The sequence below is a fragment of the Balaenoptera borealis genome (assembly GCF_965194805.1).
Source record: "Balaenoptera borealis genome assembly, contig: HAP1_SCAFFOLD_248, whole genome shotgun sequence".
In the NCBI taxonomy this organism is placed as follows: domain Eukaryota; kingdom Metazoa; phylum Chordata; class Mammalia; order Artiodactyla; family Balaenopteridae; genus Balaenoptera; species Balaenoptera borealis.
This window is the reverse complement of record NW_028123909.1, coordinates 418,568-489,328: the sequence shown is the minus strand read 5'-3', so window position 1 is coordinate 489,328 and position 70,761 is coordinate 418,568. Positions and strand designations below refer to the sequence as shown.

General features: G+C 50.9%; 1 pseudogene across 1 annotated transcript; it reads right to left on the bottom strand.

Annotated features, from left to right (window-relative positions):
• Nucleotides 1–12,371: 12,371 nt before the first annotated feature.
• LOC309621289 (thimet oligopeptidase-like) lies at nucleotides 12,372–65,080 on the bottom strand (annotated as a pseudogene). The gene is made up of 13 exons: nucleotides 64,939–65,080; nucleotides 64,363–64,738; nucleotides 64,088–64,283; nucleotides 63,032–63,083; nucleotides 62,797–62,925; nucleotides 62,022–62,160; nucleotides 15,659–15,794; nucleotides 15,083–15,458; nucleotides 14,808–15,003; nucleotides 13,752–13,803; nucleotides 13,517–13,645; nucleotides 12,742–12,880; nucleotides 12,372–12,527 (listed from the first exon to the last, which is right to left on the bottom strand). The product of its transcript is annotated as a thimet oligopeptidase-like (transcript).
• Nucleotides 65,081–70,761: the final 5,681 nt, after the last annotated feature.

Genomic DNA, 70,761 nt, shown 5'->3' with positions numbered 1-70,761 from the left:
TTTCTTCTCCAGTCTTCTTTTGGATTGAGTATATCCTAGTAAGTTGTCATCACCACTGGCTTATAATAGCTATATAGCTCTTCATTTCATTTATTTTTCTGGTGTTTCCAGGCACCTCGTCTTCCATGAACTCCTGGTGCCTTTGCCTCGGCAGGACCACCATGGTCTGCTTGGGTCCCCCTCCCAGCACCACATTTCAGAAAGTGCCTCCAGGCGAAGAGCTGACGCAGCCTGGGGTCCTCCTAGTTTGCTTCCCTTCTTTCAGGGACTCTAGCCCCTTCTGTGTCTGAAAACAGTTACTTCATATACTTTGTCCAGTTTTCTGGTTGTTATTGTGGGAGCTTAGGTTCGGCTCTGGTTACCATATTATGTTCTGAAGTGTAATTTTATTTTTGAAATAAAGTATTTGGTTCTTGGCAGGAGAATGTGTTAAATATGTGAAATTGGGACTGCCTGTAAAACCCTAGATGCATAACACCATTGTTATGACTTCACAAAGTGATGTAAAGATGGTGATGATCAGTTTCCGGCTTACGCATAGCAGCACGTGTAAACCTCAGAAGCAGAAGCTTTGAAAAGTTCTGTATCAGTCCCGTTTGAATGATAACAGCCCATAATCGAGCCCTTAGGTGCTCAGTGTTCTACATACAGATCTTTTTTAAAAAAAATCATCTTACGTGTGTGTTTTTTTAAATTATTTATTTATTTATTTATTTATTTTTGGCTGCGTTGAGTCTTCGTTGCTGTGCACGGGTTTTCTCTAGTTGCGGCGAGCGGGGGCTGCTCTTCGTTGTGGTGTGAGGGCTTCTCACTGTGGTAGCTTCTCTTGTTGCAGAGCACGGGCTGTAGCACGCGGGCTTCAGTAGTTGTGGTGCGTGGGCTTCAGTAGTTGTGGCTCACCGGCTCTAGAGCGCAGGCTCAGTAGTTGTAGTGCACGGGCTTAGTTGCTCCGAGGCATGTGGGATCTTCCCGGACCAGGGCTTAAACCCGTGTCCCCTGCATTGACAGGCGGATTCTTAACCACTGTGCCACCAGGGAAGCCCCTGAGGTTTTAATTTAATTTTAATTCATTTAAATTGAAATAGCCCCATGTGGCTAGTGGCTGCCGTATTAGACAGCAAAACTCCAGGTAGCAAGGGAGCAGGGGTAGAAAGACAGCCCTGTGGTGGAGCAGTCAGGGGAGCCTCCCAGCAAAAGACTGACCAGCCTCTTGCCTCACTGTGGCAGGGGAAGCCCCAGGCTGGAAATGGCAAATACTTGGCACAGGCACCACTCCGAACCATTCCTGCGCCCATGGCAGACATTGCTAGTCAATCACCACACACTTTCTTGCTAGTTCAGCCATAGCTCAGGATCCTTCTCAATACAACACTCCAGGCAGTCCCCAACTACAGATCAGTAGATGCTAGCATTTGAGAGAAATATTACTGGTCATCCCTAGGCCAGGAGGCCCATCTGGGAGGTCCAGGATCTCACCAGGCTGTAAGGTGGCTGGCAAGGGACGTGTGGCCAACCTGGGTCAGTGAGGCAACCACAAATATGGAGAGTGGAGAGGCAATGTGCTGGAGGAGCCAAGATTTTTCTATTTCTTCAAGAAACACTCAGAGCATGATTTAGGGAGAGAGGAAGGGGGTGGGGGGAGAGGTGAAGACTTGTCAAAGCCAGCTGATGTGCAAAGCATTTGGAGATTTTTATTGAGCTGGGTGCAATATTGTGATTTATGAAGAAAAATACATATTTGGTCATTCGGACCAAAAATATATATTTGGCCATCTCCCACGTGGCCCAAACCTTAAAATATTTACATTTTCGCCCTTTTTGGAAAAAAAAAATTTGCTGACCCTTATTCTAGAGAGGGTTCTGAATTGCCCACAAAAGTGGACTTGCTGGATTAAAGGAAATATGCATTGAAAATTTCAGCAGATGCTGCCCTTCATACTTGCACTAGCTAGCAGTGTATGAGATTGCCTGTTCCCCAGTATCCTCACCAACACAGAGTAATATCAAACTTTTCCATGTGGCCAATTGGATAGGTGAAAATGGTATTTCACTATCGTTTTAATTGTACTTACCTTATTAGCAGTAAGATTTAGTATTAGGCAGTAGGTATAATAAAATATATATTTGGTCTTTGTCCCTCATTCCTGGCACAAAACTTCTAAACCCCGTGGAATTTCCAGATAGGAGTGTCTTTTGATATTCATAACAAAACCCTTTCAACCACACCTGAGTTTGTGTTAATGAGGTGACTTTTGGAAAGCCCCTAAGGAAGGGGCTGGTTGCCAGGGGAACCAACCAGAATTAGAGGATTGGAACTTTCAGTCTCTTCCACCCTCCCCCCCACCCCCTTGAAGGGGAGAGGGGCTTGAGGTTGAATCAGTTAATCCTGTCTACATAACGAAGCTTCAGTGAAATTAAAAGAATGGAGTTTGGGGCTTCCCTGGTGGCGCAGTGGTTGAGAGTCTGCCTGCCAATGCAGGGGACGCGGGCTCGAGCCCTGGTCTGGGAAGATGCCACATGACACGGAGCAAGTGGGCCCGTGAGCCACAACTGCTGAGCCTGCGCGTCTGGAGCCTGTGCTCCGCAACAAGAGAGGCCGCGATGGTGAGAGACCCGCGCATCGCGATGAAGAGTGGCCCCCGCTTGCCACAACTAGAGAAAGCCCTTGCACAGAAACGAAGACCCAACACAACTAAAATAAATAAATAAATAAATAATTTAAAAAAAAAGTTCTTCAAAATTATTAAAAAAAAAAAAAAAAAAAAGAATGGAGTTTGGAGAGCTTCTGGATTGGTGTACCCAGGGAGGTGCCAGGTGGGACAGCATGGAAGCTTTGCACCCCTTTCCCCATACCTTGCCCTGTGCGTCTCTTCCATATGGCTGTTCCTGAGTTAGATCTTTTTATAATAAACTGGTAATCTAGAAAGGAAAAAAAATATTATATATATATATATATATATATTTGGTCATCTCATATATATTTGGCTTTCCAAAAGTCACCTCATTAACATAACAAAAGGCACCTTTTTTAAAAAATTAATTTTATTTGAGCGTAGTTCTGCTGTACAGCAAAGTGAATCAGCTATACATATACATATATCCCCTCTTTTTTGGATTTCCTTCCCATTTAGGTCACCACAGAGCATTGAGTAGAGTTCCCTGTGCTATACAGTAGGTTCTCATTAGCCTGGAAGGGCGACGCTGCACTCTCCCCTCCGTTGCCAGGCAGGCTGTGCTTCTGTTACTGCAGCCCAAGGCCCCGAGAGCCTGCTCTGGTTCCTTAGGGGCCCCTGGGAGGGGTGTTTGTCACAGGTCTCTCCGCAAGCCCAGTTCTCTCGACCGTGACTGTCCTCGATTGCGGCGTCTGCTACACGGCCTGGGTCAAAGAGCCTAAAAGTGCGGGGATTGGGACCCAACCTGGTAGGAGGAACTTGAGTCCCGTGATCCCCCTAAGCCCCTGTAACCCTGCGGTGGGCGTGGGTCCCCCTCAAGTCACGCTGCCTCCCACACCCACAGCTTCCTTCTGTCTTTGGCTGAGTCCCCTCTGGTTCCTCAAATGGCCACCAGGTGGGAGCAGAGACCTGCGGTGAGGCTGGGACTGAGGCCTCCTTGAAGATGGGCTAGGAGGGCTCCAGGCAGGGCTGGGGGCCTCTCTCACTGGGGGTCTGGGCTTGCCGGGTGGCTGGGAGCTGGGTGCGTGCCTGGGGGTGCAGGCCTCTTTTGGGGTGAGTGTGCTGTGACTGCGTGGGGTGTAGATGGGCACACCTGTGTGCAGAGGCCTCTGCAGCTGTTGGGTGCGTGTGCCCTTGAGCATGCCCGTGTGCAAGCATGCAGGGGGTACCTGTGTGTGACTGTGGGGCCTGGGTCTGCAGAATCCTCCCTGTTCCCCTGCAGGCCTGAGAAGGCTGACGATTGGGATAGCCTGGCCCTTGAACTTTATGTTTCCAAAGCGGCAGGTGGCTCCGAGGCTCGGACCTCAGGACCCCCTGCCCGCTGCGTTCCCTTAGGCTGTGTCCAGCCAGTGTGGCGGCTTGTCCTACTTTGCCAGGTTTGGGGTCCTGCTGAGCCTTTTTTATTTATTTATTTATTTTAACATCTTTATTGGAGTATACTTGCTTTACAATGGTGTGTTAGTTTCTGCTGTGTAACAAAGTGAATCAGTTATACATATACGTATGTTCCCATATCTCTTCCCTCTTGCATCTCCCTCCCTCCCACCCTCCCTATCCCACCCCTCTAGGTGGTCACAAAGCACCAAGCTGATCTCCCTGTGCTCTGCGGCTGCTTCCCACTAGCTCTCTGTTTGACGTTTGATAGTGTATATATGTCCATGCCACTGTCTCACTTTGTCACAAATCACCAAGCTGATCTCCCTGTGCTCTGCGGCTGCTTCCCACTAGCTCTCTGTTTGACGTTTGATAGTGTATATATGTCCATGCCACTGTCTCACTTTGTCACATCTTACCCTTCCCCCTCCCCATATCCTCAGGTCCATTCTCTAGTAGGTCTGTGAGCCTTTTGATTTGTGTCAGGATGGGGACTCATTGCTGTTCCTGGGGGCCTCGGGGTAGGAAAGGCCAACAGTGCACTGGGGGTGCTCCTTAGCCCCAGGCTGGGGGTTCGGGGAGGGGGAGGGCCGCCACACCGGAGTTTGTGCCCCTGGTCCTGCCAAGCCACTGGGAGGGTGGATGCTAGCCCACTTGTCACCCGCTTAGCATCCTGGGCTTCCAAGGTCCTCCTCCAGCCAGGCCCGTTTCCCTGCTCCCTTTGGTGCCTTTCTACTGCCCTCACTACCTCCACCGCCCTCTTCCGTTCTCCCTGAAAACCACGCTAAGCAGACATTTGTCAAGGTCACAGTGACCTCCATGCTGCCAAGCCCAGTGGACAATTCTCCGGCCTCCTCTGACTTGACCCTCAGCAGCACTTCAGGGGCTGGTCCTTACCTCCTCCTGCCATCACTCCCTTCCGCAGCTCAGGAATTCCGCTCTCCTGGTTTTCCTTCTGTCCCGCTGGCCCTCCCTCTCAGCCTCCTTTGCTGGTCCCTGATCTCTCCAAGTCTGGGTGCCCCATCCCTACACCTCTTCTGTCTCCCTCTTTAAACGCCCACTTCCTTGGTGATCTCATCCAAGCTCATGGCTTTCAAATGACTCCCGTTGAGTATAATTTAATTAGTTGGTTTTTTATCATCTGTCTTCTCCCAAAGGAAAGCAAGCTCTACAGGCAGGGCTTTTTTTGTCTTAAGTCAGGTTTATTAAGGTATAATTTACATACAGTTAATGTCACCCTTTTTAGTGTTCACTTCTGTAAGTTTTTGACAAACACGTATAGTTGTGAAACTGTCTCTGCCATCAATTACAGGACAGTTCCCATCACCCCCAAAAGTTCTCCATACCCTTGTGGTCATCCCCTCCCCCATGTCCCGCCCTGGGCAGCCACTAATCTGTTCTTTTGTCCCTTTTCCCTAGTTGTGCCTTTTCTGAAAAGTCATATAAATGGGATTGTACTGCGTGTAACCTTTGGAATCGGCTTCTTCCACTTATCACAATGCACAGCGCATTTGAGATTCACCCATATTGTTGCAGCTGTGAGCCGTTAGTTCTTTTATTCTATTGTATTTTATTGCACAGCTTTGTTTATCTGTTCGGAGGGGGACCAGTTGTCCTGGTTTCCGTGGGAGGGAATGGTTTTTCTGGGACATGGGACTTTCAGTGCTAAAACCAGGGTGGTTGGTTATCTTAGTTCTTTAGTTGAGGGACATTTGGGTTGTTTCTAGGTTGTTGATGATTTTGAATACCTACTCAATATAACCAGTGACAGAGGGTTTTTTGGTGAACACAAATGTCCATTTCTCTTGGGTAAATACCTAGGAGTGGGGTTGCTCAGTTGGATGACGAGTGTACGTATCACTGTAAAAGAGGCTGCCAAGCTGTTCTCCAGAGTGGCTGTATTGTGTAGCATTGTGGGAGAATTCCACTTGCTCTGCATCTTAACCAGAACTTGGTAGTGTGTCAAAAAAAATTAAAAACCGGTTTTTTAGCCATCTTAATAGGTGTATAATGATATCTCCTCACGGTTGGCAGAGATTTCCTTTATTCGCCTTGAGTAGTGTTGTGCCCCCAGTGCCTGGGTTAGTGCCTGCTATGTAGTAGACACTCAATGAATTTTTTTTTTTTTACTGAGTGAATGAATGTATGGATGGATGAATGAATGAAGTCAAAGGGGCTTCCGGTATCTAAATCTGTTATAGCAAATACATAGCACACGTACCGCCAATTCCCCCATGCCCCATTCTGTTTCCATGGCAGACGTCACTCATCAATTGAGCCATTTTATCCACCTGCTTCATTTCAGACAGGTACGATCCAGTCCTTTGTGTAGCAAGTGAGATGAGCCCCATGAGCTAATGCAGCTTTAGTTCAAGCCTCTCATTGGCTGAAGAAGAGGCCAGGCTCAGAGCAGGGTCCAAGGCTGCCCAAGGACTCACAGCGAGCCAGTGGCAGGACTAGATCTCCAGGCTGGGCTCTCCCCAGAAAAATGCACGACGTCTCTGACAAGGCTGGAGTAGGATGGGAGGCATGGACGTGGATCTGGGCTTGAGGCCGGGTTGGAGCATTGTGGAGTGCTCCCTGGGCCCCGGCCGGGTGGGAAGGCTGATGCCGGCGCTCTTCCTGCAGGTGCCCAGGAGCTGCTGGGATGGCCTACCCGCCCACGTTGGCTCCCTGGCCCAGCGGGCGTACTGGGCTCTGCTGAGCCAGCAGAGGGACCAGAGCATCGTGGCCCTGGGCCAGAGCGGTGCTGGCAAGACCACCTGCTGCGAGCAGGTCCTGGAGCACCTGGTGGGGATGGCAGGCAGTGTGGATGGCAGGGTCTCAGGTACAGTGGTCTCCAGGTGACGTGCAGCTGGGACGTGGTGGGGGCGGTGGCGTGGGGGAAGGGAAGGGAGAGTCAGAGGGGGTGCTGGGCGGCTCTTTCTTATATCTGCTCAGCTAGCGTTCACTGAGCACCTGTGTGCAGACCCTGTGCTGGCTTCTGGGCAGGGCCACCCCTAGTCTGTTGGGTACTTTTGTGTGAATTAGAAACAGGTACTCCTTGCCTAAGACACTCACTGCCACATGTGGAACCGTCGTCACGCATTGACATTGTTAGAACCAAACACTTGACCACCACGTTCTGGGCCATCATCCTAATAAGTATACAGGCCTATGGCTATCTGATATAAATGCTGTGCCCTTAGGTGTGGTGTCCTTGTGCAGCGCACAGCCCACTGGACTGTGCAGAGGACCCGATAAGTAAAAACAAAGACAAGGAGGCACTGACAGCCGGAAGGGAGACTCAGCTGCTCATCTGTGCCAGACTCCAGTGCTCTGCACCGCTTGCTGGCCGAGCTGGGGAGGGGAGAGGCGGAGGGAGCACAGAGAAGGGGCCGGGGGGCTTCCTTGAGGAAATGATGTTTGAGCTGGGCATTAAAGAAAGAGTTTCAACATTGTAAATCAACTATACTTCAATAAAAAATAGTGTCAGTTGGTGATAATAATTACAATATTGATGGGGATCGTGGTAAATGCTTGCTGAGGACTTACGCGCCAGGCTCTATTCCAAGCAGGTTAACTTATTTATTATTTAAAACATCCCTATAAGGTAGACATTATTATTATTTGAATTTTATAGATGAGGCCATTAAAACGCAGGGAGGTTAACCAGCTTGCCCAAGGCCACACAGCTCATACATCCTAGCACCGAGATTCAAACACAGACAGTTTGGCTCCAGAGCTGTTACCCCTGGGCCAGTGTTCTCAATGTATTGTTGCCCCTCTGAGGAGCCTTTTTAGTTGTTCTTTCTCCTAATCGTCTCCCACCGTGAAAAGTTAATGCCATAGATTCACCATATATTTGTTTATGCAGTGTGTGTGTATGTGTGTATATATATACAGACACACACAGACGTGTGTGTGTGTGTGTGTATCTGTGCTCTATTCTATACATAAGAAAGGAAAACTGCCCCCATCCTCAAGAATCAGTTTCTGCCCTCTTGGGGGCAGTATTCCCCCTGCTGAGAATATATGGCCCAGGCAGTATTGCTTTTCTAATAATAACAAACAATACTAACACCACCACATTTGGAGCATGTTCTGAGCACTTTACATTATTAAAGCTTTTAGTCTTTGTGGCAACCACATGAGGTAAGTAAGTACTATTATTACCCCCATCTTATAGATGGGGTATCTGAGGCACAGGGGGGTTAATTTATTCGCTCCAAATCAGGTGACTAACAACGGGGAGAGGCCATATTCAAGCTTGTTTAACCATTGTACTATCCTGCTTCTCCACTGGGCTTATTCCAATGCTTTATTGATCACCTGTTCTGCACCTGGCCCAGGTTAGAGCCCTGTGAGGAGCTGGGGATACAGCAAGGAGAGGCCCTCCCAGAATGTAGATCTGCTGAAAGTGTGTGTTGGGGGAGTGGAAGTCAGGCTAGGCTGTATCCAGGTGCCTAGCACATAGTGGGTGCTTGTTAAATAGTTATGTTAAAAAGCTTGGGACTGCTGGGCTTTTTGAGCTGGCTGTGATGGGCGTTCCCCAACAGCAGGTCCAAGAATGTTAATGCTCTGCCCTCCTCCTAGACTCCACCAGGCCCAGGAGGCCCTAGGGCAGCCCTTGTCACTCAGATCGTACCAATCCTAGGTGTGTGTATCTCCCCTTCTGGGCTCACTCTTGCTCACCCCGCGCCCCTGCTTGCAGCACAGGGCCAGCCCAGCAGCGGAAGAGGTGTGGCTTAGAGCTGAGTTGGGGGAGTGGAGGGGCCCCTGCTGGGGCCTGGGGCCAGAATGGGGTCCTGTGAGAGGTGGGGGTGGCAGCACCCGGGCCACGGGTGATGCCCTGTCTGTGCCCCACCAGTGGAGAAGATTCGAGCCACCTTCACTGTCCTCCGGGCCTTTGGCTCCGTGTTCACCGGCCACAGCCGCCGTGCCACCCGGTGCTCCATGGTGATGTCACTGGACTTGAACGCCACAGGCCGAGTCACGGCCGCCCAGCTCCAGGTGAGGCCTCTGGGTGGGAGGGAGAGGGGGCTCTTTGGGGCTGCAGTAGCCTCAGCCCCACTCAGCAGGGCCCACGCCTCCAGCTGGGACCCTGGAATGTGTCTAAATGGTCATCGCTCCCCAGGCCAAGGCCAGCTCCTCCCCACCTCACTCAGTGCCCAGACATCTCCTCCCGGAGCAGGCCAGCTCGTCTGTGCCTCGGAGTATCACAGGGATGAAATATTCATGAGTAGATACATAATTCAGCCACTCATTAGCTGGGTCTTAAAAGCGTAAGCTGAAATTAAACAGGCGCTCGCTGGCCTTCTGCGGCAGCCCGTGTGTGACAGGCACATGGCCTGTTTGTTCCTCTCTCTGAAATCACCTGGCTCCTCCCCTTCCCCCCCCGCCGCCCCCGCCAACATTCTGTTTGAACAGAAAACAGGATTAGGTTATTAGAAGGGTTGTTTGTATGCGGAGCTAGGAGAATACCCAGACTCGCTGGTGCACGATAAATCCCTTTCTGTCCCGGCCCTGAAAGTCTACCGTGCATCACCATGTGGGTCAAGTTATTAAGGGCTTCGGTTGCATAAGAGTGTGTTGGAGGGCGGCTCTGGGTTAATTGTTAGTACCCTTGGATTCCTTCATCGGAATGAGCCCGTTGCATTCGTTGATTGCCTGCGTGGACGCTGAATCAGTGAGACAAAGGCCTGGCACGTTTTGATTTGGAGGCGTCCAGCCAAGTTGGGGCCTGAGGTGCTGCCTCGAAGAGTGGGCCTGGGGGTTGGTGGGGGTGTGCGGGCAGCCTAGCGGGGCCTCGTGCTGACCGGCGCCTGTCCTCTCCCCTGGCAGACGATGCTGTTGGAGAAGAGCCACGTGGCCCGGCAGCTGGAAGGGGAAGGCAGTTTCGAGGTTTTCTCCCAGATGCTATCCGGATTGGACCTGGCTCTCAGGTGAGCGACTGGGCTGAGCAGGGACAGCCGAGGGCAGTGAGACAAAGGGCCTCCGCTCTCCAGGGCCCCAGCCCTGCCTCTGCCCAGAGGTGAGAGGCAGTGGAGCCCAGTGGTTAGGAATCTGGCCTCTGATTCTTGCTGCCTGGTACTGCTCCTGGGCTGGGTGAACCTGGCCAGGTGTCACCTGCTCTGAACCTCCGTTTCTTCCTCTGTAAAGTGGAAATAGTACCTTGACTGCTGACCTTACAGGATTAAGTGAGATAATTCACATATGGCTCTTTATACACGCTGGGGGGTGGTGGTGGATGTCTGCTGTGACGGTGACATTTTGGTACAGGTTCTGACAGCAGCGTGGGAGGTGGGCAAGGAACAGCAGACCCCAAATCTTCCAGAAGCTCCTAAACTCTGTGAGAGCCTTGGGTGCACCTGAGGTAGCTCAGGGCGAGGAGGCACCAGGTGGAACAGCAGAGAAGCCACAAGACTCATCTGGGAGGGCCTTCTGGGGGAGGTGGCCCAGGGAGTCATCTCTGCCCCTCGCTGACTCCTGGGAATTCTTGGACATGTGGCTCCCTGTCTCTGAGCCTTGGTTTCCTCATCTGTTGAACGAATGAGTAAGGTTCTATCTAGTGAAGCTCCAGGGAGTGCTCACCCCAGGCGAGGGGTGATAATTTTCAATTTGCCTCTGCGTCCCCCATCATTTGTCTCCTGCCTTCCACCCCCGTCTGAAGGGCAGGCCCAACCTGTCCTGAGCCTCCTGGCTAAGGCCAGAGGGGCACCTTACCCTTTGGAGAGAGGGCAGATTAGGGAGGAAACTCCCAGTTTTCAGAGCAGGGTAACTGAGGAGTAAGGAAGCTTCTGGAAGGCCTTCACTTAAGAAGGGCCCATTGAGGGCAGCAAGTGAGGAATATTCGGGAGGCAGGGCCAGGGCCTGAGGCAGACCCCGGGGCCACCTGGGGCACTCTGTGGAGCCCCGTGCCATGATGCCCACCTGCCCTGCCAGGCCACTGGTGTGGGTGGGTCCTCCCTTACTTCTGGTCCCTTCTCTGTTTCCAGGACAGAACTGTACCTGCACCAGCTGGCAGACAGCAGCTCCTTCGGCATGGGCGTGTGGCCTAAGGTAAAGAGGAGGTCCTTCTGGGTGTGAGTGGGTGTCTGTGTCCCCATGGCCAAGATGGGCGGGTCCCCTGTGTGGCTCGTCCCTCTGCCACTGGGGTGAGTAGTTGGCAAGGGCTGGTCACGTGGGGGAGGCAGGGTTGCCTTTATGGGGCCTGGGCTTGTCAGGGAAATGAGTCTTGTGCTAATAAAGGGAACCAGGAGGTGGTTTGTGTAGAGGTTAGGGCACGGTCTCCGGGACAGGCTGTCTGGGTTCAAACCCCGGCTCTGACACTTACTGGATATGAGACCTCAGGCATGGACCCTAGCCTCTCTGAATGTCTGTGTCCTCTTCGGTAAAATAACAACAGAACGGGCGGGCAGGCTGAGGAGAGGACAGAGCGTGGCACGGCCTGCCCGCCTGGGCCACGGGGAGAAGGTCGGGGCGCCGCCCGCGCCCTCGTTCCGCTGCCTGGCGTCCTTTGTGGAGGCAGGGCTCCCAAGGAGCTCAAAGGCCAGGGAAGGACACACGGGACGGTCCAGAGCCACCCTACCGCTCCAGTGGTGCAGCACCCTCTCTGAATTCCTACTGCCACCAAAACACATCCCTAAGGCCTTTGGGAAGAATTGCTAGGACCCAGGAAGGCGGCCCCTTGCTGTGGTCCAGACTTCAGCAGCTGCCGATGACCAGAGGGAGCCAGCCGGCCGGCCGTGAGCAGGAGGACAGGACACGGGGACAGGGACAGCCCCAGCCGGGCTTCCCGCAGCTGTGCCCACCACCAGAACCAGCTCCAGCCAGTCACAGCCCCCGAGATGCCAAACAGAGACGGGCGAGAGGCCGGCAGGAAACTGACACCCCCTCACTGGAGAGCCTGCCCGGTCGGGGTGCGGGGCACCATCCCCGTCTGAACTCACCCCACAGCTCAGCCGTCTCCCAGTGACCCAGACGCGTCACCACGGCCCCAGGGCTGATCCCCGACCAAGGTCAGAACTCCCCCCAGTGTGACGGCCCCCATGCCACTCCTGTGGTGGAAGGGACGGCAGGCAGAGACCAGGAGTAGAGTCTTTTTTATTAATGGCTGCGTTTTCAAAGAACCGTTTTGTTACCAGGAAAGCTCCCCAGGAAGGGATTGCATTAGTGCAACAAGGGGGAGCCTTGATGCCAGGCTTTCCAGACACTTCCAGGTGGAGACTTTTGGCCTAGGCCGGCCGCCGGGGACTCGGGGGCTGGGAGGACACACGGCCCCTCCCCCGCCCCGACGGGGCGCTAAGGCACCCGGCCCGCCTGGGGGGGCAAAACCCCGTGCCGTCAGCAGGCCGGCGGCTTGCAGCCCTCAACCTGCAGCCCTTTGCTCAGGAGGAAGGCGTCCTGCATGGGGTCACAACCCAGGAAGAGCTTCACCATGCCCTTGGCATCCTCGGAGCCCCCTGGCCTCAGAATGCAGCTTCTGTAGTCCATGGCAACCTGAGGAGAGGGGGCGGGGCTGCAGGAGGGTGGAGCACCCCCTTCACGGAGGGTGTGGGTGTGGCCACCTCTGCTGTGACTCAACAAAGGGCAGGGGAGCAGGGGGTTCTGGGCAGGGCCCTCAGAGCCTGGCAGGCCCAGGCGGGCGGCAAAAGCATCTAGGCCCAGGCCCAAGGACCTCCGTGTTGGTCTGCACGGCAGGCCGGCCTCTCACCTTGCCACTCAGGACGCCCTCCTGCTTGAAACGAGTGTGTGGACCGTGTCCGCGGAGTACACCTCGCTGCACAGGTAGCCATAGGACTGGGCGTCGTAGCTTCCTGCCAGGTGGCCGAAGGTCGCAGGCAGGTGGGTCCCTGGGACACATGCGGAGAGGCTCCTGCCCGGCCCCCTGGCCGCTCCGTGCCCCTTCCCCAGAGCCCAGAGCTTGGGGCCTCAAAGCAGCCCTGTCTGAGTCCCCTGCCACTAGAGGGAGTATTGGCCCAACACTTCTAGAAAACAGGGACCTTGCGGGCAACTCAGTGGAGGGACACAAATCAATCGTTGCCGACATTCTGCTGAAGCTCACGAGGGTTCACCCCTAAGCCTCTTACAGGGACAGCTGCCCGAGGCTCCGAGGGATGAGTCAGGGCTCGCCCTCCAGCACGGGGAGAGCGCGGGTTAAAGCGCTCACGAGGGAGTGAACTGCGTCTCCGCACCGACACGCTCGGGCAAACCTCGTCGACGCGTTCCGTCCAGGGTATGAAGCCCTCTCCTGCCTCTTCCAGGCTCTCCAGAAAGCACGTGCAGATACGCCCAGCCCACCCTCGGACTCCGCGGGCCACAGCTGGAGGGACCAGCCCAGGAACCCAGGCAGGAAGAGGCCAGAGGTCAGCGAGCCTCGACCAGAGCCCGTCAGTCGGTCCCCCTTCACACACCACCAGAGGATCCTCTTGACCTGGGCAGTAGCCGCCAACCGACCGCTAAGGTGGGCCCGGCGTGCGCTTGGCTACCTGGCGTGGCTGGGACCCCGAGGATCTCCTGGCAGAGGCGGGCATTGTCCTAGGCCGGGTCCGAGGGCGTCTGCGTGTGCAGGGCCTGGTCCACCTTGGCCAGGACGATCTGGCGCAGGTTGAAGAGGCCTGGAGGGCGGGAGGAAGGAGACGGGGGCGCTGGCACTGTGTCCAGGCCGCGCTTTCCAGCCGGGCGGTCCGGGAGCCCCTTTCCTTTCCCTCGGCCCGGCCGCACGGGGGTTGGCCAGCCGGGACTTGATGAGCTTGTCCAGCAGCTCCTGGGGGACGGCGCTGCTCGTGCCCCGCCGAGACTGGCAGCAGCGCCAGGGCTTCACAGGGCGCGGCGCTCCCGGCCCCAGAGCCTACCCTCTGGTTCTCATCCCCGGCTGTCACCAGAGTCGCAGGCAACGTGCCCTTCTTTTCGTTTGTCTTTTTTCCGGCCCTCGACCATGCAAAGGTGTGAAGCCCTGCCACTCGCTGCCACGTGGATGCACCGTGAGAACACGGTGCTCAGCGAGAGAAGTCAGACACAGAAGGACACACAGGGTGTGACCCCACTGAGGGGAAACGTCCAGAACAGGTAGATCCACAGAGTCAGAGTGGGTTCCTGGTTGTCAGGGACAGGGGAGGGGAGGGAATGATAACTAAGGGCGTGAGGGACCTTTTTGGGGTGAGGGAAATGTTCCAGAACAGGGCAGTAGTGACGGCTGCACAGCTCAGTAAAGTGTCCCCACGCGCTCCGGTTGCAGTCTGTGAGAGCATCGCTCTCAGGACGAAGGGCTGACTGCAGGAAGACTGAACGAGCACTGGGTCCTGGGCCCAGACGCTCATCTGGGGACCCCCCCCACATTGGGAAGTCACTGGGACTTGCTGAGCCTCCACCGAGACTGGCAGCAGCCCCAGGGCCTCACAGGGCGTGGTGCTCCCGGCCCCAGAGCCTAACCTCTGGTTCTCATCACCGCCTGTCACCAGCCTTGCATGCAACGTTCCTTTCTTCTATTTTGTCTTTTTTAAAGGCAACTCTTGAATACCTGTATTTAACATTGCAGGGAACCAGTCCTGACTCCTTGATCTGGGACTTCCAGCCTCCAGAGTCTCGAGGACATCCACTTCCGTTGTTTACGCGCCCAGTGCGTGGGGTTTGATGATGGAAACTGACACCGAGGGCGTCTCCTCGTGCGGGGTGACATCAGCGGAAGAATCCCGTGGCGAGGGCCTGCCTGAGGACCACGGGAGAGCCCGGGCCCTCCCCGCCCCCTGCCTTCAGCCCCTCGCCCGCACCCTCCTGGGAGCGGAGCTGGTGCATCGCTTGCCAGAACTCATGGAAGTAGGTCTCCAGCTCATCATGCTGGAACAGGGAGGGCGGGTTGGGCGTAGGCTTGGTGAAGTTGGCCACCATGGCCGCGATGGCAATCTGGCGCCTCCCGTCCTGCTGCAGGCAGCCCGGCTGCAGGCCAAAGCAGGCCATGTGCCCGGACTTCCCTTCCCTGGGGAGGGACGCGGGTGAGGCCCCGCTACCACAGAGGAGCCCCGGCCCACGGCCGACAGGTTCCCCCACGCATGCACCGAGGGTAGAGGTCCAGGTAGAACTTGCTGATGGATGACCTTGCCCGAGGCCGCGTCCCGGACCGTGTAGAGCCTCACATCTTCATCTTCGTGACGCATGTTGGCGCCTTCCTCCAGGTCGAAGGTCAGCCCCAGCAGCTCCTGGGAGATGCCCAGCCGCCTGCGCGTGACCACCTGCATGGGGAAGGACTCATTGAGCAGGTACTGGTCCACGTGGTAGCGCGTCTCCTCCCCCTGGTTCATGTAGTAGCGCAGGTCCTAGACGTTGATGGGCCCGTCAAAGTGCAGGCCCCGCCTCTGGCACTCAGCCTTCTTTAGCTCCAGGATCAGGGCCGCTCCTGCTCCCCGAGGGGCTTCAGCTTCTGGGCCAGCTCATCTGCGGGCGGAGGGGAGAGGCTCAGCTATGTCCCTGTGGCAGCCGCCCAGCCGCCCCCCACCCCACGCCCCTCGAGGCAGAATGAAGGGTTGGGGAAGGCGACCCCCAAGGGCTGACACAGTGGGGTCTCAGGCAGCACCACGTCCAGTCAAGGTCCACCTGACCCCCGTCCCCACTGGGACTCGGGGAGGCGGGGTTACCTAGGAAAGTGGCCACCACCTGGCTGGTCTTGGCCATGTTCATCTCCAGCACAGAGTCGGCACGCGTGCTGAATCCCAGCAGGCGGGACTTCTGAGCCTGCAGCCTTACCAGCTCCCCGAGGATCGCGCAGTTCTCCTGGAACCCAGAGACAGCCAGCGCTGGGGACCGTGGGCCACGCCCTCCCCACAGGCCCCGGGCCAGGTCTCTGTGGGTGGGAGGGCTCTCAGGCCACTGGCGGGCACAGCCAAACCCCCTCCCTCCTCCTCCTGGCCTGGATTTCTAGACACTTTGGTGCTGTCCTAACATGTGGTCTTTATGAACACAGGTCCTTTTGGAACCAGAAACGGCGTGAACCATGATGAGCTCTAAGGCCAAGGGCAGGAAGAAATGTGACCAGGCTCTCCAGGAGCCACCCAGGGGCCTCCCCGGGCTCAACAATACAAACTTGGCTGCCGTGCAGACAGCAGCTCATCCCCACGGCGCCCGAACACCCAGCCCCTGGACGGCGAGAGACCTGTTGCTGCAGGTGCCCCGTGGTTGGCTGGTGAGGCCTGGCCCCAGGCGTACGCCACCTTCTCTGGGGCCACCTCTCTGGGTCTGCGGTGGGGTTCTCCTGGGAGCCCCCAGTCACCACAGGACCAACGTGGCCTGTCTGCAGCCCAAGAAGGTGGGGACACAGGTCTGTCCCCCGTGGACATCACCCGCGAGGCCGAGCAAGCACCAGTGGTGTCTGCGGGGAAGATGAAGGGCTCATGCACAGCCCCCATCTACTGAAGATGCTAAACGGGAGAAGCACAGACTGCAGCCACATGCGGTATGGACCAAACGCAAGTGTCCTTGCAGGAACCGATGTCTGAATGTCGAGGCTGTTCCCGGGCCACAGTGAGAAGGCCCAGGCCCCACGCAAGGCACAGAGAGGGGATGGGGGGAACATCTGCGAATCTGAGCTCATCGGGCATCACCCCAGAAGGAGAGGGAGAGAGCCAGAAGGAGATACGGAGGGAGAGGGAGAGAGAGGGAGGTACAGACGTCTCTCCTTTCCCTGGGGGTTCTCTAGTGCAGCCAAGCCTGAAAACCACTGCATTTCGGGAGATGGGTCCTCGTGGAAAAGTTAAATAGTAGCTCATGGCATTATCGACACATATTAAAATGGCCCCAAATCTTGGGGAGTCAGGGAGGGGAGCTGGCGGCTGCCTCGTAAAGGAGGAGAGATTGGGCGTCAGAGGAGGTGCCTGCCTCCACCACCTCCGCCGCCGCTGCCCCTCCCCCAGGGCCCCGCAGACTTCATCTCCCAGCTGTGGTCCTGGGCTGGAAGGCAGCGGGGAGGTCAGGCCGCCCCAAGCATCAACGTTGACTTCAGGGCTGATCTGAAAGGCGCCTGGTGTTTGTTGAAGCAGAAAAAAGAGAAAGCAGTGGGCAGAGGATGGGAGGGGGAGGGAGCCCCCATCAGCCCTTCTCCCTGTCTCCCTCTCTGTCTCCCTCCCTCCCTCCCTCCCTCTACCTCCCTGCCTCTCACTCTCCCTCCATCTCTCCCTCTGCCTCTCTCCCTCCCTCTCTCCCTCCCTCTCTCCCTGTCCCTCTTGCCCTGTCCTGTCCCTCTCTCCCTCCCTCCATCCCTGTCTCTCTTTCCCTGTCCCTCTCTCCCTCTCCCTCTATCCGTCCCCCCTCCCTTTCCCCATTTCCATCTCCCTCTCTGCCTCCCTCTTTCCCTGTCCCTGTTTCCCTGCTCTGCTCTCCCTCTCCCTCTTTCCCTCTCCCTCTCTCCCTGTCCCCCTTTCCCTGTCCCTGTTTCCCTGTTCCGCTCTTCCTATACCTCTTTCCCTCTCCCTCTCTCCCTCTCGTGCTCCCTCTCCCTCTCCCTCTCCCTCCACCTCCTTCCCTCTCCAGAGAGGGAAGGAGGTGGAGGGAGAGGGACAGGGAGCAGGAGAGGGAGGGGGGAGAGGGAGAGAGGGATAGAGGGAGGGAGAGGGACAGGGAGCAGGAGAGGGAGGGGGAAGAGGGAGAGAGTGATAGAGGGAGGGAGGGAAAGACAAAGACATCTCTCCCTCCCTCCCTCCCTCCCTCTCTCCCTCCCTCTCTCCCTCTTCCTCGCTCCCTCTCCTCCCTCTCCCTCCGTCTCTCCATCTCCCTCACTCCCTCCCAGAGACAGAGAGACGAAGAGGCAGAGACAAGGGAGAGGGAGAGAGAGAGAGGGAGAGACGGAGAGAGGGAGAGAGAGAGAGGTCTCTTCCTCCCTTTCCCTCTCTCCTCCTTCTCTCCCTCTCTCCCACTCTCCCTCTTCCCTCTCCCTCCCTCCCCCCTCCCTCTCTCCCTCTCCCCCTCTCCCTCGTCTCTCCCTCTCCCTCCATCTCTCCCTCTCTGGGAGGGAGTGAGGGAGAGGGAGAGACAGAGGGAGGGAGAGGGTGAGACAGAGGGAGGGAGAGGGAGAGAGGAAGGGAAAGGGCGAGGGAGGGAGAGGGAAGGAGGACGAGACGTCTCTCCCTCTCCGTCTCCCTCCCCCTCCCTCTCTCCCTCTCCCTCCCTTCCTCTCCCTCTCCCTCTCCTAGAGGGAGGGAGGGAGAGGGAGAGACAGAGGGAGAGGAGAGGGGGAGTCGGAGAAGGAGGTAGGGAGAGGGAGAAGGCGAGAGGGTGCCTGCTTCCCTCTCTGTCTCCCTCCCTCCCTCCCTCCCTCTCCGTGTCCCTGTCTCCCCCCTCTCCCTCTCCCTCTGTCTCTCCCTCTCTGGGAGGGAGAGAGGGAGAGGGAGAAGGAGGGAAAGTGATGGAGGGAGGGAGAGGGAGAGAAGGAGGAGAGAGGGAGAGGGAGGGAGGAAGAGAGCTCTCCCTCTCTCTCCCCTCTCTCTCCCCCTCCCTCTCTCCCTCTCCCCCTCTCCCTTGTCTTTGCCTCTCCCTCCGTCTCTCCCTCTCTGAGAGGGAGTGAGGGAGACGGAGAGACGGAGGGAGAGGGAGAGGGAGGAGAGGGAGGGAGGGAGGGAGAGACGTTTCCTCCCTCCCTTTCCTCCCTCTTCTCCCTCTCCCTCTCCCTCTCCATCTAACTCTCCCGCTCCCTCCATCTCTCCATCTCCCTCACTCCCTCCCAGAGGGAGAGGGGAGGGAGAGAAGGAGAGGGAAAGAGGAGAGGGAAGAGGGAGAGGAAAGAGGCAGAGGGAAGAGGCAGAGAGGGAAGAGGGAGAGAGGGAGAGGGAGAGAGAGGGGGAGAGAGGGAGAGACGGAGAGAGGGAGAAAGAGAGAGGTCTCTTCCTCCCTTTCCCTCTCTCCTCCTTCTCTCCCTCTCTCCCACTCTCCCTCTTCCCTCTCCCTCTCTCCCCCCTCCCTCTCTCCCTCTCCCCCTCTCCCTCGTCTCTCCCTCTCCATCCATCTCTCCCTCTCTGGGAGGGAGTGAGGGAGAGGGAGAGACAGAGGGAGGGAGAGGGTGAGACAGAGGGAGGGAGAGGGAGAGAGGAAGGGAAAGGGCGAGGGAGGGAGAGGGAAGGAGGGCGAGACGTCTCTCCCTCTCCGTCTCCCTTCCCCTCCCTCTCTCCCTCTCCCTCCCTTCCTCTCCCTCTCTCTCTCCTAGAGGGAGGGAGGGAGAGGGAGAGACAGAGGGAGAGGAGAGGGGGAGTCGGAGAAGGAGGTAGGGAGAGGGAGAAGGCGAGAGGGTGCCTGCTTCCCTCTCTGTCTCCCTCCCTCCCTCCCTCCGTCTCCGTGTCCCTGTCTCCCCCCTCTCCCTCTCCCTCTGTCTCTCCCTCTCTGGGAGGGAGAGAGGGAGAGGGAGAAGGAGGGAAAGTGATGGAGGGAGGGAGAGGGAGAGAGGGTGAGGGAGAGAGGGAGAGAAGGAGGAGAGAGGGAGAGGGAGGGAGGAAGAGAGCTCTCCCTCTCTCCCCCCTCTCTCTCCCCCTCCCTCTCTCCCTCTCCCCCTCTCCCTTGCCTTTGCCTCTCCCTCCGTCTCTCCCTCTCTGAGAGGGAGTGAGGGAGACGGAGAGACGGAGGGAGAGGGAAAGAGAGGAGAGGGAGGGAGGCAGAGGGAGGGAGGGAGGGAGAGACGTCTCCTCCCTCCCTCTCCTCCCTCTTCTCCCTCTCCCTCTCCCTCTCCCTCCAACTCTCCCGCTCCCTCCATCTCTCCATCTCCCTCACTCCCTCCCAGAGGGAGAGAAGGAGGGAGAGGCAGAGACAGGGGAGAGGGAGAGAGGAAGAGGGAGAGAGAGGGGGGAGAGAGGGAGAGGGAGAGAGGGGGAGGGAGAGAAGGAGAGGGAAAGAGGAGAGGGAAGAGGGAGAGGAAAGAGGCAGAGGAAAGAGGCAGAGGGAAGAGGGAGAGGAAGAGGGAAGAGGGAGAGAGGAGAGAGGGAGATAGGGAGAGGAAAGAGAGAGGGAGAGGGAGAGAGGGAGGGAGAGAGGAAGAGACAGAGGGAGAGCGAGAGAGGGAGTGGGAAAGAGGTAGAGGGAGAGCGGAACAGGGAAAGAGGTACAGGGAGAGAGGGAGGCAGCGAGGGAGGAGAGGAAGCAGGGAGAAAAGAGAGAAAGAACACACCGTCTACATTTCTGTCAAATGACACCGGGGATCCTTACACAACCAGGAGAAAGTAACACAGGGAGGCTCTTTCTCAGCTGGAACTGGAACTGCAGACGGGGCCAAACACCACCAGGCTGGCCACACGTGTCCAGCCGCCGCTCCAGCCCCGTCAGCCGTGAGTCCGGTCACCAGGGCTCTGAGTGTCTGCTCCAGGGAGCTGGGGTTCACCCTCTCACCCGGGAGGCCGGGCCAAGAGAGCAGGGCCCCGGGCTGGACACACAGGGGAAAACGCATCCCCACAGGACAGCTTGTGCGAGCAGATTCAGCTACCAGATTCTAGAGGCCCGGGACCACCCTGTGGCCCGTGAAACCCAGGAGCCACGAGGGTCTTGCAACATGATTCCTGTCCGTTGGACTGTAAAGTTTATGTAGGGAATCTTGGAAACAGTGGTAACAAGGCTGAATTGGAACGAGCTTTAGGCTATTATGGACCACTCTGAAGTGTGTGGGGTGCTAAAAACCCTCCCGGCTTCGCTCTCGTTGAATGTGAAGATCCCCGAGATGCAGCCGATGCTGTCCGAGAACTAGATGGGAGAACACTATGTGGCTGCCGAGTAAGAGTGGACCTGTCGAATGGGGAAAAGAGAAGTCGAAATCGTGACCGCCTCCTTCTTGGGGTCGTCGCCCTCGAGATGATTATGGGAGGAGGAGTCCTCCACCTCCCGCACATCTCCAAGATGGAGAGCCTTCTCCGTCAGCCAGAGCAGGTCCCTTTCTAGATATAGGAGAAGAGAGAGATCCCTGTCCCAAGAGAGAAATCACAAGCCGTCCTGATCTTTCTCTAGGTCTCCTAGCCGATCTAGGTCAGATGAAAGGAAATAGAAGACCACTTTGCAAGAGGAGTGGTGTACAGGCAATAACTTCATTTGGCAGGAGTATGTACAGAAAATTCAAGTTTTGTTTGAGACTTCCGAAGCTTGGTGCACTTTTTAAATGTTTTAGTTGTTCACATTTGTTTGTCTCTTGGGACAGTGACACATAAAGGTGTCATTCTCTATGGTTTGAAATGGGTCCTGGGAGGCATGTAATATGAAGAATTGTTACCTTACAATGTTCCCTTAAGCAAAATTGAACTTGCTTTGAATTTTTGGTCTTGCCTAGACTGATAATAAAACTCTAACTCCTGCCCACCTAAAGTGTGATGTTTACTATTATGGAAACAACACTGGCAAACATTGAAAAGACTTTCTGTAGCTGGGATATGGTATGCAGCTGTAGTTAAGCAAGCAGTCTTTAAAAGGTGCTGTGAACCCAAGCCAGCAGGTAAAAATGAAAGCCGCACCCTTACCCTAGATTAGAGGTTTAAAAATTCCACTAGTCTTCACACCGGACAAGAGATTGTCCAGGGAGTTTAAAATCTAAGAAGTTTCAAGGAAGTTAGTTTACCTTTGAGTTAGGTCATACGTCCCCTCTGTGATTGCTGTACATGAATACATAGCTCTTTGTAATATTTTTTGGAAATTTGAGATTATCAAGATACCAATGTCCTGCCAGATTAAGAGTATATTGTAGAGCTGAACTTTGAGTTACTGTGCAATTTTTTTTTTCATGCTGTCATTTGTAATATGTTTTGTGAGAATCCTTGGGATTAACGTTTTGGTTGCAAAAGAAAAAAAGAAAAGAAAAGAATCCGCCTGCCAATGCAGGGGACACAGGTTCAAGCCCTGGTCCGGGAAGATCCCAGGTGCCGCAGATCAACTAAGCCCGTGGGCCACAACTACTGAGCCTGCACTCTAGATCCTGGGAGCCAGAACTACTGAGCCCCCGTGCCACAACTACAGAAGCCCACACGCAACGAAGACCCAACGCAGCAAGAAAAAAAAGACGATACTGGCCAGGTGATCAAGGGTAAAATCGTTTGTCATAAGTCCCGTTGATGGTGTGTATCCTTGATGTGACCTGAGGAGAATGGCATTTTTATCTCTGTCTGGGTCTTCCGCCCCAAACCCCATAACTCCAGACCAACCATAAGAAAACATCAGAAAACAAACAGACTAACAAATTGAGGGACAAAACACCTGACCAGTCCTCCTCAAAACTTTCAAGGTATCAAAACCCAGCGACGTCTGAGAAATGTCACAGCCCAGAGGAGACTGGGACAGAAAAAGGATGTTAGGGGAACACTAGGGAAATTCTAATAAAGTGTGGACTTTAGTTAATAACAATGTATCCATCTGGGTTCCTTAGTTGGATAAACATGTCACACTAAGGTACTAATGAGTTGGAAATAGGGGTACTGGGTCAGGGTCCACGGCACTCTGTACACTCTGTACAGATCTTTGCAACTTTTTTGTAACTCTAAGCTCTTGTAAAATTAAGCGAGTACTGAACAGAGCTAAGAATGTTATTTCCCTGATTTGAACATGCCTGAGTTTCTTTTCATGGTCACATTTTTGCTATTTGGATGTGTCTTGGAATCAGTAGCAAAGGAGAGTTGCCAGCCCCTGGGAAGATGTGGGTGGTTCGCAGGTGGCTTGCTCTGGAGCTGAAGACCACGGTGGGAAGTCTGCAGCCTCGGGCTGCACTTAGAAACATGGGAGGGGATGGGCCAGCTCAGTTAGGGATGGAACCTATAAATAAAACTTTTTTCTTTTCCGTTATGGCTTATCACAGGATACTGAATATAGTTCCCTGTGCTAGACAGTAGGACGTTGTAGTTTATCCATCCTATATTTAATAGTTTGCATCTGCTAACCCCAAACTCCCAATCCAACCCTCCCTCACTGTTTCTCCCCCTTGGCAACCACAAGTCTGTTCTCTATGTCTGTGAGTCTGTTTTTGTTTTGTAGACGCGTTCATTTGTGTCGTATTTTAGATTTCACATATAAGTGAGATCATATGATATTTGTCTTTCTCTTCTGACTTACTTCACTTAGTATGATAATCTCTAGGTCCATCCACGTTGCTGCAAATAGCATTATTTCATTCTTTTTATGGCTGAATAATATTCCATTGTATATATGTACCACATCTTCTTTATCCATTCATCCATCAGTGGACATTTAGGTAGCTTCCATGTCTTGGCTACTGTAAATAGTGCTGCAATGAACGTTGGGGTGCATGTATCTTTCTTTCTTTCTTCTTTCCTTCTTCCTTTCTTCCTTTCTTTCTTTCTCTCTCTCTCTTTCTCTTTCTTTCTTTCTTTCTTTCTCTCTCTTTCTTTCTTTCTTTCTTTCTTTCTTTTTTCTTTCTTCTTTTATTGTCACACGGCATGTGAGATCTTAGTTCCCTGACCAGAGATGGAACCCACGCCCCCTGCACTGGAAGCATGGATTCTTAACCACTGGACCACCAGGGAAATGCCAGGGGTGTATGTATAGTTTTGAATTAGAGTTTTCTCCGGATCTATGCCCGGGAGTGGAATTGTGGGACCCTATGGCAGCTGTATCTGTTCCTGCACACCTCACATCAACCACCTGCACTCCAATCCTTGCTCTCAACGTCATCTTCGGGGAACCCAACCTGCGACAGGGACCTTGACAAGAAGAAATGGCTCAGGGAAAAGCTACCTGCACGGGGAGGAGATAGAGACCATCGCCCCTGGGGTGCGGAGGGGAGAGTGGGTGCAGAGGTTTGTCATTTCACCCCCGATACTCATCTCAGCCCTCGTGGCTGCCCCACTCTAGGTCACCTCGGGATACAGAGGTGAGCCGGTTAGAGTCCCTGCCTGTGCAGGAATCGGGGCACCAGCGGGTCTGAATAATACTAGTGCAGGGTCTCCCCCGTGGCACTGGGGTTATTCGGGGCGGGTCATCCTCTGCTGAGGGCCCCTCCTGGGCACTGTGTGGGGTTTAGCAGCATCCCTGGCCTCACCCATTTGATTCCAGGGGCCCTCCCTCCCAGTTGTGACAACCACAGATTTTCCCCACACATCACGGAAGAACTGGGTGAGGCGGGGGCAGGATGGCTCTGGGCGAGGACAGCTGTGTTGAAGCAACCAGCCTGGCCCAGGGCAAGGTCTGCCCCAATCCCGTCAGCGCCTGCATTTAGAACTGCCCCTTTCCTCTCCCACCTCCCCTGCCCTGCAGTGGTCTCCGAGACATCATCCCCATGTAATAAATCACACCTTCTCAGTTTACTGTTTGCTGCCCTCGCTAGAACGTGAGCTCTTTGAGGACAGGGATGCTGTTATGTCCCCAGCACCTAGAAGAGTGTCTGCTGTGTAGTAGATGCTTCATAAATACTTGCTGAATAAAGGAGTTGAATAAAGGGATGAGTGGATGAATGAATGAAGGTTACAATGGAAGGAGGGGGGAGATTCCCTTTCTGGCTCTCGGGGGTTGGGAGATCAAGTGAAAGATCTGTCCTAAATAGGCTGACCAGCCTTCTGGGGTTCCCCGGGACTGAGAGTTTCCCCAGAGTTCCAGCGCTCAAACCTGAGCGGTCCTGGGCAAACTGGGGGCGGGTGTTGGTCACCCTATCTAAACACAGTAACAATTCCAGCTGCAATAGCAATGGCCAATGACCTCTACGGTCTTATTGACCATGCACAGTTCTCTACCTGGCGGGGAAGGGTGGGCCGGGATTGGAATTCTGGTGATCCAGGGCGGGTGAGGGCACACCCCGGGCTTGTGGAGGGGAGTCCAGGAAGGTTCTGGAGGAAGTGACAGTGACACAGGAGGGAGGGAGGAGTCTAAGGAAGAACATCCCACATGACAACCTGTGCCAATGGCCCTGGGCCCAAGGTCACACCTGACCAGGGCTTGCTTTTTTTTTTTTTTCTAATTTACTTTTCCCCACATGGATATGCAATTGTCCTAATGCCATTTATTGAAAACTCCTTAATTTCCCCACTTTCTATCATATCAAGTTCTCATATATCTGTTTCTGGACCTTTTTTCTATACCATAGAGCTATACGTCCCATCCTTGCACCACTAGGGCTGTTTCATCACTATAACTTTATTTATTCATTTTGTTTTGGCCGTGCTGTGTGGCATGTGGGATCTTATGTCCCTGACCAGGGATCGAACCCGCGTCCCCTGCAGTGGAAGCTCGGAGTCTTAATCACTGGACCTCCAGGGAAGTCCCCAGGGCTTGCTTTGACATCCATGGAATGGTGGCAGGTGGGCACGGGGAGCAGCTGTCTGTGAGCCATCCTGGGTAGAAATGCAGGGTGGAGGGGAGGACAGATGGAGCTGGAGGGGAAGAAGCGGAGGAGGGAGGGAGGAAGGGAGGGAGGCCGGGGGAGAGACAGACAGAGAGTTTCCGGAGACAATAGCTCTGGCCGTGTCCTAGGGCATGAAAGCTGAAAATAGCTCCTAGTGCCGGGAGCCTTGGAGCCGGAGGCTGGGAGCCAGGGTGACTGGCTCTCCTCCCTGGTGTGCGTGTGTTGCGGGGGGGTGGGTGGCTCTGGGCTTCTCAGGCTGGGAATGGGGTGCACAGAGCAGGAACGGAGCAGGGACCCTTCTCTCTGGAACCTCGTGGGCCATCCTCAGCTCACAAAGCTGAGCCACTCCTTGCCCTACGAGTGGGGGGCTTATCCTCCCTGTCCCCTGGATCATACCCCCTCACACACAACTTCCCCGTGTGTGTTCCCAGCAACCAAGAGAATCTGTTTTTAAAAGATTTGGGGGAGGGGGGTAACCATACAAACAAGAGCAGAATGGATACTTTTTCAGGATATGAATGGCTCTGTGTAAGCCCACCCCCAGGGTAACCACAGTCCTGACCTCTAACACTCTTGACGAGTCAGCCTTGGTCTGGGCTTGCGGACCCACGGAAGCTTCCTCATTCCCTCCTTCAGATCCCGACTCTCCCTCGGCGTCTTTGTGAGAAGCACCCGGGGAAGTGGGACTGCTAGGCTGTACTGCTGCTAGAACTCCACCTGGGCTCCACCAGGCTCCAGCCCCCCGCCCTGTCCACCTAACTGACCCTGAGGCACCTCAACTGGTAGGAGCAGCATCACCTTCCCTCCTGGGACTCGTGATACTTAAGGGAGACACCGAAAGACAAGCCTTTGGCTCCCTGGCTGGCAAAGAGCAGGTACTCAATTGTCATAAGTGTCCGTATCAGTGAGGGTTCTCCAGACAAACAGAATCCATATGGGGTGTGTGTGTATATACACACACACGTACATATGTACAAGCATACAAAAATATACAGCTGTGTACATATGCAGTATGCGTACACACATATACACATATAGTATATACAATACACACATACATATATACACACATATAAAATGCAGTTTGTATATATACAGTATGTATACACACATATACACACAATATAGACAATACACACATACATATACACTATACATACACACATATAAAATGCATAGTTGGTATGTATACAGTATGTACACATACGTATAACATATGCAATATACACACCTAGGTACATATATAGCATACGTATATACACACATACAAAGATATTTAGGTGTGCATATAGACAGTATACATACATACACATATAATATATGCAATACATACACGTACATACATATAGACACACATATACACCTACATATAAAAGCATATAGCATAAAAATATATATGTACTGTATATAGAAATTCATCGTATATATACATACATATATCATATATATAAGATATATACACATACATATATACAATGTGTACACACACACACCTATATGTAAATATGCGCATGTACATACACATATAAATTCATACGCAAGTGTGTATATAATAGTATATTCATATATACATATAATACCTAGAAACATATTGGGGGGGAGGTGTCACGGTACGTCAAGGGCGGGAGTCGAACCCACCACCCCAGGCCCCGAGGGGTCTCCCCGGGTCTCCACTTCGGGCCGGTGGGTGTGGCCGGGGGGGGGGGGCAGCTGAAGACGTGCGTGCGTGCTTGCGTGCGTACGTGCGTGCGTGCGTACGTGCGTACGTGCGTGCGTGGGGGCGGGTCCACGGGGCGGGAGGCGCTCGCTGCGAGTGAGTGGTTCAGCCGGGCCCCGGCTCATTGTGCTTGCCTCACGCCGGCCCCAGTTGGCAGCAGCGCTGGAGGCCCCGGGCCTGTGACCACAAAGAGGGAGCCGGGGGCCGGACGGGAGCAGGCCGGCGGCGGCGGCGGCGGCGGCGGCTGAGGCCCAGGCCAGGCTCCCTCCCCTCAGCCTCCCGCCCGCCCGCCTGTCCCGCCCCCGCCGGCGGCGCCCCGCCCCTCCCCCAACCGCCAGACTAGCCTGGTGCGGGGGCCGCGCGCGAAAACGTGGGGGAGAAGCTGAGGCTGGAGTCGCCCGTGGTGGCCGAGCCCGCCGTCTACCCATGGCTGCTGCTGGTCTACGTGAGTGCCGCCCGTCCCCTCTTCCCGGACCTCCACCTCTCTTCCCCCACAGCGCGCGCTGAGCCCACCGAGTAACGGAGCGACTCAAGTCGCCAGACCCTCTTTGGAGCCCCCCTTCCCGCCCTGCCTGGTTCTCCGCGGCTGTTTGCAGCCCCCGCGCGCAGGGTGGGCAGAGGGGAGCCGGGGCCGGCCGGGGGCACAGACTCGGCAGCGGGGACCCCGCGCTTCCGAGGGGCGCCCGAGCCGGTCTGCCGTTGGCCCTGTAGGGCTGGGGACCCAGGTCCGCCCCCTCCCCCCGGCCTGGACTGCCGGCGGGCTTGCCCTGCCATACTTTATGATCTGACACGTCGGGTTTCTTTTTCCTGGCCAGCTTTACCATTACCTGACCAGCTTTCCCAGCATCCCCTGATAATGTGTTAGATATTCAAGTTTTAGGGCCCGGTCCCAGCCCTATGGAATCAGCAACTCTGGTGGGGCTCAGTGATCTCTGTTACAACAGGCCCTCCAGATGATTTTTATTCACCTTAAAGTTTGAAAATATCTGCATTGTCAGCTGGCCGAAGCGTCCACCAGCAGGTGAAGGGGAGTGGCGCCTGGAAAAGATAGGGACTAGCCAAGGTAAGTACAGTAGCATTTGCCATGGTAGTAATGGAGAATGCCTTTTCTCCACTGGTTGGCACAGACTAGTATCTGGGAGCAGTGGCAGGGTTATTTAGGATGCTTTACATTGCAGTGTAGAGTGACCGCTGTCCTGGTTTGCCAGGGACTTCCCCTGTGTGAGCACTTAAAATCTCATCCTGGCAAACCCCTTAGCCTTGGGTTTGATAAACTTAGGGAATAACATGAAATTTAGGGGAAACATGATCTAGGTTTTGGGCAAGTCACAAGTGCTAATTAAAGCTAAGCAAGTATGGACAACATCTAGCCTTCTTTACCCCTTTGCGGGGAGGTAAATCTTGATTGGGTGAGAGGACTTATTGTTAAGAGATCTTTGTAGAAACATCCCCTTCTGCTTAGTCCGCTGGTTCTCCGTTCTGGCTAGACATTGGCATCGTCTGAGGAGAGTTAAAAGGATTGTATTGGTCTAGCATGACCAACCGTCGGTGTGAGGGTTTTTAAAAAGTGCTTCAGAGGATTCTAATGTGCAGCCAAATTTAGGTGCCACTGCTTAAGCTTTTGAACCGCTGCTACGTATTTTCACCTCATCTTGCTGTGAGAATATCCAACTGTAGTTGAGGTTTGTTGTTTTTCTTTTTCTTTTTTTAACTGTCTTATTATAAGATTTACTGTCTTAAATAAGATTGAATGGACAGAAAATCCTGCTAGTCCATCTGGTATAGCTGGATACCCAGAGTAATATCGTTAAGATATGTACCATTTAAGTATTGTGACTGGCCTTTTAAAAATTAACATATGCATTAAATTAGTATTGATAGTATAGATCTCTTTCGAAGTTGTCATGTTGGGGAGCTATACCTCTAATCTGCTGCCATTGCTAAATATCTGGACACCTCTTACTAGGAATTGCTTTTAAAAATCTTTAGGGATTAAAACCAAGATTGCTGTATTATTTGTACTGGGACCACAAAAACCTCACAGAGTTCCCCCGCTGTACCTTCTACCCCCATCTCTAACCCTTGGCAACTTCTAATCTGTTCTCCATCTCCACAGTTTTGTTATTTTAAGAATAATATGTAAACATAATCATGAATTACTTAATCTTCGGAGATTGGCTTTTAAAAACTTTTCCCTCGGCATCATTCCCTTGAAGTTCATTTCAATTTTTGCATATATTAATAATTTGTTCCTTGTTGTTGCTCGGTAGTATTCTATCATAAGATTTTATCACAATCTGTTTCAACATTCACCCATTGAAAGACATTTGGGGAGTTGCCAGTTTGTGGCTATTAGAAATAAAACTGCTATGAACATTTATGTGTAAGTTTCTGTGGGAACTTCATTAAGTTTTTGTTTCTTTTGGATAAATGCTCAAGAGTACAATTACTGCATTGTAGGGTGAATCTACTTTTAGGATTAAAAGAGACTGTCAAGCTGTTTCTCAGAGTGGCTAAACCATTTTATTTTCCCACCAGTGATGTGATATAATTTTTCTACGTACTCGCTAGCATTTGATGTTGTCACTATACTTTAATTTTAGTTATTCTCTGATATCTCATTATGGTCTTAATTTGCATTTCCCTGATGGCTAACGATGTTGAACATCTTTTCATGTGCTTCTTTGCCATGTGTATATTCTCTTCCATGAAATGTCTGTTCCTGTCTTCTGCCTATTCTCTAGTTGGATTTTTTTAAGTTGTTTGGAGAGTTCTTTGTATATTATAGATACAAGTCATTTGTCTCCTATGGGATTTTCAAATATGTTTTCCCACTGTGTAATTTGAGTTTTCATCCACTTAAAAGGATCTTCTATGAAGCATTTTTAACTCATTTTGATGAGATCCAATTGATCAGTTTTTGCTTTTATTGATCATACTTTCGGTGTCAAGTCTAAGAATTATTCACCTAGTTCTAGTTGCCAAAGATTTTCTCCTATTTTTTTTTTCTAAAAATGTCCTGCTTTTACATTTAAGATTATGATCCACTTTGATTTAATTTTTGTGTAAGATGTGTAAGGTTTAGGTTAAGGTTCATTGTTTGTTTGTTTGTTTTTGTCGAGGGATGTCCAACTGTTTCAGTACCATTTTTTGAAAAGTCTATTCTTCCTTGATAGCTTTTGCACTGCTGTCAAAACCAAGTTAAATGTATTTGTGTCAGTCTATTGCTGGGTTCTCTGTTCCATTCCATTGATCTATGTATCTACCCTCCATCATTACTGCGAAATCTTGAAATTGGGTAGATTAATTCCTCCCATTTTAATCTTCCTTTACAAATTGTTTTAGCTATTCTTCAGCCTCTTCCTACCATATAAATCTTAGAATAAGCTTGTCTACATCCACAAAAACCTTGAGGGCATTTTAAGAGTAATTGTGTTAAGCCTCTTAACTTGGGGAGAATTGACAGCTTTATTATGTTGTGTTTTCTAATCCATGAACAAGGTATGTCTCCCTATTTGTTTGGGACTTTTAAAATTTTCTTCATCAGCATTTTGTAATTTTCAGTATAGAGGTCCTATAAATGTCTTATTGGGCTTCTATTTAAGTATTTATTTAGGTCAGTTGTAAATGGCATCACATATTTTTATTTAAGCTTCTACACATTTGTTATTAATATATAATTTGATAAAATTGTGTGGATCTTGTACTCTAAAACATTTACAAACTAATATTATTTCTCAAGCTTTTTGTGGATTCCTTGGTATTTTCTCCATTTAGATTATCATCTCATCTTCAGATACAGACAGTTTTAGTTTTCCTTATTCAATATAATAGGATATATTACTATTCAACATTCAGGAGGATATATTCCTTCCTATTCAACATAGTAGGAATAGTTCTTTCATCTTTTAAATAAACTTTTTAAAAATTTAACTTTTAAATGTATCTGTTTATTTATTTTTGCTTTATTTTCTTACTAGAACCTCCAGTAATATATTTAATAAAAGTGGTGAGAGCAGATATCGGTGCCTTGTTTCTGATCTTACAGAGAAAGCGTTCAGCCTTTCACAGTTAAATATAATGTCGGTATAGGTTGTTTGTAGATCATCTTTATGAGTTTCAGTATGTTCCTTTTCTACTCCTAGTTTGCTTGGAGTTTCTTTTCTTCTTTTTTTAAAATCATGAATGGGATTGGATTTTGTCAAATGCTTTCTCTGCATTAATGATTAGGATCACATGACTTTTCCCCCTTAATCTATTGGATATGGTAGATTACATTGTTTGATTTTCAAATATTTAACCAACTTTGCATAACTGGAATAAATACCACTTGGTCATGGTATATTATTCTTTTTATATATTTCTGGAGTTAATTTGCTCATATTTGGCTGAGGATTTTTACAGCCAATTTCATAAAAAATACTGGCCTGTAGTTTTCTTCTTTCTATACTATCCCAGTCTGGTTTTGGTATCAAGGTAATACTGGCTTCATAAAATTAATTAGGAACTGTTCCCTCTACTTCTGTTTCTTATCAAGTCATGTAAAATTGGTGTTAATTCTTTAAGTCTTGGGTAAAAGTGAAACATCTAAGCCTGAATATTTCTTTTGGGAGTTTTTAAATGAAAAATCAGTGTTTCTCATAGTTACAGGAAAATTGAGATTGTCTCTTTCATCTTGGCTGAGTTTTGGTAGTTTTGGGTGTAGACGCATTGGTCCATTTCATCCACATTTTTGAATTTATAGTGTAGACTTGTTCATAATAACTTGTCCCTTATTAACCTGCAGGATATGTCATGGTATCCCTGGTTGCATTTCTGATATCTGTGATTTGTGCCATCTCTCTTTTTATCTTGATCAGTCTTGCTACATCTTTCTTGATGAGATTGTTTATTTTGAAGAACCAGCCTTTTGTTTCATTGATTTCCTCCCCCCCCCCCCATTTTCCTGTTTTCAGTTTCATGGATTTTTGTTTCATCTTTATTATTTCCTTCTTTCTGCTTGTTTAGTGTTTTTTCCTCTTCCGTTTTTACTATTTTAATATAGAAAATTAGACTATTTCTTTGAAATATTTTCTTTCCCAATTTAGTGCTATAAACTTCCCTTTCAGCATTGCTTTCACTTCATTCCACAAACGTTGATCTGTTATATCTCCATTTTCTTTTATTCTATGCATTTAAAAATTTTTCCTTGACTTTTTACCCATGAGTTATTTGGAATTGTGATGTTTAGTTTTCATGTGATTGAAGATTTTCCTGTTGTCTTTCTGTTATTGATTTCTAGTCTGGTTCCATTATGGCTAGAGAACATACTCTCTATGATTTTAATTCTTTTAAATCTGCTAATGTTTTTTTTTATCACCCAGTGTATGGTATATGAGTGAATGTTCCATGGACACTTGAATATGTATTCTGCTTTTATTGAGTGTGTTCTTTAAATGTCAGTTATATCCTGTTGATTGATGATGTTTTCAGTTCTTCCATACCCTTGCTGATTTTTGTCTCTGGGAGTTCTATAAATTGCTGTGTTGAAGTCTCAAATAATAATTGTGGATTTGAAATTCTCTCCTTTTACCTTTTTCAGTGTTTGCTTCATGTGTTTTGAAGTTCTGTTGTTTGGTGCACACACATTTAGTATCACTAGGTCATCTAGGTGGATTATTCCTGTTATCTTTATGTAATGACCCTCTTTGCCCCTAATAATTTCCTTTGCTCTGAAATCTACTTTATCTGATATTAATATAGCCATTCCTGCTTTTTCTGATGAATGTTCACATGATATACCTTTTTCATCCTTTTACTTTGAACTACCTATATCATGATGTTTAAAGTAAGCTTCTTATAGACAGTATAGAGTTGGATCATGCTTGTGATTTTTTCATCTACTCTTCCAATCTCTGTCTTTGACTTGGTTATTTAGATCATTTACAGTTAATGTAATTATTGCTATGTTAAAGATTAGGTCTACCATTTTATTTTTTGTTTTGTCTTTTACCTTAGTTTCTCAATCCTGTGTTTCTCTTATTTTGCCTTCTTGTGGGTTACTTAAACATTTTTTGGTAAGTCCATTTTAATCTAATTTATTTATAATCATTTGTGTATACTGTTTGTATAGTTTTCTTAGTGGTTGCTTTTGGCCTTACACTATACATATGTAACTTATCATAGCCTACTGGAATCTGTCTTTTATTACTTCAAGTGAAGTTTCAAAATTTTACTTCCATTTAGGTCTCTTAATAGTCCCCAGTTTTAAAGTATGATTTTCTGTAGTATTTCCTTTATATACATTGAGAACCACATCAGACGGTGTCATAATTTTTGTTTGACCATCATAGGGAATTTAAGAAACTCATGAGACTAATGATAGTCTCTTATATTTATCCCACTTGTTTTCACCCATTCCATTGTTCGCCTTTTCTTTCTGAAGTTGCCAGTCTTCTGTTATTGTTTTTTATGTTTTCATAACAGTAGGTGATATCTGGGCTTTCCAGTGCCATTGGATATGAGTTTCAGGAAACACTGAGCCTGGCTCACTTAATGCTACTGAGTTGGAGGGTTTGTATACGTTGGGCCTGTTGGCACAGCAGATGCTAGCAGATTAGACTAATGCTGATGGGACTAGTGCCACAGGAGGATGCATTCCCATTCAGGCTATGCTGCTGCTACAGTAGATCAAATCCCCCTCTACCCCAAGTGTGGGGCAGTGACCTGCTGCTGTCACTGCTTCTTTATTAGGCTGCTTTCGCCTCAGGTGTGTGGTGGGATCCCTTGGAAGCTGCTGCTGCTGTGAATCACAGGGTTAAATTCATTTTAGAAATACTTAAATATAAATATATAGCCTGGCTCTTGTAGGACCTCTGTATTTGTTTTTTATTGCTTTCATACGAATTACCGCAAATTGAGTGACTCAAAACATCGTAAATTTATTACCTTACAAGTCTGACATTGGTCTCAGTTGAGTAAAGTAAAAGTGTTGGCAGGATCGACAGATGAATGGATAAAGCTGTGGCACATATATACAATGGACTATTACTCAGCCATAAAAAGAAATGAAATTGAGTTATTTGTAGTGAGGTGGATTGACCTAGAGACTGTCATACAGAGTGAAGTAAGTCAGAAAGAGAAAAACAAATACCGTATGCTAACACATATATATGGAATCTAAAAAAAAAGAAAAAAATGGTTATGAAGAACCTAGGGGCAGGACAGGAATAAAGACTCAGCCATAGAGAATGGACTTGAGGACACAGGGAGGGGGAAGGGTAATCTGGGATGAAGTCAGAGAGTGGCATGGACATATATACACTACCAAATGTAAACTAGATAGCTATTGGGAAGCAGCCACAAAGCACAGGGAGTGGAATCCTGCAGTGTTTGCTGATGGTCATTTGACTGGTGTGAGCTGAAACCTTTTTGACGTTGAATTTGCATGTGGCTAATAATTCCTTATACTGAGCTTTAGGCATGTCCTTTTTTTTCTTTTCCCTTTTTTTTTAAAGAGTGACTACAACTTCCCTCTTCATATTGACGTCTTGAATAATTTGTCATGTGTTGAATTTCCTTGCCTATTCCCTACCCCAGGGCATTTTTTGAGGGCAGGCGTCATTTACAGCCCAGCAGTCCTTGTGACTATTAAGCTACCATTAGCACTGGGTTTAAAGCTGCTGTTGTGGGAAAGAGCCACAAGGTGGCAGCATTATTTCGTTCTCAACTCTTGTTACTAGGGCAACAGAGTCTTCCTGGAGGTAGCGTTCCAAGGTTGTAAATTAGAGTGGAATGTGCTGGGACAAGCCCCCAGAAGTTTATGTCTCCTTACTTATGTTTGTTTTTTAAATTTAATTTCTATTTCTTATCGGAGTAAATTTGATTAGAGTGTTGTGGTTGTTTGGCTGTACAGAATCTGCTCAATGATTCATGCATATGTCTGTTCATCTTCGGATCCTGTTACCATGTATGTTATTACAGAATGTTGAGTAGACCTCCCTTGGTATTTGGTAGGTGTTTTGTCATTATATATTTTCTATGTATTCGTGATTATATAATTCATATAGTTTATATGTTATATGTTTATATACATTTAACATACATTAATCTATGTATGTTAGTCCCTTAGTCCTAAATTATCCATCCTCCCACCTTTCATTTTGGTTAACCATTAGTTTTATAAGTCTGTGAGTGTCTTTTTCTGTGGAAATATGTTCATTGGTAGCAATCTTAGGATAACATGTATAAATGATATCATAGGATATTTGTCATTCCCTTTTGACTGACTTAACCTAATATGATTATTTCTAGGCTCATCTGTAGTCCTGTAAACGGCATTGTTCATTTTTTTCCCGAGGCTACTATTCCATTCGGTACGTATACCACTTCTTCTTTGTCCATGTATCTGTTGATGGGCATTTTGTTTGCTTCCATGTCTTGCCTATTGTAAATACTGCTGCAATACACGATTTTCCATCCCGTGTCTTTTGGATTCTGGCTTTCACAGGTGACAGGCCCAATAGTGGGCCTTCCAGATCATATGGTGACTCACTTTTTACCTTTAAACACACTGCCATTCTGTTCCTATTATTGGCTGTTACCAGTTTACATCCCACTTAGACCGAGAGGTTATGCTGTTCTCCACAACTTCTTCAACATCTATTGTTTGTTGACTTTTTGCTGATGGTCATTCTGACTGGTGTGAGGTGATACCTTTGTGTAGATTGGGTTTCCATGCGTCTGACAATTCCTGATGTTTTGCGTTTATCAATGTCCTTTTCATTTTTTTTTAAGATTGAGCTAAACTTACAACTTCTAATTGCCTTCTTGAAAAATTTGCCGTGTTTGGATTTTTTGGCCATTCCCTGCCCCAGGATATTTTTTGAGGGCATGAGTCATTTACAGCCCTGCAGTCCTTGTGACTATTAGTGACCATTAGCAGTAGATTTGAGCTGCTGTTTGAGGAAACGGCCTTAGGGTGGGAAGACTTCTACGTTGCCAACTCTGCTTGCTAGGGAAACAGAACCTTGCTGCAAGTTGTGCTTTTAGGTTGCAGATTAGAGTGGAATGTGCCAGGACAAACCCCCATAAGTTTTAGCCTCCTTAATTCTTGTCTGTGTCTTTAAGTTGTAGTTTTTATCAGAGCAAACTTGATTGAAAAATGTCTTTTTTTCTAGGTGTACAGAATCTTGTTCATTTACACATATACATATATCTATTGATCTTTGGGTTCTTTTCCATGTAGGTTATTACAGAGTGTTGAGTAGACCACTCTTGGTATTCCATAGGTCTTTGGGGATTATATATTTTATATGTATTAGTATATGTGTGTTAACCCCAATATCCTAATTTATCCATTCCTCACACCTTTTCTTTGGCTTAACCATAAGTTTGTCTTCTCAATCTGAGATTGCCTTTCTCTGTGGAAATATGTTCATTTTTATGAATTTTCAGATAACATAAGTGACATCAAAAGGCATTTGTCTTTCGCATTCTGATTTACTTCACGTTGTGTGATTATCTCTAGGCTCATGTGTGGTGCTGCATATGCCATTCTTTTACTTTTTTTCGTGACTTATATTCCATTCTGTCTATATACCACTTCTTCTTTTGTCCATTCATCTGTTTATGGACCTTTTTTTTGCTTCCATATCTTGGCTATTTCAATATTGCTGCAGTGCACATTTGCCTGCCTCTGTCTTTCCGATTCTGGTGGCCTTAGGTTATAGGCCCAAAAGGTGCCCTGCCGCATCATATGGTAGCTGAATTTTTACCTTTTAAAGCAGCTCCATTCAGTTTGTGTTAGTGCTGTTACCACTTTACATCCCACCAGCAGCTAGAAGGTACACAGTTCTCTACAAGCCCTTCACCATTTATAGTTTGTAGACTTTTTGCTGATGGTCATTTGACTGGTGTGAGCTGAAACCTTTTTGGACGTTGGATTTGCATATGGCTAAGAATTCCTCATAGTGAACTTTAGGCATGTCCTTTTTTTTCTTTTCCTTTTTTTTTAAAGAGTGACTACACCTTCCCTCTTCATATTGAGTTCTTGAAAAATTTGTCATGTGTTGAATTTCCTTGCCTATGCCCTACCCCAGGGCATTTTTTGAGGGCAGGCGTCATTTACAGTTTTTTTTTTTAATTTAATTTATTTTATTTTTTATTTTATTTTATTTTTGGCTGTGTTGGGTCTTCATTGCTGCGCACTGGCTTCCTCTAGTTGCGGTGAGCGGGGGCTACTCTTTGTTACAGTGCGCAGGCCTCTCATTGTGGTGGCTTCTCTTATTGTGGAGCACGGGCTCTAGGGTGCGCGGGCTTCAGTAGTTGTGGCACGCGGGCTCAGTAGTTGTGGCTCGCGGGCTCTAGAGCGCAGTCTCAGTAGTTGTGGCGCACAGGCTTAGTTGCTCCGCGGCATGTGGGATCTTCCGGGACCAGGGCTCGAACCCGTGTCCCCTGCGTTGGCAGGCGGATTCGTAACCACTGCGCCACCAGGGAAGGCCAAGAAGGTGTTTTTTAACGTGTAATTTGAGCAAGTGGTTCCGTGTTATTAACATGCCCGGGGCGGGGTGGGGGGTCGGTGTGACAGGCCTGCCCTCCTCTGCAGGTCTAGTTCCAGTCTCTGAAAGGCATTGAGGATTCTGTTTGAGGATTCTGTCTTCCTTTGTGTTTTCTGCTCCCCACGCTCCCTCCTGTAACCCCTTTCTGCCATCCCCACTCCCCCCACCCCCCCAGTCACACGTTGCAAACCCCAGACCCGTTTTTTCCGTTGTGATTAAACCGTCACCTGAAGCCGCCTCCAGGAGCCTCTGATCTGAACCCCCTAGTGGCATTAACGTGGCCCTCGTGCTATTAACTTCAGCCTCACAGACTTTCCCCGCTGAGAACAGCTTTGCTGGGCACTGAGGGTCTGTGACTTTTATCTCAGTTAGGCCGTTAAAAAACTGAAACATGGTTTAGATAAATAAATAACTCCTCCTTCCCTTCCTCCTGGCTCTGAGCTTGGAGCTGGTGAGCTGTCTGGGGAGAAGGTCACGGGATGGGGGCTGGGGGATGGGGAGAGGGGACAAGGTAACCGTGCCTGACACGGATCTGTAACTACACGTGGACAGAGCTCTATACTGAACGTGTCTGGTCCCTCCTTTGCTCCGAGGCATTCCCGTTTTCTGGTTGGTGTGAGGGGTGGGGCAGAGTGGAAGGTGGACCAAGGTTGCAGTAGCTTTGTCTGACTCTAGGTCTGTGACATCCCCCTTCAAGCACATCCCTCTTCCCCACTGTCTCCCCATCTCTTCCCTCCGCCCCTTTCCGTGACTGTCTCCCTGTGTTTCCACCTTGTTGCTTTTCTGTGGTCCCTCTGTTTCTCTTTCACCCTCTACCTGTCTCCGCCTTTTGTCTCCTTCCGAACCTTCCAGCATCCCCTGTGCTGCGGTTGGCGCATGGTTTGGGGGATCGCCCTCCAACGCGGGCTGCAGGCGACTTGTCAGACTGCTTTGTGAAACCAAAAAATGTAGAAATCTTTCATTTCCTTGGCCTCTGAGGCTTCGCTGGGGTGGCGGGCAATTGGCAGGCCTGTCGGCTACACCCCACACTGGTCGTTGTTTCATATTCTTAGCTATAAAAGTGGGGATACAAATGGTACCTGCTTCATAAGGCCGTAGTGAGGATCCAGCAGGAAGTGGATGCGAAGCCCTGAGCACAGTGATTGATTCTCAGCAGATGCTCAATGAATGAAATCTCTTAAATGAAATCGTTTATTATAAAAATGTTTAGTCCGGGGTAAAAGTGGACCAGAACAATGAGCCCCCATGCATATACATCAGCCAGATTCGGTATGTTTCAACATTTTGTGTACCTGCTTTGTCCATCCCCTCTTCTTGTGGTTGCCGGAATATTTTAAAGCAATTAGCAAACCCCTCGTAGCATTTCAGCCCTATGTGCGTCTCTAAAAAATCTGAATGTTTTCTCATACAACCTTAAGACCTTTATGCCAACCAATGAAAATGATGATTCTTACTTTAATACTGAGTCCATATTCAGGTTTTTCTGATTAACTTTAAAATGTCCTTTTACTCTTGTGTTTTTTGAATCAGGATCCAAATATTGTTCTTGTATTGTAATTGGTAATAACATCCCATTAATCCAGAACAGCCCCCCACCCCACCCCCACCCCCACCCCCAGGTAATTGACGTATTGAAGAAACTGGGCCGGCTGTAGAGTGTTCCACATTCTGGATTTCTCTGTTTGCTTTTTCGTGGTGTCATTTAAATTGCACTTCTGCTTCCTAAATTTCCTATGAGCTGAAAGCCAGCTCCAACAGCTGGATTAGCGTGTTAGGTTCGGACTTTGTAGCAAGAGGCACATGACACGTAGGGGCCGCTCTGCCGTCCGTCACTTCTCTAAAGTGGGCTCAGGTGCGCTCAGCTCTCCGGCTCCTCATTCAGCTGTCATCTGCCATTCGTTTCATTTTCACTGACGATCTCTGCATAAATCGATTATTTTATTAGGAAGTTAGGAAGCGGTGAGTTTGCTAATCATGCCATTCCTTCCACGTTGACTGCTTTTTACTCATCCACTTGCGCTATATATTTGCCTGTAAAGACAGTCAGGTGCGGTTGGCAGATTTCTGCGACGTCTCCCGTGACTTTTAAAAGCCTCCAGGGGTTACTCCCAGGGGTAACCCGCTGAAAGAGATTTTGCAGATATAATTAAGGTTGTGTTCTGGGTGGGTTGAATTTGCTCACACCAGCCCTTTAAAAGCAGAGAATGTCCTCAGGCCGGCAGCAGAAGTCAGAGAGATTGAAGCAGGAGAAAGGTGGGACGCACCCTTGGCAACTTTGCAGGTGGAGGGGGCCCCATGAGAAGGATTGTGAGTGTGTCGAGGAGCTGAGGGTGACCCCTCCTCCTTGGCAGGCAGCAAGGGAACGGGGACCTCAGTCCTACAGCCCTCGGACCTGCATTCTGCCAACAGCATGAATGAGTTTGGGAGCAGATTCCTCCCTGGAGCCTCTAGATAAGAACCCAGGTTGCCAGCACCTTGATTCTGGCTTTGTGAGCCCCTAGGCAGAAAACCCAGCAGAGCCAGCCAGGACTTCTGACCTCCAGAACTGGGAGGTATTTATTAGTGGTGTTTTTAAGTCACTGAGTTTGTGGGTGTTTGTTACACAGCAATAGAAGACTAATAGAGCAGGATCAATGCTTAACTTCTTTGTTTTTAATTGCCGGTTTCCAGAATAAAAAAGGTTAAGTAAATGACAGCTGCCTTTATCTTCCTCATCCTAACATAGAAACCATACGTCTTAACGGACATCAATGAAGTGGATTCCTAATTTGCTGTCAGTAAAACTTACTCATTTAGAGATTGACAAGTGTCCTGGGTTTGGCTCATTGAAAGAATGGTTTTAAAGGGATACTGGTTATCAAATAGACAGTAAAATCAATTTGTCGGTTAAAATCAATTTGTATGGTTAAGATGTTTTGCTACCATTTTCTTCTGTGATATACTGAAATAATTTCATCATATGCAAGTGGGGCACATAACATTTGATAAATTCCATCTGTCTGTTGACAATCTACTCACTTCTCTGACTGCATACCCTCTCCTGTTAGAGAAGGATGTTTCCGATTATAAGGAGACTCCAAAATAGATGCTTAATTCATAAAGTATGCAAATGTTACTCTCATATATAAAGAACATCATGGTTAAAGTACTATGACGTCACATCATTATTGCCATGGAAGACATTTCATTTTCTCACACTGACTTCAGAGCTTAATCCAGAGTCTGAATATTGATCTTTTTCAATTCGTGTGAGAATTGGTGTCTTTGAAACATGGTTTTGGTCAAAACAAAATTTTGCAACTTTTACTCTTTGAAAAACAGCTTTATCGAGGCATGCTATTACATGTTATAAAATTCACTCACTATGAGTGTAAATTTGATGAGTTTTAGTAAACTCTGAGTTGTGCAGCCAGCACCACAGTCTAATTTTAAAACATTTCCATGTGTCAAAGAGACCCCCTGTGCCCACTTGTAGTCACTTCCTGCTCCCATCCCCAGGCAACCAATAATCTGCTTTCTGTCTCTATAGTAATTTTCCTTTTCTGAACATTTCATATGAGTGGAATCTTACAGGTTGTAGACTGTTTGTCTTTTGCACATGGCTTCTTTCATTTAACACCAGGTTTTGGAGGTTGATCCACGTTGTGTGTTCCGGTCTCTCGTTCCCTTTTGTTGCTGAATAATATTCCATTACGTGGATAGACCACATTTTGTTTATCCCTTCGCCAGTTGATGGACATTTGAATTATTCCCACTTTTGGTCTATTACAAACGATGCTGCTGTGTTCACATTCACGTACAAGTGTGGATGTATGTTTTCATTTCTCCTGGGTATGTAACTAGGAGTGGAATTGCTGGGCTGTATGGTGAATTCATGTTTAACTTTCTAAGGAATCACTAATTGCTTTCTAAATTATACTACATTTACATTCTCACCATCATTTTATGAGAGTTCCAGGTTTGCCATAGCCTCATCAACACTTGCTTTTATCTTTGATTCTAGCCTTCCTAGTGGGTGTGAAGTGGTGCTTCATTGGGGTCTTGATTTGCATTTCCCTAACAGTTAGTGATATTGGACATGTTTGTGGTGATTAGCCATTCTTATATCTTCTTTGGTGAAATATCTATTTAAATCTTATGCCCATTTAAAAAATTGATTGTCTTTATTTATGTTATTTATCATGTGTATAATTCACAAATACTTCCTCCCAGTCAGTGGCTTCTTTTTCATTTTCTTCATAGTGACTTTTGAAGTACAGAAGGTTTTAATTTTGAAGTCCAGTTTACAACTTTTTGGAATGAATTTTAGTGTCTTATCTAAGAACTTTTTGCCTAACTGAATTATTCCCCAAAGATTTTTTTCTCTTTTTCTTCTAGAAGTGTTTTAGCATTTTAGCTCTTAGGTCTTTGTTTGATTTTTGAGTTGTCATGTATAACGTGAGGTAAGGGTCTAAATTCATCTTTTTTTGCATGTGGCTATCTAGTTGTCTGAAAAATGTTTGTTTTTTTGTTTGAAGATAAAAACGTTTTCTTCCCCCGTTGGATTGTCTTGGCACCTTTGTTAAAAATTGATTGACCATAAACTTAAGGACTTATGTCTGGACTCTTAGTTTTGTTCTGTTGATGTATATGTCTGTCCTTATGCTGGTCCCACAGTGTCTTGATTACTGTAGCTTTATAGTAAGTTTTGAAATCAGGAAATAAAAATCTTCTCACTTTATTCTTTTCTTTCTTTTTTTTTTCAAACTTGTTTTTGGCTCTTCTGGATCCTTTGCATTTCCATATGAATTTTAGCATCAGTTTTTCAATTTCTGCCCCCCCTCAAAAAAAAGCCTACTCAGATTTTGGTAGGGATTTTGTTGAATGTATAGATTTGGAGACAACTGTCATTTTAACAACATTAAGTCTTCCAATCCATGAATGAAATGTCTCTACAGTTGTTTACGTCGTCCCTAATTTCTCTCAGCAGTGCTTTGTAGTTTTCAGTCTTATGTGTCTTCTTAAATTTATTCACAAATATTTTAATGTTTTTGATGCTATTATGGATGAAATTGTTTCTTTAATTTCATTTTTGGTTGTTCATTGCTAGTACATGGAAATAGAATTGGATTTTGTATGGTGATCTTGTATCCTACAATCTTGCTGAACTAATTTATTAGTTCTAGTAGATTTGTGTATGTGTGTATGTGTGTGAGTTCTTTAGGATTTTCTACATGTAAGATCCTGTCTCTGAATAAAAACAAATGTACTCCTTTCTTTCCAGTCTGGTGCCTTTTCTTTTCAATTTTTACTTTTCACTTTAATTTCTTAAATATTTATTAACGTTGGTCTCAAACATATTTAGCATGCTTTCAAAGAACATTCGGGTTGAAAGAATGCAGAAATTATATTTGGCGTTTGGGGCTAAGGCATAAGAAATATACTTGCCATGGACTTTGAAAAAAAAGTATGTTTCATTATAAAAAGGATACATTGGAAAGACAGAAATTGCTACCTTACAAAGTTCTTTTTTTTTTAATTATTATTTATTTATTTATTTATTTATTTTTGGCTGTGTTGGGTCTTCGTTTCTGTGCGAGGGCTTCCTCTAGCTGCGGCAAGTGGGGGCCACTCTTCATCGCGGTGCGTGGGCCTCACTATCGTGGCCTTTCGTTGCGGAGCACAGGCTCCAGACGCGCAGGCTCAGTAGTTGTGGCTCACGGGCCTAGTTGCTCTGCGGCATGCGGGATCTTCCCAGAGCAGGGCTCGAACCCGTGTCCCCTGCATTAGCAGGCAGAGTCTCAACCACTGCGCCACCAGGGAAGCCCCAAAGTTCTTTTTAAAAGGATTTTCTAAGCAGGCCTGTAGAAAGAAAGATGGACACAGACATGACATAGAGACCTCTTTTTTTAATTTGGTAATTATATGCAAAATACAGGACCACAGAAGTACTGAAAAAAAAAATAAGCGACACAGAGGAAAACATTTTAGGTTTACTTTTTTGTCAGTTTCAAGGAACAAAGTTACCAGCCTATTTTATGATTATAAAATTATTGCTCGAAGTGCTTTGTGCTTCAAAACATGGTAGGTGGCTAAAATCTGCAAATACTTAACCTCTGTGCAACTTCTGACTTGAAGAGCAGAGTTAAATGAGAGAACATCGAGCCCTTTTGCTTGTGGTCGTAGAGAGGGAAATCTTAACCTGGGAACCCCCCTTCAGGCTTTGTTTTCTCTTTTGTTTCCACCTTTGTTTGGAAGAGTTTGTTTGTGTCCCTGTGCAGGGCCTTCCCCAGACAAACAGCCTCCCTGATTGACAGTCACAGATGGCCGCCGTCCCACCCTGTCTGACGTGTAAAACTTCCTCCAGCTGAGAGCCACCAGCCCCAAAAGAGAAGAAAACCTGAGGCCCCATTCAACCCTGCATCAATTATCCATGGCTTTGTGGAGACTTCTAGTGAGGGAAAGAGTTAAAGATCCATTTAAACTTTCAAACAGCAGAGGTAAACACTTGGCTAAGCACAGCTGATTGGATTTTCAATTGAAGAGGCCAGGCAGCCACAGGCAACGGGTGGTGAGGAACCCACAGAAATGATGGACACAGATTCTGCACTTTCAACTTGCATCTCTAGACAGAAATGCCGCCTAGAGAGGAAAGACACTGAAGAAGAGGGAAAGGCTGTGAGTCCAAACCCCACTGGTAGGCAGTCCTTTGGGCTGACTCCTTATCTGTGTTGGCTCCCACAAGCCTGGGTATTGGCGCCCCAGGTTGGAGACGCCACCTGCCCTGCCACGCAGCCTCTGCGGCTCTGGAAACTGGGGACATCTGAGAAAATTGTGGCAGCTTTCAAAGAGAGTAAAAAGGCTTAAACCAGTCCTATGAGAAATTTCGTTGTCTTTTTTGTTCGTTTATTTTAAACCAGTTTATTTGGGCCGGTTTTCCTCTTACAAGACATCATTCAGGTTCTAAGATCAGCCATGATTATCTCTTCCCAGAAAAATTCAGAAGAGCTACACTTCTGCTGGAATGGCACAGTCCTTTAACATCTGCTAATCACTAGAACTATAGGAACCCTGGCATGTGACCACCAGACCCCTGATCTGCCGGCTGGCAACTCTCTCTCTGATCTTGTAGGTGGTTGCTATTTAATTTTCCCTGAGCTCTTCTGAGCCCGTGGTTGATGGGAATTACTATTGGTTTAAGACAGTGATGGCCACCTGTGTACTAAACACAGCACTAGTATTTTCTATGCTAGTTAAAATAATGTGACCAAGTTTGCCCATCCCCCAAAAAGCAGAGCCTGAATAGGAGGTAGGCACTTCACAACTGCTATTTTCTGTCTGTCACCAGGAAAAGTTAGTGGGGAAATGAGCACGCCTCGGGTTTTTTTTTTTTTTAATTTTTTTCTTTAAATTTATTTATTTATATTTATTTTTGGCTGTGTTGGGTCTTTGTTTCTACGCGAGGGCTTTTCTCCAGTTGCGGCAAGCGGGGGCCACTCTTCATCGTGGTGCGCCGGCCTCTCACTCTCGCGGCCTCTCTTGTTGCGGAGCACAGGCTCCAGACGCGCAGGCTCAGTAGTTGTGGCTCACGGGCCTAGTTGCTCCGCGGCATGTGGGATCTTCCCAGACCAGGGCTCGAACCCGTGTCCCCTGCATTGGCAGGCAGATTCTCAACCACTGCGCCACCAGGGAAGCCCTGGGTTTTTTTTTAATTGAAGTATAGTTGATAGAATGTTGTGTTAGTTTCAGGTGTACAGCAAAGTGATTCAGCTATACATATATATATTGTTTTTCAGATTCTTTTCCATTATAGGTTATTACAAGATACTGAATGTAGTTCCCTGTGCCATACAGTAGGTCCTTGTGTTTATCTATTTTATATATAATGGTGTGTATCTGTTAATCCCAAACTCCTAATTTATCCCTCCCCACGTTTCTCCTTCGGTAGCCATAAGTTTGTTTTCTATGTCTGTGAGTCTATTTCTGTTTTGTAAATCAGTTCATTTGTATCATTTTTTTAGATTCCATGTATAAGTGATACCATGTAATATTTGTCTTTCTCTGTCTGACTCACTTCACTTAGTATGATCATCTCTAGGTCCGTCCATGTTGCTGCAAATGGCATTATTTCATTCTTTTTTATGGCTGCATAATATACCATTGTGTATATATTGATATATACCACATCATCTTTATCCATTCATCTGTGGACGGACATTTAGGCTGCTTCCATGTCTTGGCTATTGTAAGTAGTGCTGGAGTTTGTTTTTTAAAAAAGCATATAAACTATACAATTCCTAGTTAATATATCATGATACTAAAATCCAGAATTTGGGGGCAGTGCACAGGTCTCTGCTTTATGTGCTTTGTTGAATGAGACATTGAGAATCTAATATATATTAAGTGCTCCACTGGAAATGTCTTATTAAACAAAACAGCACATAGGGGAGACTAGAACAGCGTCAGGCCACAGAGGACTTTCCACCTGCCACCAGCTCACTCTGCAAAAGGATGGATGTGAAACCCACAGACCTCTGGCATGCCAGTATCAGACAGCTGTAAGGAGTGTTTACTACTGCCCAGAAGTCTCCGAAATTCTTGGAAGGGGCTACTGGTGATGTTTCAGAGCCATGAGTTTAGATCCCACGGCAAGTGTGGGGAAACCACTCTTAGCCAAAAGGAAAGTCTAGCCAATCAGCCAACATCTGCAACTGACTCAACTTTGTAGCTGTCTCGTTGCCTGGGTCCACATAATTAAGGGAAAATGCTACATGCTCTAGCAATATTAGCAAAGCTAGGGTCTTAATATATATTCCTAGAGAGTTCTAAGGACCCAGGAAACATCACCTCTACTGGAAAAGTTGACCGTCAGCTTTTTGAACTGACAGTAGAGGGATGATTGGGCGGTTTTAGGACTTTAGGAGCCCCAAACGCCTGAAATTCCAGGTGGCAGTGCACTGTCATTAATATCCCCTGGTTTTAGCTCTTTGGGAGATACCTTTTCTGAGGGTTTTATACATTATTTTTGATTTATTTTAGTATTCCTACTTCTAGTCAAAGTCAAGACCAGGAAATGTAGAGATATGCTATGAGGTGGTTCTCGGGCTTTGTTTGAAATCTACTAAAAATTCCGTCATTCGTTCAGTGACTTTCACTGTGTACCATGCATCCGTGAGTAGTACTGCTATGGGTGCCCCTATGGAGCTGACATTCTTTGTTTAATATATTTATTTAATTATTTATTTGGCTGCGCTGGGTCTTAGTTGTGGCACGTGGGATCTTTTAGTTGCAGCATGCGAACTCTTAGTTGTGGCATGTGGGATCTAGTGCCCTGACCAGGGATCGAACCCGGGCCCCCCTGCACTTAGCCACTGGACCACCAGGGAAGTCCCTGGAGCTAACATTCTACCGGGGGGTTGGGGGGGGGCGGGAGACAGACCAACGAATACACACTGTCCGCACAGTAGTAAATGTTGTGGAGAATTGTAGAGGCCAGAGGGGGGCAGGGCTTGCCGGTATGTGCGGCAGTTTCAAAAGGGTGTTTGGAGAAGGCACCACTTATAAAGGGACGGTTGAACAGCGTCCTGGGGAGGTGTGAGGGCTGAGCCCCTGTGTACTGGGGGGAAGTGGGTCCAGGCAGAGGGCTCAGCAGGGCAGAGACCCTAAGACTGGAACCACGTGGTGGAGGAAGAGCAAGGTGGCTGCAGCCAAGGGGCTGAGTGCGAGGGACCGCGAGACAGGTGGGGGGTGGTTGGCGAGGCTTTTTAGGCAATCACGAGGATCTCCACTTTTACTGGTCCTGGGATGGGGCACAGGAAAGTTTGAGCACTGGGGCGGCACACCCTGACTCAAGTGCTCATGCAGCATCGTCTCGGTGCTGTGGAAGCAAGAAGCAGGAGATGCTGCAGCGCTCAGCAAGAGATGATCCCGGCTTTGGGACCAGCGGCCAGCAGTGGAGGTGGTGAGAAGTCATCTGAAGATGGGAGGATAGATTTGCAGTGAATTGTGCTGTGGTACAAAAGCGGGTGGGAGGCACAGGGGCTTGCAGGGTACCATGTGCTTGGGTTCAGCTGGGGTCAGAAGGTGAAAGAAAGGCTCAGGCAAGAGCCTGAGGGTGTAGGGCGATGACTGTGTTCATGCATCTCGGAATTAAGGTGACTTGCTTGCTTTGCACAGTGGGCCGTCTGCTGAAGAGTATTGTCACACCCGCTCTGTGTTCTGCGTGATGCTTTTAGGTCAGCCTTAGAGTTCAGAGCTTTGTCCCAACTCTGCTCGCTGATGAACAGAGAAGATTCTTGTGATTTGGTGGTTTCCAAGAGAAATCCCAGCAAAGTGTGGATGGAGGTGGGGGCAGAGAGAATTGCTTTAGTCCCTCAAAGAGACTGTTTATAACAGTAGAACACAGTGAGAGCAACTAGGACAGCTTCTTCAAGAAGCACATATTCTTTCTTCCCTTGTAAGAGGCACTTACTCTCCAAAGAAATCTTTTTTTTTTTTCCTTACTGGAAATATTTCACTGCTTTGATTTTATTTTTTAATTCATTGTCTTCAAAGTTTGCTCTTTCAGAATTCATTTGCTTACCATATAATCTATGACTATTTCAGAAGATTGAAATTAGGTTTGTTTTGTGGCTTCTACTTTTAAACCAAGAAGTGGGTTCAGAATTGGTGATGGAAGAGAACTTGAAATAGGATAGCTTATTGGGAACATTGATTTGGGCCCTTTTCTTCTAGTGTTACTTTTTAGCTTATCTCTTTCAGAATATGCCTGATTTCCTTCTCTTGAGATACCACATGTCTAAGGATCCAGTTGTTACTTAATTTTTCTTTGTTTACTGATAAATATGCTGTATGCTTTTGTTCTTTTAAAAAGCAATTTTATTGAGGTATAAAACACTCACAATAAAATACATCCAATTTAAGTATAGAGTTTGAGTTTTGACAAAAGTGTGCACCCGCGTACCTGTTACCACGATCCATATATGGACCATTTCCATCACTTTAAAAAGTACACTCTGGGCCCGTTTCTAAATAGCTCATCCCACCCAGCCCCAGGCAAACACTGATCTGCTTCTGCTTCCAGTCACAATAGATTATATTTGCCTTTTCTAGAACATCCTATCAATAGAATCAAATCCTATGCACTCTTTTGGGTCTGGCCCCTTTGCCTCAGCACCATGTTCTTCCTTGAGGTTCATTATCATGTTGCTTGTGTTGGGGTTTTTGTTTCTTTTATTGCTGAATAGTATTCCAATGTATGGACTTATTAACACACTTCACTTTTCATGGACATCGGGTTGTTTCCAGTTCAGGGAAATTATGAGTAAAGCTGCTATGGATATTTTTCATCAAGTCTTGTTGTGAACAAATGCTGTCATTTCTCTTTGGTAAGTGCCTAGGAGAGGCATTGTTGCATCTCCTGTGATAGGTACACACGGTATTTTTTTGTTTTTTGGTCGTACCATGCAACTTGCGGGATCTTAGTCCCCCGACCAGAGATTGAACCTGTGCCCCCTGCAGTGGAAGCATGGACCCCTAACCACTTACCGCCAGGGAATTCCCAGTACACACACATTATGATTGTTATGTCATCTTGATGAATCTACCACTTTTATCATGATGAGAAGTCTGTCCTGGTAATAATATATTTGTTCTGACGTCTACTTTGTCTAATATTGTTATAATCACTCGAGCTTTCTTGATATTAGTGTTTGCATGGTATGTCTATTCTCTGACCTCTGCCTTGTAATTAGACTATTTAGACCATTTACACTTGAATAATTACCAATTTAGTTGGATTTAAATCTCGTATGTATTATTTGTTTCCTTGTTGCTTTTTTCTTCTCCAGTCTTCTTTTGGATTGAGTATATCCTAGTAAGTTGTCATCACCACTGGCTTATAATAGCTATATAGCTCTTCATTTCATTTATTTTTCTGGTGTTTCCAGGCACCTCGTCTTCCGTGAACTCCTGGTGCCTTTGCCTCGGCAGGACCACCATGGTCTGCTTGGGTCCCCCTCCCAGCACCACATTTCAGAAAGTGCCTCCAGGCGAAGAGCTGACGCAGCCTGGGGTCCTCCTAGTTTGCTTCCCTTCTTTCAGGGACTCTAGCCCCTTCTGTGTCTGAAAACAGTTACTTCATATACTTTGTCCAGTTTTCTGGTTGTTATTGTGGGAGCTTAGGTTCGGCTCTGGTTACCATATTATGTTCTGAAGTGTAATTTTATTTTTGAAATAAAGTATTTGGTTCTTGGCAGGAGAATGTGTTAAATATGTGAAATTGGGACTGCCTGTAAAACCCTAGATGCATAACACCATTGTTATGACTTCACAAAGTGATGTAAAGATGGTGATGATCAGTTTCCGGCTTACGCATAGCAGCACGTGTAAACCTCAGAAGCAGAAGCTTTGAAAAGTTCTGTATCAGTCCCGTTTGAATGATAACAGCCCATAATCGAGCCCTTAGGTGCTCAGTGTTCTACATACAGATCTTTTTTAAAAAAAATCATCTTACGTGTGTGTTTTTTTAAATTATTTATTTATTTATTTATTTATTTTTGGCTGCGTTGAGTCTTCGTTGCTGTGCACGGGTTTTCTCTAGTTGCGGCGAGCGGGGGCTGCTCTTCGTTGTGGTGTGAGGGCTTCTCACTGTGGTAGCTTCTCTTGTTGCAGAGCACGGGCTGTAGCACGCGGGCTTCAGTAGTTGTGGTGCGTGGGCTTCAGTAGTTGTGGCTCACCGGCTCTAGAGCGCAGGCTCAGTAGTTGTAGTGCACGGGCTTAGTTGCTCCGAGGCATGTGGGATCTTCCCGGACCAGGGCTTAAACCCGTGTCCCCTGCATTGACAGGCGGATTCTTAACCACTGTGCCACCAGGGAAGCCCCTGAGGTTTTAATTTAATTTTAATTCATTTAAATTGAAATAGCCCCATGTGGCTAGTGGCTGCCGTATTAGACAGCAAAACTCCAGGTAGCAAGGGAGCAGGGGTAGAAAGACAGCCCTGTGGTGGAGCAGTCAGGGGAGCCTCCCAGCAAAAGACTGACCAGCCTCTTGCCTCACTGTGGCAGGGGAAGCCCCAGGCTGGAAATGGCAAATACTTGGCACAGGCACCACTCCGAACCATTCCTGCGCCCATGGCAGACATTGCTAGTCAATCACCACACACTTTCTTGCTAGTTCAGCCATAGCTCAGGATCCTTCTCAATACAACACTCCAGGCAGTCCCCAACTACAGATCAGTAGATGCTAGCATTTGAGAGAAATATTACTGGTCATCCCTAGGCCAGGAGGCCCATCTGGGAGGTCCAGGATCTCACCAGGCTGTAAGGTGGCTGGCAAGGGACGTGTGGCCAACCTGGGTCAGTGAGGCAACCACAAATATGGAGAGTGGAGAGGCAATGTGCTGGAGGAGCCAAGATTTTTCTATTTCTTCAAGAAACACTCAGAGCATGATTTAGGGAGAGAGGAAGGGGGTGGGGGGAGAGGTGAAGACTTGTCAAAGCCAGCTGATGTGCAAAGCATTTGGAGATTTTTATTGAGCTGGGTGCAATATTGTGATTTATGAAGAAAAATACATATTTGGTCATTCGGACCAAAAATATATATTTGGCCATCTCCCACGTGGCCCAAACCTTAAAATATTTACATTTTCGCCCTTTTTGGAAAAAAAAAATTTGCTGACCCTTATTCTAGAGAGGGTTCTGAATTGCCCACAAAAGTGGACTTGCTGGATTAAAGGAAATATGCATTGAAAATTTCAGCAGATGCTGCCCTTCATACTTGCACTAGCTAGCAGTGTATGAGATTGCCTGTTCCCCAGTATCCTCACCAACACAGAGTAATATCAAACTTTTCCATGTGGCCAATTGGATAGGTGAAAATGGTATTTCACTATCGTTTTAATTGTACTTACCTTATTAGCAGTAAGATTTAGTATTAGGCAGTAGGTATAATAAAATATATATTTGGTCTTTGTCCCTCATTCCTGGCACAAAACTTCTAAACCCCGTGGAATTTCCAGATAGGAGTGTCTTTTGATATTCATAACAAAACCCTTTCAACCACACCTGAGTTTGTGTTAATGAGGTGACTTTTGGAAAGCCCCTAAGGAAGGGGCTGGTTGCCAGGGGAACCAACCAGAATTAGAGGATTGGAACTTTCAGTCTCTTCCACCCTCCCCCCCACCCCCTTGAAGGGGAGAGGGGCTTGAGGTTGAATCAGTTAATCCTGTCTACATAACGAAGCTTCAGTGAAATTAAAAGAATGGAGTTTGGGGCTTCCCTGGTGGCGCAGTGGTTGAGAGTCTGCCTGCCAATGCAGGGGACGCGGGCTCGAGCCCTGGTCTGGGAAGATGCCACATGACACGGAGCAAGTGGGCCCGTGAGCCACAACTGCTGAGCCTGCGCGTCTGGAGCCTGTGCTCTGCAACAAGAGAGGCCGCGATGGTGAGAGACCCGCGCATCGCGATGAAGAGTGGCCCCCGCTTGCCACAACTAGAGAAAGCCCTTGCACAGAAACGAAGACCCAACACAACTAAAATAAATAAATAAATAAATAATTTTAAAAAAAAGTTCTTCAAAATTATTAAAAAAAAAAAAAAAAAAAGAATGGAGTTTGGAGAGCTTCTGGATTGGTGTACCCAGGGAGGTGCCAGGTGGGACAGCATGGAAGCTTTGCACCCCTTTCCCCATACCTTGCCCTGTGCGTCTCTTCCATATGGCTGTTCCTGAGTTAGATCTTTTTATAATAAACTGGTAATCTAGAAAGGAAAAAAAAATATTATATATATATATATATATTTGGTCATCTCATATATATTTGGCTTTCCAAAAGTCACCTCATTAACATAACAAAAGGCACCTTTTTTAAAAAATTAATTTTATTTGAGCGTAGTTCTGCTGTACAGCAAAGTGAATCAGCTATACATATACATATATCCCCTCTTTTTTGGATTTCCTTCCCATTTAGGTCACCACAGAGCATTGAGTAGAGTTCCCTGTGCTATACAGTAGGTTCTCATTAGCCTGGAAGGGCGACGCTGCACTCTCCCCTCCGTTGCCAGGCAGGCTGTGCTTCTGTTACTGCAGCCCAAGGCCCCGAGAGCCTGCTCTGGTTCCTTAGGGGCCCCTGGGAGGGGTGTTTGTCACAGGTCTCTCCGCAAGCCCAGTTCTCTCGACCGTGACTGTCCTCGATTGCGGCGTCTGCTACACGGCCTGGGTCAAAGAGCCTAAAAGTGCGGGGATTGGGACCCAACCTGGTAGGAGGAACTTGAGTCCCGTGATCCCCCTAAGCCCCTGTAACCCTGCGGTGGGCGTGGGTCCCCCTCAAGTCACGCTGCCTCCCACACCCACAGCTTCCTTCTGTCTTTGGCTGAGTCCCCTCTGGTTCCTCAAATGGCCACCAGGTGGGAGCAGAGACCTGCGGTGAGGCTGGGACTGAGGCCTCCTTGAAGATGGGCTAGGAGGGCTCCAGGCAGGGCTGGGGGCCTCTCTCACTGGGGGTCTGGGCTTGCCGGGTGGCTGGGAGCTGGGTGCGTGCCTGGGGGTGCAGGCCTCTTTTGGGGTGAGTGTGCTGTGACTGCGTGGGGTGTAGATGGGCACACCTGTGTGCAGAGGCCTCTGCAGCTGTTGGGTGCGTGTGCCCTTGAGCATGCCCGTGTGCAAGCATGCAGGGGGTACCTGTGTGTGACTGTGGGGCCTGGGTCTGCAGAATCCTCCCTGTTCCCCTGCAGGCCTGAGAAGGCTGACGATTGGGATAGCCTGGCCCTTGAACTTTATGTTTCCAAAGCGGCAGGTGGCTCCGAGGCTCGGACCTCAGGACCCCCTGCCCGCTGCGTTCCCTTAGGCTGTGTCCAGCCAGTGTGGCGGCTTGTCCTACTTTGCCAGGTTTGGGGTCCTGCTGAGCCTTTTTTATTTATTTATTTATTTTAACATCTTTATTGGAGTATACTTGCTTTACAATGGTGTGTTAGTTTCTGCTGTGTAACAAAGTGAATCAGTTATACATATACGTATGTTCCCATATCTCTTCCCTCTTGCATCTCCCTCCCTCCCACCCTCCCTATCCCACCCCTCTAGGTGGTCACAAAGCACCAAGCTGATCTCCCTGTGCTCTGCGGCTGCTTCCCACTAGCTCTCTGTTTGACGTTTGATAGTGTATATATGTCCATGCCACTGTCTCACTTTGTCACATCTTACCCTTCCCCCTCCCCATATCCTCAGGTCCATTCTCTAGTAGGTCTGTGAGCCTTTTGATTTGTGTCAGGATGGGGACTCATTGCTGTTCCTGGGGGCCTCGGGGTAGGAAAGGCCAACAGTGCACTGGGGGTGCTCCTTAGCCCCAGGCTGGGGGTTCGGGGAGGGGGAGGGCCGCCACACCGGAGTTTGTGCCCCTGGTCCTGCCAAGCCACTGGGAGGGTGGATGCTAGCCCACTTGTCACCCGCTTAGCATCCTGGGCTTCCAAGGTCCTCCTCCAGCCAGGCCCGTTTCCCTGCTCCCTTTGGTGCCTTTCTACTGCCCTCACTACCTCCACCGCCCTCTTCCGTTCTCCCTGAAAACCACGCTAAGCAGACATTTGTCAAGGTCACAGTGACCTCCATGCTGCCAAGCCCAGTGGACAATTCTCCGGCCTCCTCTGACTTGACCCTCAGCAGCACTTCAGGGGCTGGTCCTTCCCTCCTCCTGCCATCACTCCCTTCCGCAGCTCAGGAATTCCGCTCTCCTGGTTTTCCTTCTGTCCCGCTGGCCCTCCCTCTCAGCCTCCTTTGCTGGTCCCTGATCTCTCCAAGTCTGGGTGCCCCATCCCTACACCTCTTCTGTCTCCCTCTTTAAACGCCCACTTCCTTGGTGATCTCATCCAAGCTCATGGCTTTCAAATGACTCCCGTTGAGTATAATTTAATTAGTTGGTTTTTTATCATCTGTCTTCTCCCAAAGGAAAGCAAGCTCTACAGGCAGGGCTTTTTTTGTCTTAAGTCAGGTTTATTAAGGTATAATTTACATACAGTTAATGTCACCCTTTTTAGTGTTCACTTCTGTAAGTTTTTGACAAACACGTATAGTTGTGAAACTGTCTCTGCCATCAATTACAGGACAGTTCCCATCACCCCCAAAAGTTCTCCATACCCTTGTGGTCATCCCCTCCCCCATGTCCCGCCCTGGGCAGCCACTAATCTGTTCTTTTGTCCCTTTTCCCTAGTTGTGCCTTTTCTGAAAAGTCATATAAATGGGATTGTACTGCGTGTAACCTTTGGAATCGGCTTCTTCCACTTATCACAATGCACAGCGCATTTGAGATTCACCCATATTGTTGCAGCTGTGAGCCGTTAGTTCTTTTATTCTATTGTATTTTATTGCACAGCTTTGTTTATCTGTTCGGAGGGGGACCAGTTGTCCTGGTTTCCGTGGGAGGGAATGGTTTTTCTGGGACATGGGACTTTCAGTGCTAAAACCAGGGTGGTTGGTTATCTTAGTTCTTTAGTTGAGGGACATTTGGGTTGTTTCTAGGTTGTTGATGATTTTGAATACCTACTCAATATAACCAGTGACAGAGGGTTTTTTGGTGAACACAAATGTCCATTTCTCTTGGGTAAATACCTAGGAGTGGGGTTGCTCAGTTGGATGACGAGTGTACGTATCACTGTAAAAGAGGCTGCCAAGCTGTTCTCCAGAGTGGCTGTATTGTGTAGCATTGTGGGAGAATTCCACTTGCTCTGCATCTTAACCAGAACTTGGCAGTGTGTCAAAAAAAATTAAAAACCGGTTTTTTAGCCATCTTAATAGGTGTATAATGATATCTCCTCACGGTTGGCAGAGATTTCCTTTATTCGCCTTGAGTAGTGTTGTGCCCCCAGTGCCTGGGTTAGTGCCTGCTATGTAGTAGACACTCAATGAATTTTTTTTTTTTTTACTGAGTGAATGGATGTATGGATGGATGAATGAATGAAGTCAAAGGGGCTTCCGGTATCTAAATCTGTTATAGCAAATACATAGCACACGTACCGCCAATTCCCCCATGCCCCATTCTGTTTCCATGGCAGACGTCACTCATCAATTGAGCCATTTTATCCACCTGCTTCATTTCAGACAGGTACGATCCAGTCCTTTGTGTAGCAAGTGAGATGAGCCCCATGAGCTAATGCAGCTTTAGTTCAAGCCTCTCATTGGCTGAAGAAGAGGCCAGGCTCAGAGCAGGGTCCAAGGCTGCCCAAGGACTCACAGCGAGCCAGTGGCAGGACTAGATCTCCAGGCTGGGCTCTCCCCAGAAAAATGCACGACGTCTCTGACAAGGCTGGAGTAGGATGGGAGGCATGGACGTGGATCTGGGCCTGAGGCCGGGTTGGAGCATTGTGGAGTGCTCCCTGGGCCCCGGCCGGGTGGGAAGGCTGATGCCGGCGCTCTTCCTGCAGGTGCCCAGGAGCTGCTGGGATGGCCTACCCGCCCACGTTGGCTCCCTGGCCCAGCGGGCGTACTGGGCTCTGCTGAGCCAGCAGAGGGACCAGAGCATCGTGGCCCTGGGCCAGAGCGGTGCTGGCAAGACCACCTGCTGCGAGCAGGTCCTGGAGCACCTGGTGGGGATGGCAGGCAGTGTGGATGGCAGGGTCTCAGGTACAGTGGTCTCCAGGTGACGTGCAGCTGGGACGTGGTGGGGGCGGTGGCGTGGGGGAAGGGAAGGGAGAGTCAGAGGGGGTGCTGGGCGGCTCTTTCTTATATCTGCTCAGCTAGCGTTCACTGAGCACCTGTGTGCAGACCCTGTGCTGGCTTCTGGGCAGGGCCACCCCTAGTCTGTTGGGTACTTTTGTGTGAATTAGAAACAGGTACTCCTTGCCTAAGACACTCACTGCCACATGTGGAACCGTCGTCACGCATTGACATTGTTAGAACCAAACACTTGACCACCACGTTCTGGGCCATCATCCTAATAAGTATACAGGCCTATGGCTATCTGATATAAATGCTGTGCCCTTAGGTGTGGTGTCCTTGTGCAGCGCACAGCCCACTGGACTGTGCAGAGGACCCGATAAGTAAAAACAAAGACAAGGAGGCACTGACAGCCGGAAGGGAGACTCAGCTGCTCATCTGTGCCAGACTCCAGTGCTCTGCACCGCTTGCTGGCCGAGCTGGGGAGGGGAGAGGCGGAGGGAGCACAGAGAAGGGGCCGGGGGGCTTCCTTGAGGAAATGATGTTTGAGCTGGGCATTAAAGAAAGAGTTTCAACATTGTAAATCAACTATACTTCAATAAAAAATAGTGTCAGTTGGTGATAATAATTACAATATTGATGGGGATCGTGGTAAATGCTTGCTGAGGACTTACGCGCCAGGCTCTATTCCAAGCAGGTTAACTTATTTATTATTTAAAACATCCCTATAAGGTAGACATTATTATTATTTGAATTTTATAGATGAGGCCATTAAAACGCAGGGAGGTTAACCAGCTTGCCCAAGGCCACACAGCTCATACATCCTAGCACCGAGATTCAAACACAGACAGTTTGGCTCCAGAGCTGTTACCCCTGGGCCAGTGTCCTCAATGTATTGTTGCCCCTCTGAGGAGCCTTTTTAGTTGTTCTTTCTCCTAATCGTCTCCCACCGTGAAAAGTTAATGCCATAGATTCACCATATATTTGTTTATGCAGTGTGTGTGTATGTGTGTATATATATACAGACACACACAGACATGTGTGTGTGTGTGTGTGTGTATCTGTGCTCTATTCTATACATAAGAAAGGAAAACTGCCCCCATCCTCAAGAATCAGTTTCTGCCCTCTTGGGGGCAGTATTCCCCCTGCTGAGAATATATGGCCCAGGCAGTATTGCTTTTCTAATAATAACAAACAATACTAACACCACCACATTTGGAGCATGTTCTGAGCACTTTACATTATTAAATCTTTTAGTCTTTGTGGCAACCACATGAGGTAAGTAAGTACTATTATTACCCCCATCTTATAGATGGGGTATCTGAGGCACAGGGAGGTTAATTTATTCGCTCCAAATCAGGTGACTAACAACGGGGAGAGGCCATATTCAAGCTTGTTTAACCATTGTACTATCCTGCTTCTCCACTGGGCTTATTCCAATGCTTTATTGATCACCTGTTCTGCACCTGGCCCAGGTTAGAGCCCTGTGAGGAGCTGGGGATACAGCAAGGAGAGGCCCTCCCAGAATGTAGATCTGCTGAAAGTGTGTGTTGGGGGAGTGGGAGTCAGGCTAGGCTGTATCCAGGTGCCTAGCACATAGTGGGTGCTTGTTAAATAGTTATGTTAAAAAGCTTGGGACTGCTGGGCTTTTTGATCTGGCTGTGATGGGCGTTCCCCCGAGAGCAGGTCCAAGAATGTTAATGCTCTGCCCTCCTCCTAGACTCCACCAGGCCCAGGAGGCCCTAGGGCAGCCCTTGTCACTCAGATCGTACCAATCCTAGGTGTGTGTATCTCCCCTTCTGGGCTCACTCTTGCTCACCCCGCGCCCCTGCTTGCAGCACAGGGCCAGCCCAGCAGCGGAAGAGGTGTGGCTTAGAGCTGAGTTGGGGGAGTGGAGGGGCCCCTGCTGGGGCCTGGGGCCAGAATGGGGTCCTGTGAGAGGTGGGGGTGGCAGCACCCGGGCCACGGGTGATGCCCTGTCTGTGCCCCACCAGTGGAGAAGATTCGAGCCACCTTCACTGTCCTCCGGGCCTTTGGCTCCGTGTTCACCGGCCACAGCCGCCGTGCCACCCGGTGCTCCATGGTGATGTCACTGGACTTGAACGCCACAGGCCGAGTCACGGCCGCCCAGCTCCAGGTGAGGCCTCTGGATGGGAGGGAGAGGGGGCTCTTTGGGGCTGCAGTAGCCTCAGCCCCACTCAGCAGGGCCCACGCCTCCAGCTGGGACCCTGGAATGTGTCTAAATGGTCATCGCTCCCCAGGCCAAGGCCAGCTCCTCCCCACCTCACTCAGTGCCCAGACATCTCCTCCCGGAGCAGGCCAGCTCGTCTGTGCCTCGGAGTATCACAGGGATGAAATATTCATGAGTAGATACATAATTCAGCCGCTCATTAGCTGGGTCTTAAAAGCGTAAGCTGAAATTAAACAGGCGCTCGCTGGCCTTCTGCGGCAGCCCGTGTGTGACAGGCACATGGCCTGTTTGTTCCTCTCTCTGAAATCACCTGGCTCCTCCCCTCCCCCCCCCCGCCCCCGCCAACATTCTGTTTGAACAGAAAACAGGATTAGGTTATTAGAAGGGTTGTTTGTATGCGGAGCTAGGAGAATACCCAGACTCGCTGGTGCACGATAAATCCCTTTCTGTCCCGGCCCTGAAAGTCTACCGTGCATCACCATGTGGGTCAAGTTATTAAGGGCTTCGGTTGCATAAGAGTGTGTTGGAGGGCGGCTCTGGGTTAATTGTTAGTACCCTTGGATTCCTTCATCGGAATGAGCCCGTTGCATTCGTTGATTGCCTGCGTGGACGCTGAATCAGTGAGACAAAGGCCTGGCACGTTTTGATTTGGAGGCGTCCAGCCAAGTTGGGGCCTGAGGTGCTGCCTCGAAGAGTGGGCCTGGGGGTTGGTGGGGGTGTGCGGGCAGCCTAGCGGGGCCTCGTGCTGACCGGCGCCTGTCCTCTCCCCTGGCAGACGATGCTGTTGGAGAAGAGCCACGTGGCCCGGCAGCTGGAAGGGGAAGGCAGTTTCGAGGTTTTCTCCCAGATGCTATCCGGATTGGACCTGGCTCTCAGGTGAGCGACTGGGCTGAGCAGGGACAGCCGAGGGCAGTGAGACAAAGGGCCTCCGCTCTCCAGGGCCCCAGCCCTGCCTCTGCCCAGAGGTGAGAGGCAGTGGAGCCCAGTGGTTAGGAATCTGGCCTCTGATTCTTGCTGCCTGGTACTGCTCCTGGGCTGGGTGAACCTGGCCAGGTGTCACCTGCTCTGAACCTCCGTTTCTTCCTCTGTAAAGTGGAAATAGTACCTTGACTGCTGACCTTACAGGATTAAGTGAGATAATTCACATATGGCTCTTTATACACGCTGGGGGGTGGTGGTGGATGTCTGCTGTGACGGTGACATTTTGGTACAGGTTCTGACAGCAGCGTGGGAGGTGGGCAAGGAACAGCAGACCCCAAATCTTCCAGAAGCTCCTAAACTCTGTGAGAGCCTTGGGTGCACCTGAGGTAGCTCAGGGCGAGGAGGCACCAGGTGGAACAGCAGAGAAGCCACAAGACTCATCTGGGAGGGCCTTCTGGGGGAGGTGGCCCAGGGAGTCATCTCTGCCCCTCGCTGACTCCTGGGAATTCTTGGACATGTGGCTCCCTGTCTCTGAGCCTTGGTTTCCTCATCTGTTGAACGAATGAGTAAGGTTCTATCTAGTGAAGCTCCAGGGAGTGCTCACCCCAGGCGAGGGGTGATAATTTTCAATTTGCCTCTGCGTCCCCCATCATTTGTCTCCTGCCTTCCACCCCCGTCTGAAGGGCAGGCCCAACCTGTCCTGAGCCTCCTGGCTAAGGCCAGAGGGGCACCTTACCCTTTGGAGAGAGGGCAGATTAGGGAGGAAACTCCCAGTTTTCAGAGCAGGGTAACTGAGGAGTAAGGAAGCTTCTGGAAGGCCTTCACTTAAGAAGGGCCCATTGAGGGCAGCAAGTGAGGAATATTCGGGAGGCAGGGCCAGGGCCTGAGGCAGACCCCGGGGCCACCTGGGGCACTCTGTGGAGCCCCGTGCCATGATGCCCACCTGCCCTGCCAGGCCACTGGTGTGGGTGGGTCCTCCCTTACTTCTGGTCCCTTCTCTGTTTCCAGGACAGAACTGTACCTGCACCAGCTGGCAGACAGCAGCTCCTTCGGCATGGGCGTGTGGCCTAAGGTAAAGAGGAGGTCCTTCTGGGTGTGAGTGGGTGTCTGTGTCCCCATGGCCAAGGTGGGCGGGTCCCCTGTGTGGCTCGTCCCTCTGCCACTGGGGTGAGTAGTTGGCAAGGGCTGGTCACGTGGGGGAGGCAGGGTTGCCTTTATGGGGCCTGGGCTTGTCAGGGAAATGAGTCTTGTGCTAATAAAGGGAACCAGGAGGTGGTTTGTGTAGAGGTTAGGGCGCGGTCTCCGGGACAGGCTGTCTGGGTTCAAACCCCGGCTCTGACACTTACTGGATATGAGACCTCAGGCATGGACCCTAGCCTCTCTGAATGTCTGTGTCCTCTTCGGTAAAATAACAACAGAACGGGCGGGCAGGCTGAGGAGAGGACAGAGCGTGGCACGGCCTGCCCGCCTGGGCCACGGGGAGAAGGTAGGGGCGCCGCCCGCGCCCTCGTTCCGCTGCCTGGCGTCCTTTGTGGAGGCAGGGCTCCCAAGGAGCTCAAAGGCCAGGGAAGGACACACGGGACGGTCCAGAGCCACCCTACCGCTCCAGTGGTGCAGCACCCTCTCTGAATTCCTACTGCCACCAAAACACATCCCTAAGGCCTTTGGGAAGAATTGCTAGGACCCAGGAAGGCGGCCCCTTGCTGTGGTCCAGACTTCAGCAGCTGCCGATGACCAGAGGGAGCCAGCCGGCCGGCCGTGAGCAGGAGGACAGGACACGGGGACAGGGACAGCCCCAGCCGGGCTTCCCGCAGCTGTGCCCACCGCCAGAACCAGCTCCAGCCAGTCACAGCCCCCGAGATGCCAAACAGAGACGGGCGAGAGGCCGGCAGGAAACTGACACCCCCTCACTGGAGAGCCTGCCCGGTCGGGGTGCGGGGCACCATCCCCGTCTGAACTCACCCCACAGCTCAGCCGTCTCCCAGTGACCCAGACGCGTCACCACGGCCCCAGGGCTGATCCCCGACCAAGGTCAGAACTCCCCCCAGTGTGACGGCCCCCATGCCACTCCTGTGGTGGAAGGGACGGCAGGCAGAGACCAGGAGTAGAGTCTTTTTTATTAATGGCTGCGTTTTCAAAGAACCGTTTTGTTACCAGGAAAGCTCCCCAGGAAGGGATTGCATTAGTGCAACAAGGGGGAGCCTTGATGCCAGGCTTTCCAGACACTTCCAGGTGGAGACTTTTGGCCTAGGCCGGCCGCCGGGGACTCGGGGGCTGGGAGGACACACGGCCCCTCCCCCGCCCCGACGGGGCGCTAAGGCACCCGGCCCGCCTGGGGGGGCAAAACCCCGTGCCGTCAACAGGCCGGCGGCTTGCAGCCCTCAACCTGCAGCCCTTTGCTCAGGAGGAAGGCGTCCTGCATGGGGTCACAACCCAGGAAGAGCTTCACCATGCCCTTGGCATCCTCGGAGCCCCCTGGCCTCAGAATGCAGCTTCTGTAGTCCATGGCAACCTGAGGAGAGGGGGCGGGGCTGCAGGAGGGTGGAGCACCCCCTTCACGGAGGGTGTGGGTGTGGCCACCTCTGCTGTGACTCAACAAAGGGCAGGGGAGCAGGGGGTTCTGGGCAGGGCCCTCAGAGCCTGGCAGGCCCAGGCGGGCGGCAAAAGCATCTAGGCCCAGGCCCAAGGACCTCCGTGTTGGTCTGCACGGCAGGCCGGCCTCTCACCTTGCCACTCAGGACGCCCTCCTGCTTGAAACGAGTGTGTGGACCGTGTCCGCGGAGTACACCTCGCTGCACAGGTAGCCATAGGACTGGGCGTCGTAGCTTCCTGCCAGGTGGCCGAAGGTCGCAGGCAGGTGGGTCCCTGGGACACACGCGGAGAGGCTCCTGCCCGGCCCCCTGGCCGCTCCGTGCCCCTTCCCCAGAGCCCAGAGCTTGGGGCCTCAAAGCAGCCCTGTCTGAGTCCCCTGCCACTAGAGGGAGTATTGGCCCAACACTTCTAGAAAACGGGGACCTTGCGGGCAACTCAGTGGAGGGACACAAATCAATCTTTGCCGACTTTCTGCTGAAGCTCACGAGGGTTCACCCCTAAGCCTCTTACAGGGACAGCTGCCCGAGGCTCCGAGGGATGAGTCAGGGCTCGCCCTCCAGCACGGGGAGAGCGCGGGTTAAAGCGCTCACGAGGGAGTGAACTGCGTCTCCGCACCGACACGCTCGGGCAAACCTCGTCGACGCGTTCCGTCCGGGGTATGAAGCCCTCTCCTGCCTCTTCCAGGCTCTCCAGAAAGCACGTGCAGATACGCCCAGCCCACCCTCGGACTCCGTGGGCCACAGCTGGAGGGACCAGCCCAGGAACCCAGGCAGGAAGAGGCCAGAGGTCAGCGAGCCTCGACCAGAGCCCGTCAGTCGGTCCCCCTTCACACACCACCAGAGGATCCTCTTGACCTGGGCAGTAGCCGCCAACCGACCGCTAAGGTGGGCCCGGCGTGCGCTTGGCTACCTGGCGTGGCTGGGACCCCGAGGATCTCCTGGCAGAGGCGGGCATTGTCCTAGGCCGGGTCCGAGGGCGTCTGCGTGTGCAGGGCCTGGTCCACCTTGGCCAGGACGATCTGGCGCAGGTTGAAGAGGCCTGGAGGGCGGGAGGAAGGAGACGGGGGCGCTGGCACTGTGTCCAGGCCGCGCTTTCCAGCCGGGCGGTCCGGGAGCCCCTTTCCTTTCCCTCGGCCCGGCCGCACGGGGGTTGGCCAGCCGGGACTTGATGAGCTTGTCCAGCAGCTCCTGGGGGACGGCGCTGCTCGTGCCCCGCCGAGACTGGCAGCAGCGCCAGGGCTTCACAGGGCGCGGCGCTCCCGGCCCCAGAGCCTACCCTCTGGTTCTCATCCCCGGCTGTCACCAGAGTCGCAGGCAACGTGCCCTTCTTTTCGTTTGTCTTTTTTCCGGCCCTCGACCATGCAAAGGTGTGAAGCCCTGCCACTCGCTGCCACGTGGATGCACCGTGAGAACACGGTGCTCAGCGAGAGAAGTCAGACACAGAAGGACACACAGGGTGTGACCCCACTGAGGGGAAACGTCCAGAACAGGTAGATCCACAGAGTCAGAGTGGGTTCCTGGTTGTCAGGGACAGGGGAGGGGAGGGAATGATAACTAAGGGCGTGAGGGACCTTTTTGGGGTGAGGGAAATGTTCCAGAACAGGGCAGTAGTGACGGCTGCACAGCTCAGTAAAGTGTCCCCACGCGCTCCGGTTGCAGTCTGTGAGAGCATCGCTCTCAGGACGAAGGGCTGACTGCAGGAAGACTGAACGAGCACTGGGTCCTGGGCCCAGACGCTCATCTGGGGACCCCCCCCACATTGGGAAGTCACTGGGACTTGCTGAGCCTCCACCGAGACTGGCAGCAGCCCCAGGGCCTCACAGGGCGTGGTGCTCCCGGCCCCAGAGCCTAACCTCTGGTTCTCATCACCGCCTGTCACCAGCCTTGCATGCAACGTTCCTTTCTTCTATTTTGTCTTTTTTAAAGGCAACTCTTGAATACCTGTATTTAACATTGCAGGGAACCAGTCCTGACTCCTTGATCTGGGACTTCCAGCCTCCAGAGTCTCGAGGACATCCACTTCCGTTGTTTACGCGCCCAGTGCGTGGGGTTTGATGATGGAAACTGACACCGAGGGCGTCTCCTCGTGCGGGGTGACATCAGCGGAAGAATCCCGTGGCGAGGGCCTGCCTGAGGACCACGGGAGAGCCCGGGCCCTCCCCGCCCCCTGCCTTCAGCCCCTCGCCCGCACCCTCCTGGGAGCGGAGCTGGTGCATCGCTTGCCAGAACTCATGGAAGTAGGTCTCCAGCTCATCATGCTGGAACAGGGAGGGCGGGTTGGGCGTAGGCTTGGTGAAGTTGGCCACCATGGCCGCGATGGCAATCTGGCGCCTCCCGTCCTGCTGCAGGCAGCCCGGCTGCAGGCCAAAGCAGGCCATGTGCCCGGACTTCCCTTCCCTGGGGAGGGACGCGGGTGAGGCCCCGCTACCACAGAGGAGCCCCGGCCCACGGCCGACAGGTTCCCCCACGCATGCACCGAGGGTAGAGGTCCAGGTAGAACTTGCTGATGGATGACCTTGCCCGAGGCCGCGTCCCGGACCGTGTAGAGCCTCACATCTTCATCTTCGTGACGCATGTTGGCGCCTTCCTCCAGGTCGAAGGTCAGCCCCAGCAGCTCCTGGGAGATGCCCAGCCGCCTGCGCGTGACCACCTGCATGGGGAAGGACTCATTGAGCAGGTACTGGTCCACGTGGTAGCGCGTCTCCTCCCCCTGGTTCATGTAGTAGCGCAGGTCCTAGACGTTGATGGGCCCGTCAAAGTGCAGGCCCCGCCTCTGGCACTCAGCCTTCTTTAGCTCCAGGATCAGGGCCGCTCCTGCTCCCCGAGGGGCTTCAGCTTCTGGGCCAGCTCATCTGCGGGCGGAGGGGAGAGGCTCAGCTATGTCCCTGTGGCAGCCGCCCAGCCGCCCCCCACCCCACGCCCCTCGAGGCAGAATGAAGGGTTGGGGAAGGCGACCCCCAAGGGCTGACACAGTGGGGTCTCAGGCAGCACCACGTCCAGTCAAGGTCCACCTGACCCCCGTCCCCACTGGGACTCGGGGAGGCGGGGTTACCTAGGAAAGTGGCCACCACCTGGCTGGTCTTGGCCATGTTCATCTCCAGCACAGAGTCGGCACGCGTGCTGAATCCCAGCAGGCGGGACTTCTGAGCCTGCAGCCTTACCAGCTCCCCGAGGATCGCGCAGTTCTCCTGGAACCCAGAGACAGCCAGCGCTGGGGACCGTGGGCCACGCCCTCCCCACAGGCCCCGGGCCAGGTCTCTGTGGGTGGGAGGGCTCTCAGGCCACTGGCGGGCACAGCCAAACCCCCTCCCTCCTCCTCCTGGCCTGGATTTCTAGACACTTTGGTGCTGTCCTAACATGTGGTCTTTATGAACACAGGTCCTTTTGGAACCAGAAACGGCGTGAACCATGATGAGCTCTAAGGCCAAGGGCAGGAAGAAATGTGACCAGGCTCTCCAGGAGCCACCCAGGGGCCTCCCCGGGCTCAACAATACAAACTTGGCTGCCGTGCAGACAGCAGCTCATCCCCACGGCGCCCGAACACCCAGCCCCTGGACGGCGAGAGACCTGTTGCTGCAGGTGCCCCGTGGTTGGCTGGTGAGGCCTGGCCCCAGGCGTACGCCACCTTCTCTGGGGCCACCTCTCTGGGTCTGCGGTGGGGTTCTCCTGGGAGCCCCCAGTCACCACAGGACCAACGTGGCCTGTCTGCAGCCCAAGAAGGTGGGGACACAGGTCTGTCCCCCGTGGACATCACCCGCGAGGCCGAGCAAGCACCAGTGGTGTCTGCGGGGAAGATGAAGGGCTCATGCACAGCCCCCATCTACTGAAGATGCTAAACGGGAGAAGCACAGACTGCAGCCACATGCGGTATGGACCAAACGCAAGTGTCCTTGCAGGAACCGATGTCTGAATGTCGAGGCTGTTCCCGGGCCACAGTGAGAAGGCCCAGGCCCCACGCAAGGCACAGAGAGGGGATGGGGGGAACATCTGCGAATCTGAGCTCATCGGGCATCACCCCAGAAGGAGAGGGAGAGAGCCAGAAGGAGATACGGAGGGAGAGGGAGAGAGAGGGAGGTACAGACGTCTCTCCTTTCCCTGGGGGTTCTCTAGTGCAGCCAAGCCTGAAAACCACTGCATTTCGGGAGATGGGTCCTCGTGGAAAAGTTAAATAGTAGCTCATGGCATTATCGACACATATTAAAATGGCCCCAAATCTTGGGGAGTCAGGGAGGGGAGCTGGCGGCTGCCTCGTAAAGGAGGAGAGATTGGGCGTCAGAGGAGGTGCCTGCCTCCACCACCTCCGCCGCCGCTGCCCCCCCCCAGGGCCCCGCAGACTTCATCTCCCAGCTGTGGTCCTGGGCTGGAAGGCAGCGGGGAGGTCAGGCCGTCCCAAGCATCAACGTTGACTTCAGGGCTGATCTGAAAGGCGCCTGGTGTTTGTTGAAGCAGAAAAAAGAGAAAGCAGTGGGCAGAGGATGGGAGGGGGAGGGAGCCCCCATCAGCCCTTCTCCCTGTCTCCCTCTCTGTCTCCCTCCCTCCCTCCCTCCCTCTACCTCCCTGCCTCTCACTCTCCCTCCATCTCTCCCTCTGCCTCTCTCCCTCCCTCTCTCCCTCCCTCTCTCCCTGTCCCTCTTGCCCTGTCCTGTCCCTCTCTCCCTCCCTCCATCCCTGTCTCTCTTTCCCTGTCCCTCTCTCCCTCTCCCTCTATCCGTCCCCCCTCCCTTTCCCCGTTTCCATCTCCCTCTCTGCCTCCCTCTTTCCCTGTCCCTGTTTCCCTGCTCTGCTCTCCCTCTCCCTCTCCCTCTTTCCCTCTCCCTCTCTCCCTGTCCCCCTTTCCCTGTCCCTGTTTCCCTGTTCCGCTCTTCCTATACCTCTTTCCCTCTCCCTCTCTCCCTCTCGTGCTCCCTCTCCCTCTCCCTCTCCCTCCACCTCCTTCCCTCTCCAGAGAGGGAAGGAGGTGGAGGGAGAGGGACAGGGAGCAGGAGAGGGAGGGGGAAGAGGGAGAGAGTGATAGAGGGAGGGAGGGAAAGACAAAGACATCTCTCCCTCCCTCCCTCTCTCCCTCCCTCTCTCCCTCCCTCTCTCCCTCTTCCTCGCTCCCTCTCCTCCCTCTCCCTCCGTCTCTCCATCTCCCTCACTCCCTCCCAGAGACAGAGAGACGAAGAGGCAGAGACAAGGGAGAGGGAGAGAGGGAGAGGGAGAGAGAGGGGGAGAGAGGGAGAGACGGAGAGAGGGAGAGAGAGAGAGGTCTCTTCCTCCCTTTCCCTCTCTCCTCCTTCTCTCCCTCTCTCCCACTCTCCCTCTTCCCTCTCCCTCCCTCCCCCCTCCCTCTCTCCCTCTCCCCCTCTCCCTCGTCTCTCCCTCTCCCTCCATCTCTCCCTCTCTGGGAGGGAGTGAGGGAGAGGGAGAGACAGAGGGAGGGAGAGGGTGAGACAGAGGGAGGGAGAGGGAGAGAGGAAGGGAAAGGGCGAGGGAGGGAGAGGGAAGGAGGACGAGACGTCTCTCCCTCTCCGTCTCCCTCCCCCTCCCTCTCTCCCTCTCCCTCCCTTCCTCTCCCTCTCCCTCTCCTAGAGGGAGGGAGGGAGAGGGAGAGACAGAGGGAGAGGAGAGGGGGAGTCGGAGAAGGAGGTAGGGAGAGGGAGAAGGCGAGAGGGTGCCTGCTTCCCTCTCTGTCTCCCTCCCTCCCTCCCTCCCTCTCCGTGTCCCTGTCTCCCCCCTCTCCCTCTCCCTCTGTCTCTCCCTCTCTGGGAGGGAGAGAGGGAGAGGGAGAAGGAGGGAAAGTGATGGAGGGAGGGAGAGGGAGAGAAGGAGGAGAGAGGGAGAGGGAGGGAGGAAGAGAGCTCTCCCTCTCTCTCCCCTCTCTCTCCCCCTCCCTCTCTCCCTCTCCCCCTCTCCCTTGTCTTTGCCTCTCCCTCCGTCTCTCCCTCTCTGAGAGGGAGTGAGGGAGACGGAGAGACGGAGGGAGAGGGAGAGGGAGGAGAGGGAGGGAGGGAGGGAGAGACGTTTCCTCCCTCCCTTTCCTCCCTCTTCTCCCTCTCCCTCTCCCTCTCCATCTAACTCTCCCGCTCCCTCCATCTCTCCATCTCCCTCACTCCCTCCCAGAGGGAGAGGGGAGGGAGAGAAGGAGAGGGAAAGAGGAGAGGGAAGAGGGAGAGGAAAGAGGCAGAGGGAAGAGGCAGAGAGGGAAGAGGGAGAGAGGGAGAGGGAGAGAGAGGGGGAGAGAGGGAGAGACGGAGAGAGGGAGAAAGAGAGAGGTCTCTTCCTCCCTTTCCCTCTCTCCTCCTTCTCTCCCTCTCTCCCACTCTCCCTCTTCCCTCTCCCTCTCTCCCCCCTCCCTCTCTCCCTCTCCCCCTCTCCCTCGTCTCTCCCTCTCCATCCATCTCTCCCTCTCTGGGAGGGAGTGAGGGAGAGGGAGAGACAGAGGGAGGGAGAGGGTGAGACAGAGGGAGGGAGAGGGAGAGAGGAAGGGAAAGGGCGAGGGAGGGAGAGGGAAGGAGGGCGAGACGTCTCTCCCTCTCCGTCTCCCTTCCCCTCCCTCTCTCCCTCTCCCTCCCTTCCTCTCCCTCTCTCTCTCCTAGAGGGAGGGAGGGAGAGGGAGAGACAGAGGGAGAGGAGAGGGGGAGTCGGAGAAGGAGGTAGGGAGAGGGAGAAGGCGAGAGGGTGCCTGCTTCCCTCTCTGTCTCCCTCCCTCCCTCCCTCCGTCTCCGTGTCCCTGTCTCCCCCCTCTCCCTCTCCCTCTGTCTCTCCCTCTCTGGGAGGGAGAGAGGGAGAGGGAGAAGGAGGGAAAGTGATGGAGGGAGGGAGAGGGAGAGAGGGTGAGGGAGAGAGGGAGAGAAGGAGGAGAGAGGGAGAGGGAGGGAGGAAGAGAGCTCTCCCTCTCTCCCCCCTCTCTCTCCCCCTCCCTCTCTCCCTCTCCCCCTCTCCCTTGCCTTTGCCTCTCCCTCCGTCTCTCCCTCTCTGAGAGGGAGTGAGGGAGACGGAGAGACGGAGGGAGAGGGAAAGAGAGGAGAGGGAGGGAGGCAGAGGGAGGGAGGGAGGGAGAGACGTCTCCTCCCTCCCTCTCCTCCCTCTTCTCCCTCTCCCTCTCCCTCTCCCTCCAACTCTCCCGCTCCCTCCATCTCTCCATCTCCCTCACTCCCTCCCAGAGGGAGAGAAGGAGGGAGAGGCAGAGACAGGGGAGAGGGAGAGAGGAAGAGGGAGAGAGAGGGGGGAGAGAGGGAGAGGGAGAGAGGGGGAGGGAGAGAAGGAGAGGGAAAGAGGAGAGGGAAGAGGGAGAGGAAAGAGGCAGAGGAAAGAGGCAGAGGGAAGAGGGAGAGGAAGAGGGAAGAGGGAGAGAGGAGAGAGGGAGATAGGGAGAGGAAAGAGAGAGGGAGAGGGAGAGAGGGAGGGAGAGAGGAAGAGACAGAGGGAGAGCGAGAGAGGGAGTGGGAAAGAGGTAGAGGGAGAGCGGAACAGGGAAAGAGGTACAGGGAGAGAGGGAGGCAGCGAGGGAGGAGAGGAAGCAGGGAGAAAAGAGAGAAAGAACACACCGTCTACATTTCTGTCAAATGACACCGGGGATCCTTACACAACCAGGAGAAAGTAACACAGGGAGGCTCTTTCTCAGCTGGAACTGGAACTGCAGACGGGGCCAAACACCACCAGGCTGGCCACACGTGTCCAGCCGCCGCTCCAGCCCCGTCAGCCGTGAGTCCGGTCACCAGGGCTCTGAGTGTCTGCTCCAGGGAGCTGGGGTTCACCCTCTCACCCGGGAGGCCGGGCCAAGAGAGCAGGGCCCCGGGCTGGACACACAGGGGAAAACGCATCCCCACAGGACAGCTTGTGCGAGCAGATTCAGCTACCAGATTCTAGAGGCCCGGGACCACCCTGTGGCCCGTGAAACCCAGGAGCCACGAGGGTCTTGCAACATGATTCCTGTCCGTTGGACTGTAAAGTTTATGTAGGGAATCTTGGAAACAGTGGTAACAAGGCTGAATTGGAACGAGCTTTAGGCTATTATGGACCACTCTGAAGTGTGTGGGGTGCTAAAAACCCTCCCGGCTTCGCTCTCGTTGAATGTGAAGATCCCCGAGATGCAGCCGATGCTGTCCGAGAACTAGATGGGAGAACACTATGTGGCTGCCGAGTAAGAGTGGACCTGTCGAATGGGGAAAAGAGAAGTCGAAATCGTGACCGCCTCCTTCTTGGGGTCGTCGCCCTCGAGATGATTATGGGAGGAGGAGTCCTCCACCTCCCGCACATCTCCAAGATGGAGAGCCTTCTCCGTCAGCCAGAGCAGGTCCCTTTCTAGATATAGGAGAAGAGAGAGATCCCTGTCCCAAGAGAGAAATCACAAGCCGTCCTGATCTTTCTCTAGGTCTCCTAGCCGATCTAGGTCAGATGAAAGGAAATAGAAGACCACTTTGCAAGAGGAGTGGTGTACAGGCAATAACTTCATTTGGCAGGAGTATGTACAGAAAATTCAAGTTTTGTTTGAGACTTCCGAAGCTTGGTGCACTTTTTAAATGTTTTAGTTGTTCACATTTGTTTGTCTCTTGGGACAGTGACACATAAAGGTGTCATTCTCTATGGTTTGAAATGGGTCCTGGGAGGCATGTAATATGAAGAATTGTTACCTTACAATGTTCCCTTAAGCAAAATTGAACTTGCTTTGAATTTTTGGTCTTGCCTAGACTGATAATAAAACTCTAACTCCTGCCCACCTAAAGTGTGATGTTTACTATTATGGAAACAACACTGGCAAACATTGAAAAGACTTTCTGTAGCTGGGATATGGTATGCAGCTGTAGTTAAGCAAGCAGTCTTTAAAAGGTGCTGTGAACCCAAGCCAGCAGGTAAAAATGAAAGCCGCACCCTTACCCTAGATTAGAGGTTT